General features: G+C 38.9%; 2 protein-coding genes across 2 annotated transcripts in view; one reads left to right on the top strand and one right to left on the bottom strand.

Annotated features, from left to right (window-relative positions):
* Window positions 1–1,221, top strand: part of sub1b (SUB1 regulator of transcription b) — a 3,673-nt gene extending 2,452 nt beyond the window's left edge. The window contains exons 4-5 of the mRNA XM_034595893.1: window positions 421–529; window positions 709–1,221. Coding sequence (XP_034451784.1) covers window positions 421–529; window positions 709–788 — 189 coding nt within the window. The 3' untranslated portion in view covers window positions 789–1,221. The remainder of the gene's footprint in view (window positions 1–420; window positions 530–708) is intronic.
* A 30,543-nt stretch (window positions 1,222–31,764) lies between these two features.
* Window positions 31,765–59,989, bottom strand: npr3 (natriuretic peptide receptor 3). The gene is made up of 8 exons (XM_034595793.1): window positions 59,040–59,989; window positions 43,013–43,135; window positions 42,344–42,519; window positions 40,275–40,410; window positions 34,497–34,591; window positions 34,255–34,372; window positions 34,066–34,150; window positions 31,765–32,927 (listed from the first exon to the last, which is right to left on the bottom strand). Exons 1-8 carry the CDS (start codon window positions 59,689–59,691, stop codon window positions 32,816–32,818), a joined length of 1,497 nt encoding a protein of 498 aa, XP_034451684.1. The 5' UTR covers window positions 59,692–59,989; the 3' UTR covers window positions 31,765–32,815.
* Between the last annotated feature and the right edge of the window lie 959 nt (window positions 59,990–60,948).

A 60,948-nucleotide genomic window follows, 5' to 3' on the forward strand; every position in this document is an offset into this window, starting at 1 on the left:
AATTTTAGGTCATACTAGCGATTGTGCAAATTTAACAGTAATATGTATGTACATTTTTAAATTCAAAGTTAAATCTACTATAAGATCAAATAAAGTTGATGTAATTCCCTATTGTACAGTCTCTTCATATACACACAGCACAATGTTATGCTCTCTGGATGGAAAGAACATTTTAAGTTAATAACTTCAAGATTGTAGCTCGTTTTTGTATGAGTGGCATACACATGAGATATTATTGTTCTAGGCTTAGATAGGATAGAAGGCTATAACATGTATTTATTCCCAAAAATGTTGTGTGGAGAAGGCGTATCAGTATTATTTATGTAGGCCAATGTGCCCCACACAAAAAACTTAATGAGGGGGGAAAAAGGGAGGAAACCTCAGGACGAGCAAAAGTTGACAGGAGTTTTCTTATTGCAGATTGGAAAGATGAGATATGTCAGCGTGAGGGACTTCAAAGGTAAAGTCCTGATTGATGTCAGAGAGTACTGGATGAACCAAGATGGAGAAATGAAGCCGGGGAAGAAAGGTAATGACCTGAGTAATCCCTGCATATGCTTCAGATATGTTTTAATAAGTGTCAGTGACATACATATGGTGGATATCATGTAAAAAAACAGGACATGGAAAGATGGATGTTTGATGTTTTAGTGGTTTGCAGTTGTTGTGTAAGACGCAGTTTGAAGCTCTGTTTTGAATTTCTTATAGGCATCTCCCTGAATCCTGAACAATGGAACCAGCTGAAGGACCAGATTTCAGATATTGATGATGCCATTAAGAGAATATAAGCATTCCTGTCAGTGTTATCTGATGTGTTTTGTAATGAGCCTGAGGATGTTTTCTAATGGACTTTAATTAGTAGTTGTGTAGATCCAGTGTTGTCGGCATACTCCTGTTTCTGTGTGACACTTGTTTTTGAGCTGTTGTAGTGAAGTATATTGGTGGATGAGAAGGTGGTTTATCATTAAAGTTGCTGACTTGGGTTCGTCAATACAGCACAGTTTTTATATAAATTAATACAAACAAGGCACTCACCTTATATTGTTAAAATGTAAGTTCATGTTCACAGTTTTAATAAATCATAAGACTTGGCTTCTTTTGATCTTTGTAATATGTATAGTACTTAAAGTTCTGAAAGCCAGGCCCTGCTTGTCATACTGTATGTGCATAATTAGTTTCATGGTTCAGGTTTGAAAATAAAAGATGCTATGAAACAATCTGGCTGATAGTGTTTGAAAGGATCATATAACCAGGTTACTGTTTACTGCATACCTCTGTCACTCAAGATTATGATCAGTGAAAATTAATATGAGGCTTGTGGATGAATTCACAACATGATAGTATATTATTATAATATCACAGACCATGTTTGTGAGAAGATGCATAGATCAAATCATTTACTGTTGACAACAAAAAGGTGCCTCAAAAGGTACTCCTAAAAATTGTCATTAATGCATGTACACATAGTCCATAATTATAAGGTGCAAAGTTGTATGTGTTAAACCAAATATGTCGCATTTAGCAGAGAAGATTCTTCTTCGAGGATGTTTGCAGTTTCCTCTTCACACATGAACAACGCAGTCTCTGGAGCGTTCAGGTGAGGGGCGGTGCAGCAGGCAGAGGCAGGACGAAATGTACAGTATTCATTCCACTATGGAGATGATCACATATTTTTGTTTACAGCACATAGAGACCAGTGTCAGCCCTTATCACCAAACACTCTCTTGATGTCTCTGTCGGTGTCTCCTATGTGTATGGCATGTAAATGGTCTGTATTTATATAACGCTTTTCTAGTCTTGACCACTCAACGTGCCTTACAGTACAGTTTTTGCACTTCACACACATTCATACAGTGCATCTATGGGCAGCATTCTTTCTATGACACTGAGATTATTTATTTCCTTTTTGTTTTTTCAGTTTTGCATCTGTTGCCCATTAGAAATGTCATCAACACACCCACTCACTCGCAGGGAATCCTGCGGACGATCTCCTTCTTTGTTCTCTCATTGGCTCACTCAGACATTCTCTGGAGTTTTTACTAGGGGGCTGGCTGGAGAAAATGGAGAAAGTCTGGAGGCTCCCACCCACTGTCTGAAAGCAGCTAAAGAGTGCAGCATTAGAACTTGCAGACAAAATTATAATAATTCATAAAAATATCTTACCACTGTTGCCATGGATACTTACCCTACCTACTCCTCTTGACTGGTGCGGTCCCTGTCAGGCTTGATTTCAAGCTGAAGCAGAGTATCGATCAATGTCAGACTGGAACATGTTCTCTCCCGAGTTCCTCTGTATCTGCTGTGTGAGCATTAGTCCGTTTCATCAGGTTTAGATGTGTGCTGCACTTTCTGCTTGTATGTTGACAGTGTTCTTAGACAGTGAATGTAAGTACTTTTACATTTTACATCAATCTAATTGAGGTTGGAAGTCAGTTACTCCTCTGTCTACTGTGCACAATTCATTAACACAATACAACTCAAATGTATAGTTTTTGACATTTACATTTACTTACTATTAAATAGTTTAGAGAATAATTAGGACCCACTTCATCAGTTTCTTACATTTGGTGGGTTCAGCACAGAGAGGAGAGGAGGTATAAAAATGCTTCAACAAATACTGATATAACCTTTTCTCTAGCAGTTTATCATAACAGTGAGACATTCCAGCAGTAAGTCAAGCTTACGTCTTATTAGCCTGTTGTACCACTACTATATTGTACATCAGCTCCTCTCACATTGCCTCTGTGTATTTGCTCTGAGCACATACTCATGTGTTCCACTCCAAATCAGCCGTTCTCGCAGATGGACAATTGCAGGATTGCCGTAACAAGACCATTTCCCTGAAACATTAGGGTGTCCCGACTCTGTGTAAAGTTCACAGCATCTTGACACCTGCTGAGAAGAAAAGTGTGATGGTAACTGTTTGAACAAAATTTACAGTTTACTGGTGGCCTGTCAAGTTAGGACAGGGGGGAGTATTTGTTGACATTTCCCAGGCACTTGCTGCTGTGTGGACACATGTTTCCAACCAGGAGTGACACCTAACAAAGCCAGGGTGAAAAACGTGCTCTTCAGATGGTTCCATCTCTGTGCCACTGTTTACTCATGCATGCCTGCACTGTTCACGTCTTTCTCTTTTGGCACAAATGACTAAAGAGCACTCAAGAGGTCAGCTCATCAGGAGTGGAAGAAGTGCATGAGGCTACAGCCCTCCAAAGACTACAGTATCTGTGAGTGGCACAGATCAGCCATGCAGATATCTCTCTCACTGATGTCTTATTCACTGTTATTTACTAGTACGTCTAGTACTCGGTTCAATTCAACGTAGTAATTTTATTGAAACTATTCCAATCAGCAATCCCTTTATATATTACCTACCCTTATCCTCCCCTCATCAACTCTGCCATGGTTATTTTTTCATTTCTGTATGTCTATCTTTCATCAGGATTACACATAAACTACTGAACAGATTTCATTGAACCTTGGTGGGATATGGGCCAATGAGGAAAACACTCACAAGAGTGCAGATCCAGGAATTTTTTTATATTGGTGAGTTTCTCAGTAAAAAATGCAGATATCTTGAGGAGGCATGCTTTGAGGACTGATCTTTGTGAGTGTGTGCAATTTGGGGTAGCTTGATTGAATTTAAGGGGTCTGTTAATCCTTGTTGGAGGTATGCATTCTTGTAGTTACCACCTGTTCTTCATCTTAGGTCTGTTATCACAAAACTGCACACGGTAGACGTTAGCCTTCAAAGCATCCTGCCAGAAAGCCTTTGCACATATAATTAATGTTGCATCTATTTTAACGCAAACCATGATCTAAACCTAGTTTTGTTGTTTATCTTGACCAAACTGAGACTGAGCACTGAAGCCAGATATCCTTTGTGCCAGTGGAGCTTTCTCAGCCGTACAAATGACAAAAGAGTAAAGCAGATATTCATTTTCACTCTGTGTTAGCACTTGCTAATGTAGCTCTAAACTGCAAATGACTGTATAGATACCTCTCTGCAGCACACCCCTTTTATTTTACATCTTTAGAGACCAGTTTCATATTGTGTCAAGATGCCCAAAATGTATACAAATATTTATATTTATAATTTGTATCAAATCACTTGTGTTTTAACCTCTTAAAGGTTCAGTGTGTAGAATTTAGTGACATCTAATGGTGAAGTTTCATGTTGCAGCTGAATGCCCCTCACCTCACCCTCCCCTTCCAAACATGAAAGAGAACCTGTGGTAGCTTCCGTTGTCATAAAAACTCAGAAGGTGTTTAGTTTGTCCAGTTTGGACTACTGTAAAAAACATAGCGGCCTCCGTAGAGAGGACCCACTCCCGATGTAAATATAAAGTATTTAAATATAAAGGGCCTGTTCTAGGGTAAAGAATTCACCTACTTTCACCTAAATCTTACACACTGGACCTTTAATTTCATATCCCAATGAACACGTATAAAGCATATTTGAACAATACAGTCGTCATAGTGGCTGTTCTCTGAGTGTTGAGGTGACTGAGTTTGCAGCTGTCTCATTAATGTATCTAATTTTTCACTTGGAGCAAAACACTTTTTCACTACTGAGATGAATTCTTGTGTTAGTTCCTCTCAGAACACTGTTAGACATGAGGCAGGCATCTATGCACACATGGATAGATTATTGTGCATCATGTCCAGATGTTTATAAAGGAAGCTCTTTCCAGAGGGACACATTGTTGAACACAGTTTGAGATGTAAAACCTTTCTTGTATAAATACAGGAAATGGCTCTGGCTGTCCCAGACATGAGTTTATTTACAAACAGCTCTTCATTTAAGTAGGATTTTGTTTGCTTTTGATACTTCTGCCTACTTCTGTATTATTTTTAACCCCTGTAATGTAACTATTGCCAGCTTCTTTCATTGATAGGTTTCACCAACATGTACTCTTGCTTGAATGAGTCCTAGCAAGAGGTATTTAGAATTCTAAAAGGATTTTACCTTTTGGTTCAAAACAAGAATCACGCCTGGAAAAAGTTCACCCTAAAACATCTTTCCTCCTTAACACATGAAATACATATGAAAGTTTTATTAATACCAAGTTAATTTATTTACAGATTTTAGAACTAAACATATTAACAGGCTGCACGTAATACATGTACTGGTACAATAAGTAGTGGCTGTTTACCTGGTGAAGGTTATTATTCATTTCATTCAGTGACACACTTGGAAGTTAATACTATCTCATTTTGTCTCTGATCAGACTCATAAATGAACATTGGACTAACATTTAACCTTTGAAAGGTTAGCAGGGGAACATCTCTTTCTACGCTAAGCAAACCTGAAATGATTTAAATTGTACCATTTGACGCATTTGCTAAGGTGGTATGTATGTGCATCCACTGCATTGTTTTAGTATTGTGATTATCCTTTAAATTACATTATAATAATTACCACACTGATTTGATTAAGAAAAATAAAAATAGATAACATAAAACGTGATAACAAAAAATGTGATTTCACATGTACCTATATTACAACCACAGGGGATATAAGATTTTGTGTCATCATTATTTACACTCTGTGACCAATAAATTGTAGTTGCCATGGTTTCTGTGACTTTAAGTACTGTACCAGTTTATTGCCAATGTAATAAACTATAATGTCACAGCATATTTACACACTGTAAACAATCTAATCCGTACTTGATTCTTTGAATTGTATATTTAATATCGTATGTTGTAGAATGCTGACTTTAGGGGACCAGCATGTGCTCTTATTACACACTTTAACTAAATATGTACACATTCCACATTCCTCTGCTGAATCTCCAGGGGGCATCATGTTTGGATTTCCTCGGGGTTGTACTGGACATATCAGAAGTCCTGTGGACTAAAACACAAGAGAGACTTGGAATTGTGTTTTTCTCAAACAGAACAGCCAATTCCTAAACATTTACAAGACAAAACAAACAAGCCTAAATGCTCCTGCTAGTTGTTGCTTTCTCTTAGGGAAGACATGGGGGATAGAAGAAAAACAGGGCTCACATTCCTTATTCCTACATTCCCAACATCCCTGTGGTAACTCACCTGCCGTGTAAAAGTCCCATCAGAAAATCCACATTAATCTCATCTTTGTGTGCACACTACGACACTAGAGAAACAAGTCATGTTAGTTTTACTTTTTGGCCTTTTTTGGACAGTACTGAGGAGGTAGACAGGAAATACGCATGCACTGTCACCATTCAGCGACCAGCAGAAACAATTCACCCAATAAAAATAATGCTGTTCAACTGTTGGCTATCAGTTACTTTTAGTTTAATGAAAATCATAAGCCCATAAGCCCCTTCCACACATACACCTCATCATGTAAATATTTTTACAATTCCCATATTGGTCATGTATCTGAAAAGGCACGAACATTTGTGAGCTGCAACACTTTATCATAACATCTAAATTGAATGCTGTCACAAAGATATAAAGACAACAGAGGGAACCAGGGTAGGCATTGTAAGACAAAATTAATAAAACCAAACACTGTGAAAGGGATCATTTGATTAAATTTGGTTCGGAGATTCTACGTATGTCAGATCAGTCTGAACTTCCAGTACATGGAGCATGTGAGCCAACTGAAAATGAAAGATACTTCTAGTTGTTCAATGTTTGGAAGCAGATTAATGATGAAACTGATGAGTAATGATCTACAGTGGATTCACTCAAGTCATTATTAAAGGCTTTAACTTTGAAATAGATTTTAAAAAGCAGCCTCTGAGACACCAGCGAACAGTCATCCTTCTTTATAATATTATTTTCCACATCAGAGCTGTTTACCTCACTTTCTACTGTATAACTATAACTAGTACTACGGATCTGAATAACGCCGTGAAGACATATACATATGGATAACAGGCAAACCAAGCATTATATGGCTGAAACTATGTTGACACTATCATAATGTGAAAGCCATCTGAAGCTTGGAAATATATTTGCAAGCCACAGACATTCTTCCTACATGATTCAGCCAAATGTAATGATCTCAAAGACAAAATCTGCATTATGACACAGGCCTTAGAAAGGTTGTAGTAAAAAGAGAGGGGGAATATTTGATTTGGTTCTCTTACAGAATTTTAACTCCACTGGCCTAGATGAAGGTAACCTCCTGCACACATTACTTCCAAGGCTGGATGTAGGAGAATCAGAATCTGCTGGCTATCTGACAGATTTTTTCAAACAGTGAAGCATGCGCGTATGATTTATCCATCGCCCACCTGTGGGCTCAGCATGCTGTGTCTCAGTGGTGCTGCAACCAATAGTGAATGACAAGCCATGAAAGGCAATTTGACAAAGGAATGCTGTCTTATTAAAGAGAAAGGCATGTCAAGTACTGAAGTGGTTTAATGCCTATAGGTTTAGGTGAGTATTTGTATATTACAATGAACTGAGACAGCTGAGCTCTCATCTGTGTTTCATAAATCTTCCCCCTGTGGTTTTAAAGGTATGTTTGATGAACCTCAGGCTACACTTTGGGTTCTGCACATTTTTAGATACATGTAAATGTGTTAATGGCCTATTGTAACAGTGGTTTCTTTTGTATATCCATTCTTTTCTTTAACAAACAGGCAGGAGAGCTAACCTTTCAACTTCCAAGCATTAAAACAGTCCTTAAGAAAGTCACATGTGGCTGAAAGTTCCCTTTTCATTACACAAAGGAAACAACAAAATGGAGAGGACAGAGTGGGGAACAAGAGAAAGCAGTATATAGCTACTGCAGTTTCAATCATAAAACAAGTCAAGTTTTAAAATAGGAACACCACTGAATATCAGACTGCAGATAACAACATAATACACAGTACATTCATACAGAAAACACATTAGCATAGGAAGACATGTTGACATGTTTTAGCATCAGGTTGGAATGCATGCCTTAAGGGGCCAGTTGAACTTAGTTAATGAGAAGCCATGTTGATTTATAGCACAGTAAACTGCATTTAGTTATTGCAGCTCCAATCACCCTTACAAGAAATGATGTGGGCAAACAAAAGATGGTCAAACTTTTTCTTTTCGAGCAGGGCTAATTGACATTCCTGTTGTCAAAGTAACAAGTTAAGAGGAAACTGCTAGGCTAGTAAGCATAATACAGTGTTTCCTTGGTAACCGTTGGTGCGGAGGCAGCTGTGGGCAATTCTCACAACAATGGCCACATGAGCACTCTCAAACTGGTTATGAGTAGGCTATTTTTACATTTAGACTGATTATCCCCATGAGTGCCATGTGTTACAACAGCTTCTCCAATATGTTAAAAATCTCCGACAGAATTTATTGTTTGCAGTGTCAGAGTTAAGAGATTGTGTGTGTGTGTGTGTGTGTGTGTGTGTGTGTGTGTGTGTGCGTGTGTGCGTGTGTGTGTGTGTGTGAGTGTGAGAGAGAGAGAGAGAGAGAGAGAGAGTGGGGGGTGGATGAATTTTTACTTTATACATTCCTTGTCAACATCTCTCTGATACATATGTATCACATTGGCACAGCCTTCCCGGCTCCATTCAAAAAGAGGAGTCACGTATTATTATATAATAGTCACGTATTATTATATACTTGCAGACTGTCACAGCTCACAGTCTTCCAGTAACTGCTACAGACAGCCAGCAGGATGCTCGATAATATACTTCAGTGTAGTGTTTGGGTTTATATTTATGTTCATTATTATCTCTAGTTTTGTTTTTGAGTTAGCAAATAAACCACTTAGCCTGTAATTGTGAGAAAAGAGGTTGAAGAAAATGTTGAGTAATTTCCTCAGTTCTGTGAAGCACCTTTGAGAGTAATTGCAGCCTCAATTCTTCTTGGCTACAACACAACCTTTGCTCAACAGGATTTGGGGATTTTCTGCCGTTTCTTAATGCTGCTATAGGTCTAGAATGTCAGGGGACACATGACACATGGAGCTTCTCTTTCTTCGTCTCCCTCTCCATCGCATAATATCTCATCAATACAATACAATACAAGATTTGACGTCTTCCCGCAGTCCTTGTGCTTCATCATAGCAGATCAGGGATCTTGGCTGCGGGCACATCATGATTGTGATCATGGATCATGATTACAACTTAGAAATACAATATGCCTATACTCACATATGCCATTATTGGCTATACATATATGATTACAATTGTCCTTACTGCTCCTTGTATAAATACTGCTTGTATAAATACTTAAAAACACTAAACATTGATATACCACTGTCTTTTCTCATGAATGTTGTAAATATAGTTTTTCCTTGATTGATTGATTGATTGATTGGTTGGTTGGCCACTATAATAATACCAACCATACACCACATATCAGGTTTTTCAAATCACAAACATGAATTAGAACATGCTCCCACAACAATCAGCCCATAAGAGATCATATGTTCCTATGGTGTTGTTTGGTTAACAAGAAAGTTAGTTCACTGTTAGATGATCTTGATGGATACACATATGTGGATTACAAATAGCATGTAGAATGCATGCATAGTAATGAATGGTAATAATTCATGCTAATCACAAATTCTTTCTGAAGAAAAAATGGGAAGCAACAACATTCCACACCAGTCAGGCTTACACTTAGTTTACTGGTATTTTGCATTAAACCAAACTTCCATCAAACATTTTTCAAAATGTGAAGAAGGGTCTCTGTGTGGTGTGGTCATCAATAGCAGTATATTGCAACCGTGCCATGCAAACCTTCTCACACCATAAAATGATTCATTCTATTGGCTGCAAGACAAGAAAAATAAAAAAAATCTTTCCAACATCTGAGGATGTTTTGATAATCTCTCCAACACAGTCCCACCTTGGTACAGTGTGAAAACTGACTTGCTCAGTGAAGCTCAACATGAAGTGATCTGACCATTTGACATGTATGGAAGGAGTCTAAGGCCCAATCCCATTTCAACCCTTGGCCTTACCCCTACCCCTTGTTTTCAAGGGTTATTTTGTCCCTTGAAACAGTGTCACAAGGGGTAGTGGTTGATAAGAAATTATGTGAAAATATGGGATTATCATGCAAAAAAAAAGATCGCTAGCATGCTAACACTAGCGCTTGCGATCTTATTTTTAAGGTTGTTGTGAGATAATGACCATACTACATTGAAACAATATTAAACTAAGATATTACAATCACTATCCTAATTTTTAAATCCTTATTAATGGAGAAAATAATACATTTGTGGGTCTCTCTCCCAGCTTACCGGTGATTGGCAAGGCATTCTGGGTACCCCTTGGTTTGAAGTGTGGGTCTGAAAAATCTTCGTTTCGAAGGTTATACAGCCCTACGCCTTAGCCCTACCCCTTCATCCCAACAGGTATTGGTACAGTCTACCCCTACACGTGAATGCGCAAAACAAAGGGGAAGGGGTGAAATGGGATTTCCCTCTTTCATATATTCACCACCATTAAGGTGGTTATATATTTTTTGTTGTTTGTTTGCTTATTGGTGAGGAGGATAAAACAAAGGTACTGAACCAGCTAAACTGAGTGGGGTGATGGGTCCTGGGCCACGCAGAACCAGAAACTTGGTTTTCTGCCATTTGACAGCAAACACAAGGACTCTTTATTTCTGTCCTTAATAATGCAAAAAAAAAATTTGCATTTGCATTTTGTGTATCTTTTAAGAAACAAATGTCTGGATCTTGAGGTGAATAAGAAATTATGGTTTCACTTTGTTCAAGTTTTTGCAGATTACTACTTAATTTTTCCTTTTAAATTTCTTTCATGGGAGCTCAAAAGAGATGTAGGATTATTTGTCCTTGGTGGAACTGTGCTTTTTGGAGCGCCATTCTGCCTCATACAAGGTATCAGAGTACACAGGGCACTGATGTTAACAGGGTCATTTCTTTATTATTATACTTTTATTATTAAAATAAAAACAGCATGCATAATTGACAAAAGAAAGCCTGAGAGAGTGTGTGTCCCCTGATTGACTGTCTTTGCTCTCAGCAGTGTTTTCAGTGTCACACTGCTTATTTGCTGCCTGCTTTAGTCAGGCAATCACTGATAAGGTTTCAGAGCACTGCTTGTTTCCCTTTCCTCAGTCCTCCCATGAGATGTTAAGTGCAGGGGAAATGAGCAGCCAGTGCTGTCGTGTTGATGTGCAGATTTGGAAAACATGAGGGAGCAATTTATCCTTGATGCTCTCCAAGATTAACACAGTAAACATTTCACTTCAACTGACTTTGATGTAGTAATGAGAAGACAGATATCTAGAGTACAAAAAGCACACAGCAAATCTTATTGTGCGGTGAAATCCTGGACCGTCTAGTGTCAGATGTATTAAACAAATTGTTCAACCAATCAATAAATAAATTGAAATGTGTGCTATATTGTGCCTACTAACACAAGCAGCAGGGATCCTGAGGTTTGTTGCAGTACATTCTATGAGGGAAACACCAGAAGAACAAGATAAAAAGGTAAAAAATGCGTTATAGAAGTAAATGATGTTGTTAATATGATGGCACAGTTGGCATGGTTTAAACCAGATATGTATGCTAACTGTAGAAAGGATAGATGCACATCTTACTATTATGTGTTTAAATAACAAGAACTTTTTTGTTTCATTGTATATTGATTAAATTTCTTCCAAATTCCAGTTAGATATATTGTCATTTAGAAGATATATTTGCAGGCAAAGAAAACGTGTCAAAATAAATAATAATGCAAAGAAAATGAGTTCATATTCATTATTAAACAAACAGCACTAATGGTTTAACTTGGGAAGCATTCAGAAATAATTATTCGGTGAAACAACCCTGATTTCCAATCCCGCTCTTTCACATAGCTGTTGGGGGACTTTATGTCCCAAATGTTAATGATCAGAGCAGATGACCTTACTCCAGCCCTTGGCCTTTGGAACAGCCTGGCTCTTCTTTGCTTCTAACTGATGATTTTGTAGCTTTGCACAACGTCAGCCTTGCCCCAAAGGAGCCTTTTAAGAACCAGCTAGGCTGTGCACTTATTGCTATTTGCCTTTCTTTTTGTATGTTATTTGATGTCATCTTGCGGTTATTCAGTGAAATTCAAATGAGTTGGCAGTCTGCCTGGTCAATAAATGGTAATGGTAAATGGTCTGTATTTATATAGCACTTTTCTTGTCTTGATGACCACTCAAATTGCTTAACAGTACAGGTTATTGCCATTCACCCATTCACACACACATTCATACAGTGCATCTATGGGCAGCACTTATTTCTATGAGGGGCAATTCGGGATTCAGTATCTTGCCCAAGGACACTTCGGCATGCAGATTGGGAAGACTTGTAGATTTGTTAGTCCCTATGCCTGCTGTTTGACCTTGTTTTTGAGTCACTTAAGTAATCTGATGTACTGTATCCCTCTGTCAGTGAAACCAGAATGGAACACTCGTTTACTCATTGAAAGATTTAATTTAAACTCTTTTTGCATGGTTACAAGCTTTTTTTATTCCAGTAACTTTTGTGGTATGTCACAAGTAAGATTTGGTTGATTTGGATGATCACCTACTCAGTAAATCACTAAGTAGAAAAAATATGTCACTCAATCAATCAATCAATCAATCAATAAAATGTATTTGTATAGCCCATATTCACAAATCACAATTTGTCTAATAGGGCTTTAACAAGGTGTGACATCCTCTGCCCTTAACCCTCAACAAGAGTAAGGAAAAACTACTAAAAACCCTTTTAACAGGGTAAAAAGAACGTAGAAACCTCAGAGAGAGCCACATGTGAGGATCCCTCTCCCAGGACGGACAGAAGTGCAATAGATGTCATGTGTAATGGAGAACATCACCAAGATAAGGGTATTTGTAGCATTGATTAGAATAAACACTTTGTAGCATAATGGAAGGTCAATGAATTGGTGGATTATTGTCAGTAATGAATGAGTATCTGAGGAGAAATATTGTATATCAAGCAGTCTTGTAGTAATCATATTCGGCAGTCAGCTGTCACCTCACTATCTCACTAGCTGGTCCACCACCACTATCAGATGCCAACACGATACAGGATCCGCCATTACGATCACGATCTCTGATTCGCGATCCACCAACATAATCCACGATGTGGCCGCAGCCGCGGCCCTGGATCTGCGGACGATAAGGCAAAGGGTCTCCGGGGAAGAAGTCAAGTCAGTAACATGTATTGATGAGATATTAATTTCTTTGATGTGATAAAGAGGGAGAAGAGGAAGGAGAAGCTGGGAAGAGAAGCTCCGTGTGTCATGTGTCCCCCGACATTCTAGACCTATAGCAGCATAACTAAGAGCAGGTCTAAGACTGGACCAGCTCTAACTATAAGCGTTATCGTAAAGGAAGGTTTTAAGCCGACTCTTAAACGTACAGATGGTGTCTGCCTCCCGAACTGAAAGTGGGAGATGATTCCACAGGAGAGGAGCTTGATAGCTGAAAGCTCTGGCTCCTACTCTACTTTTAGAGACTTTAGGGACGACAAGTAATCCTGAATTCTGGGAGCGCAGTGCTCTAGTGGGTTGATATGGTACTATCAGCTCTTTGAGGTATAATGGTACCATATTATTAAGGGCCTTGAAGGTGAGGAGGAGAATTTTAAATTCTATTCTAGATTTAACCGGAAGCCAGTGAAGTGAAGCTAATACAGGAGAAATGTGGTCTCTTTTCCTGGTTCTTGCTGCAGCACTTTGGACAAGCTGCAGAGTCTTTAACGACTTACTGCTGGAGCCTGATAATAAGGAATTACAATAATCAAGTCTGGATGTAACAAAGTCGTGGACTAGTTTTTCTGCATCTTTTTGAGAAAGGACGTGTCAGATTTTTTAGATGTTACTGAGTGAAAGAAGGCAGTTCCTAGAAATTAGTTTTCAGTGAGAATTAAAGGACAAATCCAGTTTACTGTGCTTGTTAATGTGGGCTTTTTGTCATTTAATATTGAATGACACAAACCTTGAAAACCAGTTGCGTGTAGCATCATCATCACTACCATCTGACACCCAATGCATTACCAAAGTCAAACAGTTCCAGTCAGTCTAGTGTGATGTGACTTGTGTTAAAAAATATGTTGGTATTGGTATGGCCCTCAATGAATGCTATAAAAATGGCCCTGGATATGGTAAAAGCTTAAACCCCTACTGAACCCCAAAACACCCCCGATGGCTGTGCCGTCAGTGTGTGTAAGATGTGTGACAGAAAAGTGCTGCGTATAGTGGTCCTGTATGTATGTGTGTAAGACTGGATGAATGTGACCTTTAGTGTAGACCAATTTGAGTGGACATTAGACTACAAAATCATTACCATTTAGCCAAAGGCTCCAGTTATTTAATTGAGCGGCAAAAGGCATCAGCACTCCATCTCACCTTGTTCCGTCTCTGAACTGATCTCGCATTCATAGTAGGCTCAATCAGACTACCCTGGTGTGCTGTGGAAACAAAGAGCTTTTTGATTCACTTTGTGTATGCCCCATCCATATGTTAAAATAAATAAAGATTTGCAAAGCAATTTTATATGTGTTAAATATTTTTTATTTGTGAAGTCCTAATATCCCACATATTTATTTGCACGATGCAGACGGACACCATATTATAATTATACATTTATTAAGTTTAACAAATACCTAACATAAATACCTAACATTACTCATTCCAGGCAGTGGGCATGGGGACTGGATAGATTTTGACATTATAGCACTATAACATTAATTTTAGCCGTGCCAAGACCTTTATTTTTTGGAACATTTATTTCATCAATAGAAACAACGACTTGATAATGTCATTATCAGTGCCTTAGTCCTACTATAATTGTCTGAAAAACATTTTGAAACATCTTTTTTAATTTTGTGATCTGAAGTCAAAACTGTGATCGAGGTCATGCGACTCCAATCCACATTAATTCAGATGCACACACACACACACAAAGAGAGAAAGAGAGAGATAAAATCCAGTTAGATGTTCTTTAAATATGCAGTTTGTCTGTGTTGCTATGATACCTCACTGTGGTGTTGTGTGGGTTCTTGTGTTTAATGGCAGTATTTATGTGGCACCTTTGGTTTTAAAAGAAAGGCCCCTAGTGTCCTACTGCCTGGACATACGTGAACGTGACAGAATAAACTGTGTTGCTTTGAGATTTAGATCTTAAATACAACATTGTGTTTTGAATGAGGTATCCAGTGTGTTTCACTGTCCATCCACTACCCTGATCCCACTATTCCTGTTTTACATACAACATCATATTAAATAATGCACACTGTTCTCAATCGGTGATTTAAGAATTTACTTTGATCACAGCTATTGGTAGTTGCGTTTGAAATAATAGTTTACAAGTTTGGGAAATACATCCTTTTGCTTTTGTAATAAGGGTGAATGGAATAGATGGATATCAACCTCACCTCTGTGTCTAATGCAAAGGTTGTGAGCTGAAGCTTAGACAATTTTTTAGTGAAAAAATAGGGTGCAGTGGATGTGCACAACTTCCTACTCACTGTAGCAGTGAGGTTGCCAGTTTTGCAAAGCTGAATGTCACTGTAGTAATTGTGTGTAATCTCTTTATCACTTAGAGGACTTTGAAACTAGTTCTGTGATGCATAGCATAGCACTTTGTATTTCATTTGATCAGACATACATTTTTTTTTATTGTTGATATGGAATAAAAACTGCTGAATTCAAATGGTTGTGCTCATTTACTGTATAAGAAACATTTAATTGAAATTGATTGTGTTTTAATCATAATTTTTTTTTAAACTACTTTTTAAATTATGTTAAAATTAAGTGAAGATGTATGATTGATTTGAAAAATATAAAAAAAACAGCCTGGTATGCTGAAGGAAAGTAAAACAAGTATAAGGCAAGTACGGCACTAATGAGAAAGGAAGTATAAAGTAAAGAAGGAAGGAAGACATTTCTTCCAAAGCTGAGAGGGGAAGCATTCCATTGCAAATTGTCAACTTGGCCATGGAGAGTGTGAGAATTCTATCTGATAAAAGGGTTTTGACGTCACCCAAGTCAACAGATGCAGATGGATAATGTCCAAATCAACATCATAGACTTTCTGATAGGGTAATAGGGAAATGGCCAAAATGAGCTTTCTTTGTTGAGGCGAATGCTGAGTGGCTCCTTTTGTGATGTTTACAACATTGATGCCAATCAAAGCTCAGGCATCACTCCAAACATCCCGCCTGGATGCCACTGTTTCCCAACTCACATGCAACTGCATAATGTCAACAAAAAGTTAATCTTCCTCTGCGAGGTCTAAACTTTAAGTAACTGTACATGCAGGTCGACTTAAAAAAACACAGGAATGCTACAATGAAAACAATATTTGAATGGGGGATATTTGAATGTGTAGCAGTTATCAATATAAAAAACTGCTCAAACTGACATTTGATTAGGCCAACTAAAATCATGAATGAGAATGTTATGAATAGAAAGACATATTTGACTTAAAACAAATTACTCAAAGGTCAGTGAAATTTCTTCCTGGATATCCTACAATATATGTACCACACATACTGAGGTGGTCATGGCTACCCACCATCCACTCTGCAGGCATTCAAAGCCAGTGGTGGAAAGAAACTAAGTTCATTCGCTGGAGTACTGTAATTAAGTAAATATTTGATGTACTGAAACTTGATAATGAAATATGGGTTTATTATAGGACCCAGTGTTTTGAAAACTTGAGGCATACTTGGGATAAACAATCAGAATATCTCTGCTTTGCCTGCTCTGGTTTTGCATTTTCACATTCTTATGAAAACGTTCTCCTACAGTACATTATGGATGTGCAATATTAACCAAACTAAACAAAGTTAACAAAAGCAGTAATAAGACTTTGGAACATAGACCTCAGTCACATGAACTGGACTTACATAAAAACAATGATCCTATCAGAGGACCCTTGGCTGAATCAGCTGTATGTTTCGAGCATGTCTTTGGACCTACTGGAAGCAATACTTGTTTATGAACAACCAATTTGAAGTTGTTCATTTTGTCAACGATCTTTATGCCTCCGAACTGGCTACAGTGTGAGGCATGTTTTCAGGTTGTTTTCTCTATGTTTGTATATCCATACAGTACACCTGTCCCTTACTGACCACGATAGCTCAGGAGATCATTTCTTCAGATTTGGAAAAGAAATTTGTAAACTGACAAGCTACAAAAGAGCAGGTTGTATGAGTACAAATGCAGCTTTGCAGAAAGGGTGTCTACTCTGCTGTTAAAAATATAAGCAAAATATTTAGTCATGGAAAATACACGTGATCGTAATGGCGGATCCTGTATCGTGCTGGCATCTGATAATGGTGGTGGACCACGATCGAGGTGGCAGCTGATGGTGGATCCTGATGGTGGCAGTGGATAATGACCATGATCTTGATGGTGGATCATGATCGTGGTGGCTGCCGACCATGGACTATGATTACTACAAGACTGCTTGATATACAATATGTCTACTCAGATACTCATTCATTACTGACAATAATCCATCAATTCATTGACCTTCCATTAAGCTACAAACAGTTTATTCTAATCAATGCTGTAAATACCCTTATCTTTCTGATGTTCTCCTTTACACTTGGCATCTATTGCACTTCTGTCCGTCCTGGGAGAGGGATCCCTCACATGTGGCTCTCTCTGAGGTTTCTACCTTCTTTTTACCCTGTTAAAAGGGTTTTTTAGTAGTTTTTCCTTACTCTTGTTGAGGGTTAAGGGCAGAGGATGTCACACCTTGTTAAAGCCCTATGAGACAAATTGTGATTTGTGAATATGGGCAATACAAATAAAATTTGATTGATTGATTGAAAAGGATAAAACAATGGAGTCACAGAAGATGAAGCAACATAAGCAAATCCATTGTGATTCAGCTTTTAATCAATCAAAATGAAAACCGGTTGAGCAGCCCTGTAGTAAATCCTCACCTCACAGTGTTGGCTCAGTACTGTGTTGATTTTATAACTTGTAGACTTTAGTGGTCTTGTTGTCTTCAATTCTGCTACACTCATACAGTGTACAAAAAGTTTTACATAGCATTGGAGTTAAGTATAGTCATCTACATTCTATTTTGTGTATTTTCACTACCAGTAATCTGTTGCTAATAGACATTTAGCTTGTAGAGACTCAATCATCATGGTCTGACCAGCAAATATGTATGACCACAAAGTTTTAGCATGAACAGCATGTTTAACTCTCTAAAAATTCAACAATCCTGTCTTAACTGAAGTTTAGCCAACTTAGCTGACTGTACATCTGATTTTCAGTGAAGCTGTACCCACAAGCAACATAGCAGTTGATATCTGCAGCAAATTTGCAGTGGATCCAAATGTCAATCCGTTTTTCTCCAACCAAGCTTCGCTTGTTCCAATGTGTCCTTTTGTCTTCCCCATGTTTTCTGACCTGAAATGTGCAGTGAATCTATTCAAAGAAGGACATTTGGATTATGTCATGGTTTGAAAAAAAAAGGGTTAGGGGTTCCGTAACCTGTTTTCATTCCAAACACTACCTCTTTTTACGATAATATCAACATCATTAACAATGATTTAATCAATTCAGTTTTCACTCATTTGGCCATCATGTGAGAAAAAGGTTGTAATCTATTTAATTTGTGTTAATAAAAGGAACAGTACTACTGGTAAAGAAACTTTGTTCATATGTTGGAACTCATTTAATGGTTGAACAGTTGAATGTCAGGACTTGAGCTTGATGATAAAACAACACTGTTGATAAGCGAGAAGTTGTATTAGTTAATCAGCTCCCTCACTTTAGGAACGAATGAGCATGACTCTAGGTTTAATAGGCTCTAATGGTTTTGGTGGTGGACCAATATTTTTGTGAAAACATTGTAAGCAGATGTTAAACAGATTTAGCTTCCTGCTTTAGTGAAAATTGCTACAGTTTGAGCCTTTCTGTAACACTTTAACATAGAGCATCTCTTCACATGAAGCTTCCATCTCAGCTCTGTATTGTTAGGGGGTGGGTATAAATAAACAAGAACATTGTGGGACATGCTCACTGCTCTCAGGAAACATCCATCACTACGGATACTGATGGCTCCTGTTCCTGTCAGCTCCCCAGCCAAGCTGTTGTGTAATATTATGTTTTTGCTGTTTCCCTTAAAATGAGGAATGTCTGCAAAAAACTGAAGGTTTGTCATACTTTCAAAAGTATGCATGCATTATAACTTTAACCCTTTTTAGAAAACCACATAACTGATATCTGAAAAACAGCCCAGAAACAGTGGTGGAACAGTTTGCATTGGGTTGAGGGTTAACTGTCAATGAATGCATACCACACAGGCAGGAGTGTTGGAAAGCCTGCAGTGTTAAAAGAAAGAAGATGTTCTCATTTTTCTCTGGTTTCTGTTGGTCTATCAAAGACAAGAAAGCTAAGCGAGGCAATTTAAAAAATCAACTCTTCCCAGCTCTCATCCAGGAGCACATCCAAGGAAGTCCAAGAAATCCAAGGAAGTCCAAGAAATCCAGCAGCTTCTTACAGCCAAACCCTTTCTTCTTCTTTACCTCACTTCATTCTTGTAACTATCTGTCTCCATTTTCATCTTTTATTGTTTTTCATCTCCTCTCGCTCACAGCTAGCTCATTTATCCCTCTGCTTTCCTCCTTACTGAGAATTTAAAGAATTATTCATGGCTGTAAAATGACCCAAAACGGGTCAACTATAACAGTTAAAAATCATTGGCAAACAGGAATCAAGCAAATAGGCTAATAAACAGACATCAACAGGGATGGAAAGCTTGGCTGAATGACAATCTGGCAGATGAGTGAAACAGGCAGGTAAACAGGGGAGTAGAGATGTGTGTGATCGGGGTGTGTGCAGGAAAGAGGGAGAAGCTGAAATTTAAAGGACATTTATGAAAACAGAAATTGAATGTGCAAAAGAGTGTCACCCAAACCTTCAATAGATGACCCAGTAGAGTCAGGCAGATGATGGATTTCAGGAGGTTGTCCTGATGTATTGATGTGACCTGAATGTGGATAAATTACCTCAAAGATGGGAAAAGGTGGGAGGCATTAATTTCTGCGGCTCAACCTCTCGGGGCAGATCCCAAAAGGATATGTCGCTTTGCCCTGGTAATAAGAGGGAGCCACAGACATCGATGACTGGCGACCCAAACCAAACTGTGGTCCGGAGATTAGCCCAGGCTCAGAGCCAAGTGTGTCTGCAGCACCAGAAAACCATGTGTGCACTTTAAGGGGGCACCTATGCCACAATTAGGGAGAGTGTTGAGAGCATATTGAGCCAAGATATACTTTCAACATATCTCTGGGGTAGAGCGGTTGTTCTCAAAGCCAGAAGGTCAGAGTCTTCCCAATATGCATGCTTGTTTGAAAAAAGTGCTGCCCTTATGCACTGTTTGAGTGTGTGTGAATGGGTGAATGGCAAGACAAGACTTGCTAGAGAAGACTAGAAAAGTGCAATATAAATACAAACCATTTACCAAGAGCTGTCAGGACCTCGATGAGGGAGTATGAGCAATGATCCAGTGCAATGACATCTTCATTTTATGATTTATCCCTTCTCTTCAGATGGACAGAATTTCCGTAGTTGCTCAAGCAGTGGGTCATTTAGGTGGAGGAGTTAAATGTGCAAACCTGGAGAACTAATAAACCACTGTGATATTAGCGAGGATGGAGGGAGGCCATTAAAGAGGGAGATGTGAGACCAGTCGGGGTGGCACTCAAAGGGAATGTAGCAGACCAACAAATTGATTGTGGGAACTCTTGTTTTGTGAGCACAGAGGGTACAATGCAACAAACTCCCTGGGGTCCTGTTCCATAGTTGCCAGCTAGAAGCGATGTCTCAGCAAAAGGACTACTGCTGGGGGACATGCTGGGAGGAATGACCTCACAGCAGGACCTGGGAGCAAACAAAGACTGAGACACACAAATGTTTTTTGAGAGATTCTGATGACCCATGTCTAAAGGCATGTGGGTGTAGTTGATGAGTCGATTGTGTTTTACTTTGTGTCCTTGAAGGTAAAAGAGGAAGGCAGTTACGGCAGAAACCAGATTTCGAGCACCTGTGTTTAGAACCTAAACACTGCTCATGTCTTTGAGTATTTCACTCTGGTAGGTGCAAATACTGATTTATATCTGTGCAGAATGTGACAGATGAGAGAAGTTAGTAGAATGAGCTCTGAGGACCAAGCATGGGTCATAATGAGCAAACTTGTATTGAGAGTTAAACAATGCAATGCTGGACATGTTCAGGCAGTGGTTGTGTGTCTCATGTGTCAGCTCACTGGGATTTGTGCATTAGCCGCAGCAGTAACTATATGTGATCAACCTGCACCCACCTGACCTGAGCCCCCACAAACAGCACCCTACTACCACCTTCCCATCAGAATTAAAAGCAAATACTTTAATCCATGAGTTTGGCCCAATAAAGTTGGAACTTCCTGTCCTTCAGAGACAGCACAACTGACAGTCGTTGCCAGCCAGCTGGCAGACAGCGGTTTCTGAACCCAGTCACCTCATGAAACGCGAAGTCCAGGCAAAAAATGCAGGGGTTGTAACACTTTTGCTGTATGAGATCCAAAACTTACAAATTATGTCTGTTTGCCTTTCTTCCACCACAGTAACAATCGAAACACTTTCTTTCAGACTTTGTGGTTGCTGGCGTTGCAGTGTCTGCAGCCTGAAGTCCATGGACATGCTCCCATGCTGGGGAACGTTGGAGGAACGCTGAGCCTTGAGCGGAGGTCAGTTTATGGACTTCTACAAGTTTTGGTAAAGTTGAAAAAAGCTGAAGTAAAAAAAAATGCTAATTGAAACTAAATTGAATATATACAGTTAATTCATATATAAAGATAAACAGATAGCTTCATCCAAAGTTTTTAAACTTGATTTGTGTTGTTTGGTTCTGTTTCCTGTTTTATTTTGAAATTTGACTTCTTGTGTTTCCTGCCTTTGTCCTGTTTTCTGCCTGCACTATCGTCTGCACCTGTTCCTAATGTGTTCAGTCATCCCTGTCTCCATGTGTATATAAGTCTCTAAGCTTCCTTTGTATTCTTCAGTTCGCCTTGTTGTCTATCAGTTGTGTGTGCTAGCTCTATTTCGAAATGTTTCTTGGTATAGAAATTATTTGGACTTTTGATTTTTGGAGCCTGCTTTGTGTTCAAGAGCCTTAATTTGAAATAAAGAACATTTTAGTTTTTCATCTGGACTTGTCCCCTACATTTGGGTCCACCTGCTCGCCACACCTTAAGAGGGTTGGGTTTATAGGAGACTCTAGCTGTGTCCGAAATCACCTACTCAGTCACTATTCCCTAATTCACTATATAGTTACTTCTATATAGAGAACCATACAATGAGCTCATTGGGAAAAGAAAAGAAACACACTTTCGGACACTACCTGACGCCTTTTTGTCTGTGCCGGTAATGACTTAATTGTCGCAGGATTATGACGTACATCAACAACAACATCTGCGGGTGGAAAATCCCACAGTAAATATATATTTATTTTAAACCTAGTATTCATACTTTAATGTAAAAAAAACATGTTGAATGACCATCTTTAAATGTACAAATAAACTGCCCGTTTTTACATTTGTATAAACAGGTCGGGCTGTTCCTGCTGCCCTCGCTCCTCTCGTCTCTCCACCATGAGCTAAATACATGATTGTAGAAATTGCTCGGTTAGTGACCATTAGTTTTTTCATGATGCAATAGGGGTGTTATGTTCCTTCCGAGGATGAGGGGAGTAACAATACAAATAACCCAGGGAAAAAGAATCATGGGCAATGGATGAATAAACAAAAATAGTAATTTATTATCAATGAACTGAAAGCAACACTGACTAGCAGCAGTAACAATTGAACTCAAAACCCCAACCTAAAACAAACTAAATGGTCTCACTACCAACACCAGCATACACAACTTAAGCAGAGGCCATCACCAAATTCACCACCACACACAGCTTGAATGTTGCCACTTGGCCCACTGGGGCTGGCTGTCTGCTTCTCTCAGCCTCATAACCACCATTGCCTTGATTGGTGATGGAGCCCAGCCATGCACACTCACACACTGCAGCTGCAGGGAAAAGGTTGGTAACCTGAATGGACACTGGGGAGAGAGAGCAGAGAGAGAGCAGAGAAAACGTAACACCCCCTCCCATAAGACCAAACCTATAGTTTGGCCACAACCAAACACAATAAATACACCACACATGAATAACAGAAGAGTGTAACATAAAATCGTATCCACGGAACAGCGCATCAGCCACTACATTGTCTGCCCCCTTGTTAAACGCTTGCACCAGCAGGGCCCAACGCATCAACCGCTGGTTATGGTTGTACATCTGGGCGAGGAAGACAAGAGGGTTGTGATTGGTGTACACAGTCACCGGAGATGAACTGGAGCCCACATACACCTCAAAATGTTGCAGGGCGAGAAGCATGGTTAGCGTCTCCTTCTCAATGGTGGAGTAGTTCAGCTGGTGGTGCTCTAACTTCACAGAAAAGTAGCACACAGGATGGCACACTTCTCCCACGCCCTCTTGCAACAGCTAAGCATCATTTCCAGAAGCACTAGCATCAACTTCAAGCTTAAAGGGAAGCGAGAAGTTGGGAGCTGGAACACTGCAGAGGAGAGGATTAGCAGCATTTAAGGCAGTGTTCCAAACGAATGGAACAGCCGAACCACACAGGTTGGTTAGGGGAGTAACCATTACAGAGACATTTTTACAAAAATGCCGGTAGTATCCAGCCATGCCTAAAAAACGGCAAAGTTCACGTCTAGTGGTGGAGACTGGATACGACAACACAGCCTGAACCTGCCAGTATCCTTTAAGCAGATCTAGTTTGGTGATAAACACAGCAGAACCAATGCTGTCAATACAGTCATCCATGCGAGGGTGCGGAAACGAGTCCGGCACAGTTACTGATATAATCTTTCGAAAATCTTTGCAGAACCCACATGTACCATCAGATTTAGGAGCCAGTAAACACGGAGAGCTCCATGGGCTGAGATTAGGCTTAGCTAAACCATTTTCCAGCAGAAAGTTAACCTCTTTTTTCATTTTCTCCCTTTTCTCTACAGGACAACGATAGGCATGCTGCTTAACTTGAGCAGCATTACCAACATCAATGTCATGCTGAAACCCACTAGTACGCAACAGCACATCTCCAAACAGAGTACGGACTTTCGTGCAGGTACAATACATGCAAGTCTTCACTGGACAGAAACTCAGAGTTGGACAACCTACCACACTGCTGTCCATCAGAGGGCACTACCAGACCATTCATGGCCATGGTCTCCAAACAAATCAACGAAGCAGATACCACATTGGTGGCAGCAGTCTCCACAGTGTTTCCCTGCTCCCCCTGGGCAACTTTTCTGGAAAGATAAAATTCTAAATATTAGAAATAAAATCAACCATCTCCTGCCCTCAGTTGGCACTACTACCCCATCAAGAACAGAAATCTCAGGAACAGCTGAGAATCCTACCAATTATTTAGACAGCTTATCTCTGATCACCCTTGATCAGATGACCAAAATAATCTCATCATCTAAACCCACAACTTGTATCTTAGATCCTATTCCTACAAAATTAAAAGAAATTCTGCCCCTAATTGATAGTACGTTACTGAACACAATCAATCTCTCATTATCATCAGGATATGTACCACGGTCCTTTAAACTAGCTGTAATCAAACCCCTTCTCAAAAAACCCACCCTGGACCCGGAGGTTTTAGCCAACTACAGACCGATATCCAACCTCCCCTTCCTGTCTAAAATCCTCAAAAAGGTTGTAGCCAATCAGCTGTGTGAGCTTCTCCAGGAAAGCAATCTCTATGAAGACTTTCAGTCAGGTGCTCATCATAGCACGGAAACAGCCTTGGCAAAAGTCACTAATGATCAAGGGTTTGTGTCTGTCCTCGTTCTGTTAGATCTTAGTTCTGCATTCAACACTATTGACCATCAAATTTTATTACAGACACTAGAACAGTTAATTTGCATTAAAGGAACCGCCCTAAACTGGTTTAAATCCTATTTTTCAGATCGATTCCAATTTGTGCAAATTAATGATGAGTCATCTATGCGCACCAAAGTTAACCACGGTGTTCCACAGGGCTCTGTGCTCGGCCCAATTTTATTATCATTGTATATGCTTCCACTAGGAAACATTATCAGGACACACTCTGTAAATTTCCACTGCTATGCGGATGACACCCAGTTATACTTATCAATAAAACCAGAATAGAGTGTAATCAATTAACTAAACTCCAAGCATGTCTCAAGGACATAAAAACCTGGATGAGCCGCAATTTTCTCTTATTAAACTCAGATAAAACAGAGGTTCTAATACTTGGTCCTAAACACCTTAGAGATACACTATCTAATGATATAGCTGCGCTAGACGACATTGCCCTTGCTTCCAATGAAACAGTCAGGAACTTGGGAGTGATCTTTGATCCCAATTTGTCCTTTAATTCTCACTTAAAACAAATTCCTAGGACCGCGTGTAAATCTGTGTAGTTACGTAGTGAAGCTGTCAGATTATACTGACTGTGTGTGACCAACGATCACGATGACTGGTGTCAACAGAGAAGACCTCATGTATGGAGCATCATATTTGGTGCCATTCTTCAGGATGTGGAGGAGAGAGACTGAATAACAACATCATAAATTCTTTAATGAGATGTGATAATGTCCATAGCTTCCTCTGAGATGACAGACCAACAGAACTTTGTATTTGATTTTCTATATTCTCAGATTCAGTCTCTTACCTTTTACTTAATTTTTGCTGTTTTTAGAGGTGGTAGTAACATTTTTAAAACAACTTGAAAATGATTCACCTAGAATTAGTAAATTGATCAACTTCAGCAGTCACAACCTTCACAGGTAAGTGTTTACCAATGTTACATGAAGAGTCCTCAGTTGCAAACAGCTAGAACTGTACAACCTGAAGTTCAACTGGTTAACTGCTGTTAACACTTTAAAAGTATGTATTAAATATACATGAAACACTTTTGATATTTATGATTAAACTGTACTGAGTACATTTTCCATTGAATACAGATGTCTTGCCTGGTTTTTACACATTTACCTCTTTCCTTATAATAAATCAAACAGGACACTTTGGTGAATCAATGTTTTCATTGTCATAAGACACATAATCAAAGTATTAACTAATATCTTAACTACCATGATTGATTTGATTAAAACTAAAATATAAAAGGCCTGTGATTAATTAAAAATTCTAACAACACGTTCATCAAAGTGTTCTTGTATGATTACAATACTGTGCATGTTGCTGCTTTGACTTTTTAACAGATGTGTAAAACAGAGTTTCAAAGATAACTTTATTGCACGTTATCAATCAATCAATCATATAATATTTGTATAGCCCATATTCACAAATCACAATTGTGTCATAGGGCTTTAACAAGGTGTGACATCCTCTGTGCTTAACCCCCAGCAGGAGTAAGGAAAAACTGTAGATTTCTTTCATGGCACCAGTTGGATTCTCAGAGTCATTTCTTAGAGTCATTTGGCTTCATTAATTCTCCAAACAACTACAGCTTCCTCAACTATACATACTTCCTTTTGTACTGCAATGTTGTTAATTTTTGAAAGAATCCAAAGCTTGACTTTCTTTTAAAGAAACACTGTGATGTATTTTGCGTTGTTACAGCTTGTGTATGATGTGGCATTAACATTGGTGGGCTCCTTTCACCTTTGTGGTCTGTACCTATAAAACTTATTAGACAAGTGGAGTCTGAATAACGGTTTTCAGACTTCAAGGCCCAATCCCATTTCACCCCTTGGCCCTACCCCTTAGCACTTCCCCTTCGTTTTGCGCGTTCACGTGTAGGGGTAGGCTGTCCCAAGACATGTTGGGACGGAGGGGTAGGGCTGTATAACCTTCGAAACGAAGATTTTTCAGACCCACACTTCAAACCAAGGGGTACCCAGAATACCTTGCCAATCACCGGCAAGCTGGGAGAGAGACCCACAAATTTTGTATTTTCTCCATTAATAAGGATTTAAAAATTAGGATCGTGATTTTAATTTCTTAGTTTAATATCATTACAATGTATTATGGTTGTTTTTTTCACAACAACCATAAAAAAAAAAAAGATCACGAGTGCGCTAGCCTTAGCATGCTAGTGATCTTTTTTTTTGCATGATAATCCCGTATTTTCACATAATTTCATATCACACCCCCCCCTATTTGAAGACAAACGATGCACTTGATTGAACCTGCAGATAGCAGCGAGGTTACTGAACTTAACTGCTCCTCTGATAACAAAGCATCCTGGCAGGGTTGCATACAGACCGCTGCTAGCAGCCTGAAGCTGTGTGCTTTTGATTCATACGTGTAATAAATGTTCTGTATAAATAATACAGAACATCCAAGCTTTTCAATTTCAAATGTCATTGATTCACCTGCATTAGCATCAATGTTATTTTAATATTATATGTATGTCACTTTAGTAACTGCAACCAATAGCATTGGTTTATTTCAGATCTCAACAATGTTATTACAATGACATCCCCGGCAAAACTTTAGTCTTGTCTGTTTACATCGACGACCACTGATGAAGTGTCGGGTTTTCGCGACGACTACTGATGATGTAATGGCTTCTTGAAGGTCTGTCCCAATTCGTGGGGGAAGATATTAACCACTAACCCTTGTGTCTCCGTTTCAAGGGCCAAGATAACCCTCGAAAACAATGGGTAGGGGTAGGGCCAAGGGGTGAAAGTCTGGAAAATGTCAGGACAATGGGATTCGGATATTATGGGAATGTATCTTTCACCTATGAACAATGCAGCAGATAAATTTGGCTGTGGAGATCATGTTTTTGCTTACAGTACATTGACACCAGTGTTAGCCCTCATCACAAAAAGCACTAAAGTCACTTCCAATTCTACTTCTATATTCTCACATGGGCTCATTTGGACATTTTCTAAAGTTTTTACTAGAGGGCTGGCAGTGGAAACTGGTATTGAAATTATTAGAGCTGTAAGTGGGTTCAAAAGAAAGTTCCTATGACAGAACAGTTATATTCTTTAGGCAAAGAGGTCTGTGTCAATGACTGTTTGGGTCTTGTGGAACTCCAGGTTATTTGCTTAGGGTGTTCATTATTTTAGTTTTTTTTCTTTCCCTCTGTGTTCTACAGTCTTTGTTTAGGGATAGTTTCTTCAGAGGCTCCATATGCTCCAAGACAGAAAAGGAAGAGGAAGGGCTGGCAGTGTTGTGATTACTACTGGTCATATTGAAGAAAACCGACCTGGGACACTGTTTCCTATGAGACAAATTGGGATTTGTGCAATACAAATAAAATTTGACTGACTGATTCATTGATTGGCTCATCATTCCATATCGACCTTTTCGTCTCTTCTTAGTTTCTAGAATTTCAATTCTATGAGAGATTCTTGTCAATTTTTCTTGATATTTGGTGAAAAACTCTTTAAAATCTTGGCTTTGATTTCTTCTTGGTCTCAAAACCATTTTCTCACTTTCTTCAAAATCAAAAACAAATGACTTTGAATTTACTCCGATCTACTTTTAAAACCCAGACGTCTGGAGAGGAACTTATTAATTCTGAGACTTCTTGGAACACATCCCTCTCTCCAGTAGTGAGACTGTGCCAGTACAGTCTGGTCTGCTTTTGTGAGGCTCTACTTACACATGCTTGGCAGTGGCACATGTATTCTATAAACCAGGATAAAGTTAAATAGACTGCAGAATAAATGAGATTTCACCAGGAAGCATCCATGGGGCTCTGATAGTATCCATTTAGTCAAGTAGAGATGACAATGCTCTGTATGTAGATTTAGAGGAAGAACAATGTCAAAAAGACATGATACTCGCGAGAACTGCAGCAGTAACTAGGAGGAGGCTATCAGAGGACATTTAGGCTAAAACCACGCTGTAATTGACGCAGTTTCGAGTCAAATTTGAATGTCGGGGCTTACTTGGATGACACCACAGGAGCAGTATGGAAGCGTTTTATGTTTTTTATTTTTTTAGGTTTGAAGAAGGAGTCACCATTTACGTCAATTCTATTGGATTTGGCTGGAACACTGTTTACCCCTGAAACTCCAAAACTATATTTTAACTTTAACTTGAATAACATTCACTACTATATACTTTTATATGTACCTCGACATAGTGCAAAGCACTGTCTTACCAATTATCTCTGAAACAAACATTAACAATGTATAATGATTTTAAGAGTAGGCTTGTCGTTGTGACCCCTAGTTATGCTTGAGGTTTCTTACAATTAATTAAGTGTTTTCTCTTCACTGTTGCCAAGTGCTTGCTCATGGGGGAATATTAGGTCTCTTGGCACCAAATAAATAAACTTTACTTTAATAAATTTACTTCTTCACTCAACCCCAAATTTGTAATTGCCCCCTCACTCTGAGCAATCTAGATCCGAGCCTAAAAGGAGGTCTCTTTCAATTAATGGATGAATGGAATGAAGCTTTAACCAGACCAACATGATCAACACATCAAAACATAGGTACATTTTTCAGTCACATTAAACAACTTCACCTCAGGTTATATATATATATTTATATATAAGATTTTAAACATCAATTCAGCTCCCAGCAACTATTTTCTATGTAAAGATATTGAGGAATAATGGTGTCCTGAGCAGAGAATGCGTGAGTTTGTGTGTGTTGTGATCAGAGCTTCTCTGGTCTTTGCATTGGTAGCTGGGCTGAGTGTGTGTTGATGTTAGTAAGATAGCTAAAAAAAAAGGCAGCATATGTAAATACAAATTTGTTAGGGTAAGGTCCACCTTCCAAATTTAACCTGTGTTTTCCTGCTGTTTTAAACTCCCCTCAAGTGTGTTGCTTTAGCTGACTACCTTTCAAGCTCAGATTTTCTCCAGACTTTCTCTGGCCAGCTGTTAGGGTTAGGGTTACTTAGAAGACACTGACAAAGATGTCAAGAGAGTATGTTTCCCGTCACCAGCTGCTTCTCGCATATGTCCATGATCAAAAATTAACTAAGGACAAAACCGACGCAGTGACGTTTGAACATGCTGTCACTCTATTGAATCGAACTTGTGCGAGAGTTGGACTTTGATCAATGACTTTTCTTTAAAGAAGGCCAGAGGAAAGATGGAAATGCAGTTTTGAGTTTTATATGTGGCTCTGTACTACTTTTCATTTACTGTATGTAATGTCTCAAATATGTTTAATCTTTGCTGAGATCTAAAATGGCATTCAACATGTCAAAACAACAAATATAATTAATATCTATGTGATATATACACCGGCTGTGGCTGAGGGGTAGAGCAGGCGAATCTAATTGTAAGTCGCTTTGGATAAAAAGCCTCAGTCAAATGACATGTAATATATATGCAGGTAGCCTTGAGGCTTAGCAGTGAGTGTGAGCTGACGACATGTGTGGGTAGGTGTCTGTAACAAGTTTGTGTCCCATCTGAGGTCCTGATAATGCCACCATGAAATGGAAAATTAGATTTTTTTTTGTCAGGAAATATGTATTATTGACCATGTAGGACATTTGAAGTCTGCAGGTAGGAATTCAGTGTACTGAACTCACAGACAATGTGCATTGGGACTGCCAGACACAAAGAGAAAAATAAAAGATTTTCAAAAGCATTTTATTTCCAAAGATCTTCCAAGAAATGTCTCAGCACCATCCATATTGCTTGATTTTTGTGGCTGTATCTGTTGATTGTTTTGAAAATAATCATGGAAAAGCACAACCGGGGGGGCGGGGGCGTATGGCTCACCTGGTAGAGCTATCCCCCTATATATGCAGTGGCCTCGGTTCGATTCCAGTCTGTGGCCCTTTGCTGCATGTTAGCTCCCACTCTCTCTGCCACCCTTTCACTGCTAAAACTCTCAGTCCTTTCAAATAAAGCCCATAATAAAAAAAGAAAAGCACAATTAAAAATCAAGCAGATTTATTATGCATAGACTGATCTGAGACTACTTCATCTTGAACTTCTGATGTGCATTCCACAATGAGTATAAAATTGGTACGTGGTATGAAATGATATAAAATAATGTCTCCAAAAACCAGTGACAAACTAGCATCCGTGATTTGTCACATATCTTGGCTTAATGATGTATTTTCTTTACATGTGCCCTACAATGAATAATACAACTTTACATGATTAGTTTATAATTGGAATTTCTAAAACCTGGCACTTAGCTAAAATAGGTATTCATGAAAAAATAATCATGGGAAGAAACCAAATAGGATGAAGTTTAAATGCAAAATTGAGAAAGAGAGAAACAGCCTCAAAATATTGATGTTATAAATAACATAAAATAATTTAAATATATTAAGGTCACTGTAAAATCACTATACCCTACCAGATACCAAAAGTCATTATAGTAATAATTGTTAATTAGTATGAGGTGCTCCAGAATAACACTGTTTTTGAAAGGGTATACAATAAATCTGTTTACCCTCCCAATCTTTTTCACAACACACAAACTGAACCAACAGGCTTGGAAGGTTATTTACCAAGTTCATTGTCTTTATTTTGTTTCTATAAAAACTTTGAATTCTTTAAAGTCTGCATGAATAAAGCAACTGACAGAAATTTCACATAGTCTCTACTGTTTTGGAATGTATTCCACACTGCCATTATACCATATAAATATTAGCTGTCATGTATGTCAGTTCATTATGATTTCTGTTCCACTTTCTGATAAGGAATATTTAGGCTTTATAATTCACAATATACATCATGTCTTTGGTAATATTAAATAAGTCAATAATTAATGCAGTAATAAAACATGAATAAAACAACTTTTGTTTGTCCTACTTGAACAGGAACCTTGCTTTATATATAAATAGCTCTATAAAGAAAAATGCATTTTTGAAAATCGTTATCTTGTGTTTCTTTGGCTACTGTTTTTGCAGCTCTGGCCATCGGTTCAATCAATTGTGGTGACATTGTTCTCTTGGAAAGATGTCAGAACACATGAAATGTGCTGTTGCAGCACTGGCAGGTCAGATGATCACAAACAATCATAGCTAATCCAGAGCTACAAACTACCAAGTTTGTAATTAGCTTTCCTTTAGTTCATTGGGAGGACAATTAGCCATAAAACCAAGACAACCTAACCCATGTTGTCCCTATTACTGATGTATAAAGCATTTTATAAATCATTTATAAAGTATATGTTGAAATGTTTGCCCATCAGAAAGTATTACCACAGTTTTACGTAGGAGCACCTGGGTTTACAAAATACTCATTATTTTAAAATAATATAGGAATGTATGAAGAAGAGATAACATTTTAAGATGATAACTGACAGTGTGTTTTTCAATTTAGGAGCAATGTCCTCATTTAAGAATTAGGAATTTGGTTTGTATGGAGGCTGCTGGATCTCAACAAAGTTATGGTGAACTGAAAACATTACAATATCAGTAGCTTAATATCAGTAGCTTATAGCCTATATGTGTAGAAATAGATCTGGCCTATATCTCTTTTTAGTCAGTTAACTCCAGCTGTATCAAGTTTAGCTCTGCTATTGTTTAAACATGAGGCCTCTATTTGTCAACCTGAAAGGCAAAAGTACAGTAGACCTCACCCACCCTACTAGTGCATGCTAATGTAGTGTTACATACACTGTCTGCTCTTAATCATTCATAGTCATGGTAACCATTGTCTGAATAAAAAACAATATATATATATATATATATATATATATATATATTTTGGCCAGAGCTTTCTATACACCAATACAATCATATACCTTTGTATGGAGGAACATCCAAGTAAGTGGTGCTTTGTGACTGTTACAACTGTCCTGAGTTACAATAAGTCAAAACATTAAAGGATACAAACACAAAAGATGTCAGTCTTTGGTCACATTCAGATGTGTGATTCTCTGTGAAGGGACTGCCACTGCTGCTAATTATGCTGCGGAGAAGTTCGATCTGATAGAGTCCTCTCGTAACTGACGGTGCTTCCCAGTGTCACCCTCTTCACTACGTGAGCGACGCTCAATTGTAATCCTGTAGTTCTTTCTGCAAAGGAATGTATCACATTAAAGGAAAAGTCTTGTTTTCTTTTTATTCTCAGTCATCAATCATTCAATCAAATTTTATTTGTACAGCCCATATTCACAAGTCACAATTTTTCTCATAGGGCTTAACAAGGTGTGACATCCTCTGCCCTTAACCCTCAACAAGAGTAAGGAAAAACTACTGAAAAAAGGGGGGAAAACGTAGAAACCTCAGAGAGAGCCACATGTGAGGATCCCTCTCCCAGGACGGACAGAAGTGCAATAGATGCCACGTGTAACTGAAGACATCCAGGTCCTGATTGTCCAGGAGGGATTGAACTGGAGAAGCCTCTTAGAGGTGAAAAATCTTTGTCTTGATTCAACGAATTTTAAACTGTACATTTTTTTGTAATTCTACCCAGGATTCCTTTTATTTAGTCTCTTAATTAATCATAGAGTTTCGGGTGTAACATGCAATCAACCAATCACACTGCCATCTCCTATTCCCTTTAAATGACCTTGGTGGATTCATATTATTATGACACATTTTCAAGCTAGTAAGAGAGAACACATCTCTGTAGAGGAAACATTTTAACGTAGATAATCTGTGTGTGTGTGTGTTTTGTGCAACTGTCTATGTAGGTGCATATCACTTTCTTGATAATGCACTGTAAAATAACAGTGTAATTCGCTGCTATCCAATTGTTGACATTGGATACACAGAAATGAAGGGGCTAGATTGTTCAACAAGTGGTTTACATATGTATCATCTGTGTAACAGTGTAATGTAATGCTCTGTTGCCAAGTGATATTTCCAAGAGGTTGCAAGTTGGATGCATAAATATAGCTGAGCCAGTTGTATTCTATGCAAAATAAAATGATAAATAACAGATGTCTGTGTGTGCTGAAAGGTTCAGACAGATTGGTTCAAATCAAGGTCTGTTTCCAGCCTGTTTATCTGACTTCTTTCTTGCATTGCTGGACTGTAGTGTTAAAGTATCGCCAGTTCTTGGCTGTGAGGTTAGTGAATTGATTGTCAAAACTATAAAAGTCTTATCAAAGTGGTTTTAGGTAAATATATTTGTCTCTAAGCCTTTAACTGGGCATGTGGATGCAACAAAATTAGTAAACATGAGAACATAAACATCACATATAGTTACCTGAAAAAGTAGAACGCTATAAGCAGAGCAGTTCCAAGAACAGCTCCCACTATGACTCCAGTCAAAGCTGATACTCCAAGTCCACCTGTTGGAGCAGTTATTGGTTGAAAATCATCATATATACTGTCACACATAATGTAGGCAAAACACAAATGTCACTGCTTTAGGTGAACAGTAGTGAATATTTACATGATTTGTCAGCAATCTCCGGAAGTTCTTTATGTCTTCCTCTCAAAGTGAAATGCTCAGTGTTGAAGGCAGGAAGCAGCTGAAAAGATCCATTTACTCCAAAGTAGTTGGCTACCACCTGTAAGATAGTATAACATATTATCATTCAAGTCACATCCACAAGTACATATACCAACTTCTGCCTGGTAGGGAAGAGTTCAGGGATGTCACAACAAAATGTTGAAATTTTAATCTCATTTTACCTCATAGGTTCCTGCCTCAACATTGGTCATGGCCATCAAAGAGAAATCTCCATTTCTGTCACCGTTAACATCCATGGACACCTGGCCAGCGATTCCTATCCACCATTGTGTAAACAATTGAGAACATCACTTAGCTACAATCTTGAGGAAAATGATTCTCTGCTATTGTAAAATAATTTGTCATTCATCTTTTGCAAGTACTAAAATGACATTCTAGTCTAGTCACACACACACACACACACACACACACACACACACACACACACACACACACACACACACACACACCACATTACTATATACTATGCAAACCTATACAATAAAATCTTTAAAAACTAAAATATCATGAAATTTTACTAATCAATACATTTCATAGAATTTCATAGAATAGAATGTCAGTTATTGTCATTGTTCTCAGGTACAATGAAATTGTGTATGAAAGTTAAATAAAGCAAATAAATAGCAGTACCAGAAAGTACCAGAAAGTACCAAGCAGCAGTAATAACAGCAGCATGTTCAAGTACAACTTTGATAGAAAAAAACACAAAAGCCTCAAAACTATTCATTCTTTAATAAGGTGACCACGTTTAAGGGGCATCGGCTTAAGACTCCTATAAATGGCAAAAAACGCTATTTACTGAAAAAAGCCTCATCTATGTGTCGAGGACCTTCTTTACATGTCAAGGAGTTTATGAAAAATTGCCTGTAGGTGGCACTATAACTGAATATTGGCATGTACCTGTCCTCTGAGTATCTTATACAACATAGTTTGATAAAATTTGAGAATTTTTACAGTATTTGAGTTAAATCTACTTCTTGTTTTATGCAAAACATTGAAATTTGCCATGCCACAATAAACATGTTGTTCAAGAAAAACTCAAACATTGCAATTTAGCATTGCAAAGGTCTTAAGATTACACTGACCAAATAGGATGTTGATGTTATTAACTGTCTTTGAGGAAGCTGTCAAAATAAAATGCCTATGTATTTTAAAAACTTTACCAAAACTGCATAGTAATCAAAATGTTTTATGTTGAGTTTAGGGTATGGCTCATAGATAAAGATGGATGATATGACAAATCCCAAAAGTGAAGCCCCCTGGTGACTGGCTGCAGTATAGATCATAAACCCCCCCTCCATGGTAGCAGATGGGACATAGACCAACCTAAAAAGTCAGTACACATCAAATACATTTTCCTCACAGATGTTTCCGTCATTTTAGGTAGTTTTTATCTCACCAATGTATGTTCCAGTATACATTTTTTTGATAGAGTTTAATAATTTATTTTCTGCTATAAAGACCTAAGTGCCTCCACTTTATGATCACCACTGCACAGACTCTGGCTTCACTTACCTTAAAGTGCAAGATGGGGGCACATGAACCTGGGTTTTATATTAGCTTAATTTGTGCACAAGAGGTAGAGAAGCGACATCAATTTTTACACAGTCTATAGTATGGTTCTAAGTGTGTTTTTTTTCAAATGTACCACATGAGATAATTAGTTGAACCTTTCTAGGGGTGCACTATCAAGTCATTTTGCCACACCCATGCAGACCTAAAATCCACCTTTACAACATGTGACAGGTGCAATGTTTTCTTTTTAAGTCTTCAATATCTGGGTGGCTTAAGATGTTGAAGTGAAAAGCTTCCTTCTTAGCAGGTAAAATGAGGAAGAATAGAGAACTACAAATCTCCATCTTAACTGATTCATTTTCATAAAACCTGTATAGGGAGTTTGGACAGTTTGTCCTGACTGAGGTTTTAGTTGAGAATCTACTTCTGTTTTTGAAACATATCACTCTGGTATAGTCTGCACTGCATAGCTCTTAATACCAACAATTCCCTGCAAAATTCAACAGATTATCACAATTTATAATCTCACCTCTGCAAATGTTGATGCATTTTTGGAATAAAACCGCTGCTTAATCAAAATACTCTTTCAAGATGTTCTACTTCTGTTTCTGCTCCAACATCAGTGCATGCCACTTGGAGCTGGACATTCTCCAGGGGGAGTGCAGGCAGCTGAGCAGAGTAGATGTAAGGAAGCATGCCCCACATGGTGGAATGATCTAGCAGCCCTCATAGAGATAGAGGCTGAGAGAGCGGTAGAGTATGACATGGACAGTGTTGGCTCAACCCCAAGCAACCCTCCAAGCTAAATAAAAGAGACATAGTTTAGCTCTCTCTCGCGACTTGGGTTGAGCAGAATCCTGACCACCAGTGCCTACGGAACTCCAGAACCACCAGGCTGCTAAACAAGGAAGGAAGGGTAAAGGGTCATAGCTAATCCTGCCTAAAGTGAACACTCTTCTTCACCTACCTTCTTGGATGAGCATAATGATATCAGGTAAGTGTCGTTCACCCTGACCTGTACATGCACCAACTTGACTTCTTTTGCAGAAGACATGGTGCAATTTCACCCCAATAGCTGCAATAGAAACATTGAAGACTACCATGGGGAGGTTGAGCACAAACTGCCTCACTACACACCAGACAAAAAGCTGAGGATTATGTGTAAATCAACCAATAGGTATGTTCATTGATGCCCAATCCCAAGACCATCTCAACTATCCCTTGTCTGTGATAATTACTCTCAACTCTGCAAACATCTGTACGAGGAGTTACTTAAAACGATGAGACATCAGCAGCCATCAGCACCATCCAGATCAGGCATAAGAAACAGAACCTCCACTGGAGCAAGGCAGTAATTTACAAAGCCTGGAAGAAGACAGGAATTCCAGATCCCTTTTTCTGCACAACCTTCACTCCTGTGTGCATACCCCTGTTACACTAATGTGTCAACAGGGTAAATACAAAATGTGGAAAATTAGAAAATGGCTCAGATTACATGGGAGATAGTTGTGAACCCAACTGGACAAACAGGACATTAGGTCAGTCTTTAGCCAGTGTGTCAATGTGAGGAGTGTTCAGAGTAAGCACCCCCCAAAACCGCTCTCTACAAAATCACCTCCACAGTAAATGTGGGGAGACTGGGTCAGGACTGTTCTCTTGAGACCTGCATTGATCCAACATTTAGCTCTGATGTTTAGAAATTGCCAACCATTTTCATTCAACTACACACCAAATAGGGGTGGATTACCAGTAAAACCAGCCCACTAACCTGCAAAGCTTATCTAACTCCAAAAGCATGCACTAATATTTACACATTCAAATTGACATTATTGCATCATATCACATGAATGCAAATTGACCTTACAAACTCAGCATTGGTGACACCTTTTACCAGCAGACCAAAAAGGTTGAAGTTCCCCCTGTAACAGACTGGACTCAAAACCATCTTTTCCAATCATGAGGAGACAGTCATCCCATCAGTCCAGTTGCCTTATGACTCCTCCTCGGGGGTCATCATAGCAGGTTACAGACATGCTGTACCAACAGATAAAACATCTTCACACCGAAGTTGACTCCATAATCAACATCCCTGACAGCTTAAAGTTTGTCTCTCGATACACAAGCTGTCATCAACTTCCAAGGAATATACTTGTTAACCCTTTTCTTAAACACTGTGTCTTTCCCTTTCATGTATACTATCATTCGTATATTGCTTAGTTTTCACACGTAGTGAAACACCAACTTCCCAGATGCTCACAGCCTTTACACCCGGGACATACAGCCTGCATTGCCTGTGATTGGCAGCAACCTCTTTGCACTACTGTGGCTTGCACACATGTGTCCACACCGCCCGATTGTAAGCTACTGTAATATCAGTGCTACTGCCAGAAAATCTTTCTGCACTGACTTTGCCTTTGATGGTAATCAATAATAATAATATTCACCATATTGAAGTGAAGTTAGTCTTAAAGTTGTATTTAGTATATGTCAGGAATGTGTGCAAACTGTGATTTATGTAGAATCTGTCATCTTTCCTTTGTTTGCTGCCTTTGTAGATAGATCTTGCATTCTCTTCTCTCCTCTCCCTTTCCCTAACGACCGAATCTCATTGCACTTCTCAACAGAGAAGTTGAGTTGGGGGTTAAAAAGGATTCACTAGGTGGAGGTCTAGTTGGGACTGACCCTTAATTGGAGACCCCTTGCCTCTCTTGTGTACATCCCTCCCTCTCCTTGGCATCTTCTGTTTTTGTATTACATTTACAGACCCACCTGTTATCTCTCTCCTTCTCTTCTTGTTTCTTCGGTCTGTGCCTACAAGGCCTACCACGTCATGCTGGTTGTTGCACTTACATGATTTAAATAGGGTCCTTTATGTTCGATAGCCGACATCCTTAATCTCAGTGATTTCTGCAAGGGTTTTTCATTCCAATGGTCACAAGTGATTAACAACTGCATAAATTTCCTAAACTTAAACACCAAAGTGCGGATTAATGCACCTGTGATATCCTGGCTACATCTAAACTTACACTGACCAGTAACTTTAATTTAGATTTTCTGGAGAAAAATTACATCTCCTCAGATTAAAGGAGTTTAAAATCTATACCCCTTGTGAATGTATCAAGTGCTGTTTGATTGTGGAAACAGAAACTTTTCTGGGTTTCATCCGTGCACCTCACATATAGCTCGTCGGTCTCTGTATTTTAGCGAGTCTTGTCGCTTCCTCATCTCCTCTTCCCTGCAGAGTTTACACTCACACGGACAGGGAAGCAGAGATGAGAGAGGAGAGGCGGTGAACGAGCTGGTGTATATCGACCAAAAATGTGAATACAGGGTTTTCACGACGATGCAACACTGTAAAGCGACTAGCATCGCTGCTGCTATTCTGCACTCACTTTACACTTAAAGTTTGGACTGCTGTAAAAAACATGGGGCCCTACCTAGAGAAGACCCCCTCCTGATGCAAATGAAGAGTATTTGAATATAAAGGGCCCATTCAGGGGTAAAGAAAACAACAATTTGTATAATTTAGATGAAACACACAAGTAAAGACATATTCAATTTCTGCCATCTTACACACTTAACCTTTAACAGAGCCAGAGAGTCCATTTTATTTATTGTTTTGGTTGTCTGTGGTTTATGTTTAACTTATTTAGGATATTTTAATTCTTTTCTAATTCTAATTCAAATATCAGACTGAATATTCTTGCATGATGATGCTATAATATTATCATTATACCAGTGGTTTAAAATGGTTTCACAATGATGACAATAATATCATTTGTTGCAATAATTTCTGGGACAAAATATTGTCCAACAAAATTTGTTATTGTGTACCTTTTTAATAATGCACTAAGGTAGAAGTTCCCTTGTTCTGTTAACAGCTTTAGTTCTCTGTGAAATTATTTCATATCCAGGCAAAATTGGTATTGTACATTGAAATACCCCGAACTGAATCGATATCAACTGAATCGAACAAATCAAATCGAAGTCCTAGTTAAGAAATTACCAATGCATATGGGAACTGTCAAAGGTATAATAGGTGTACAAAAGGCACAGCGAAACATTTTGGGTGCACCTAAATTATGCGCTGGTGCACCTAAATGAAAAAGTTATCCGCAACAAATGTAAAAAGTTAGTCTGGAGCCCTGAGATATGCTACACATAAGTCTTTAAAACATGCAGTGACAGTTTCTGAAATGAATAATACCTTATTATATGACACATGGACAGGAGACAGGACCAGTGTAATTGTGGACAATCACTTTGTCACAGCTGGTGTTTGAGGTTTAAACAGAAAACCCAAAACGTGAAACTGCAAACATGCCAATGTCTTCTTGGAATAACTTTACATTTTGAAGTTTTGACTTGCAGTATATATTTTCAAGATATTTCAAATAACTACTATAGTGAGAAGAGTGCTTTACCCTCAAAGGTTCTGTTCCACATGCGTGAGGTAATCACTGTTCCATTCTTCTTACTGTATCCATTTTTCATGGCTTCATGCAAGGCGCCGGCATACAGCAACATGGCATCATGGAATCCCTCAACAAACATGTTGACCTGAAATGGAACATTAAGTTGTAAAGAGAAGTGACCTTCTAAATGAAATTGTACTGCATAATGTCCAACAGTCTTCTTAAGACAATGTATGCTTTGAAGAATTCACAGCATTTTAAACGATTATTATTATTATTATTTCAATTTTAGTATCATTTGAAAAATTGGGTTTTCAGCTATATTAAAGCTTGCATTACTGAAGTGTGAATGTGGACAAACAACAGATTTTATTGACAAGTGAATCAAAATGAATGAATTAGTGAATGTTTCAATTTTAGTTTAGTCATCTGACTTTTTCTTAACGGGATGGTTCATCCAAAAATGAAAGTTCACTCATTATCTACTCACCCCTATGCCGATGGAGGGGAGGGTGAATTGTTTGAGTCCACAAAACACTTTTGGAGTCTCAGAGGGTAAACTTTGTTAGAGCAGAATCCAATACAATTGAAGTCAATGGTGAGTCCTTCTTCAGACCTAATAAAACAACAGAAAAAACATAACATGTCTCCATACTGCTCCTGTGGTGTCATCCAAGTGTCCAGAAGCACCGACATTCAAATTCAACTCGAAACGGCGTCATTTACACCATGTTTTAAGCCTAAATGTCGGCTGATATCTTCCGACGAGGTGCATTCCGGGGCCGTCGGAAATGCTAACGTCCGCTAGGTTAGCCACTTTTGGTCGACCTTTAGACTTAAAACTTGTAAATGACATCGTTTCGAGTCGAATATGAATGTCGGGGCTTCCGGACACTTGGATGACACCACACGAGCAGTATGGAGGCATGTTGTGTTTTTTCTGAGTGAATTTTCATTTCTGGGTGAACTATCCCTTTAAATCGTACACAGCGGACCATTTTTTTCTGTCTGCAGTGAGTAAGAGGGAAAGGAAAGGAGAAAAGCAGGACTTTGATTGACTGACAGCCTGCCCAGGGAGTAACCCACTATGAGCACAATGTCAGTTGCAAGTCCATTTAGATCCTACCCATTCAGATTAACCAAAGAAAAGGATCCCTGTCCTTTGGACATCATATGTCTACAGAGAGATGGGTCCAGCAACCCTTTGATGAACCATGAGCACTTTGAGGCAGGACTATTGGTGAGATAGAGACCCGGGATACCACCTGGACAACAGAGTGCAAGCTGTATTTCCTAAGAAAGCTTGGTCATCTGTTCAACTCTGTCATGTGGCAAGGATTCATGCTGAGTTCTCAGAAGTTCAGCCATTTTATCCTTGAGACCAAATGAACGTTTGGACCAAATTTGAAGAAATTCCCTAAAGCTGATCGTAAGATATCATGTTCAAGAAAAACCTAAACATACTTTGTCAGGCCACCGTGACCTTGACCTTTGGCGATCAAAATCAATCGACCTTGAGTATAAGTGAATGTTTGTGATAAATGTGAAAGGATTACCTCAAGATCACAAGGCAAAAAAATGTGTTTTGTGAGGCTCCTCTGACCTTTGACCATCAAAATCTAAAAAGTGAATCCTTGAGTCCAATTGAATGTTCGTGGCAAATTTGATGGAATTCCCTCAAGGAGTTCTTGAGATATTGCGTTCACAAGAATGGGACAGATGGACAACCCGAAAACATACTTATTACATTATTCCAGCTGCTGGCTGTGGCTGAGGCATAAATATAATACTGATTCCCAACCTCCAGGTGAGGAGGTTTACAATGAATGAATACAGATCATAACCATGTAAAAGTGCTGTACATTTCTGTTCAGCTATCCGATGTTTAAAGTTCTAGAGCCTAAAATACATATTGATCTACCATCCAGTTCTTGGTTTGCCAGTGCAGTCCAATAATAAAAGCAGACAAATATTACCTGACTCTTCATCGCTACAAATTTATCATACATCAATTCATATTTCAGAAAAAACAATAAGATGAGCTAAAGTTCTGGTGGGAGACAGACACACATACGTACATGTTCGCAGTCCTCGCAGTCATGAATCCCAGCTTTTTCAATGGACTTTTTCATTTCCATGGAAAAGTTCTCAAACTCTGGCTTAATTGTCCTGAGCAGCGTCACCGTGTTCAGAGAGGAATAGGCTTGCCTCGCATCATTGTCATATTTATCTCCTCTCTTCCATGAGCCATTACCTAGAATTTAATATAAAAGGGAAACATATGATGACTACAAACATAACTGAAAAACATAATTGTTTGATCAAAATCAGTTTAGACATACTAATACCTAAAGCTAAAGTAGATACAGCTTTTGTAAGGAATGACTTAGTAACAGATAACAGTGCAGAACAGATGCCTTCAGGAGAAAAATAGCAAACAAATAACAATAACAACAAATACTTAAAAAACATCCAAAATGAAGACTTAGCATTTCACAAACCCAAAGGCAACTGTTTTAAATGCGAACACAACTCTGCTCAGAATTACCTTCATTGTGATTCTGTAGCGCACAGATACATTCCAAAAGCAATGTATATAGCAGTGTAAGCATATATATAATAATATATAAGTATGTGTGTGTGTCTGTTTGTGTGTGTGTGTGTGTGTGTGTAGAAATCTTATTTATGCATTGAAGCTATTGTACAGTAAAACACACACATTTAAAGTGATAAAATGTTAACTTTACCATAAGAAGAAGCATTGAAGAGTTCAACATTAAAGAACATATAGTTGCCATTGGTCAACCGACGTCTGTGTGCAGCCAGCATGATCTCTCGTATATGGTCTGCTCCCATGCACATGATCACCACTGCAGAAAAATGACAGAGACAAATACAGTTATGGTCATTGCAGGCAGCAGCTTGCCTAAATACCATAGGTTATAAATCTTAGTAAGCACAGTGTTTGTGAGATCATTGAAGGAATATAATTTCCATCAGTTAATTACTAACATTTCAAGAGGTTAAGACACTTTGAAGTTCAACCCTTCAGTATTATACAATGATCAATAGGCAGAAACAATGTTCAACCAAATTTTTAAGAAAAACAACCAACAGAACTAAACACTGATTAAGTACAAATCAGCTGGCAGAGCACTTTGCAACCATTATTCATGTCAGAAATTCTTTATTTTGTTATAAAGGCGTCAAATGTTTTGGGCCAGCACCAACTCACACACCAGCAGGTGGTCAAACTTACCTCTTCCATTGGACCAATATGCAGCATTGTCATTAAAATAATCTAGATCCTAGTAACCCTGAGAACCAAATGAAATACAGACGAATTATTCATTTCATTACCTTGTTATATAGTTCAGTGAATCAGATACTGTAGTATTGTTTCTTGGATATTATACTAGAGCAAACATAGTTTTCTTTATTCATAAAAGAACAGACACAAAAAGTTAATATACTTAACCTTAACACAATGTATATTAGAACTACTATTAGTAGTAGTAGTAGTAGCAGATGTGCATACACATCGTCAGCTGGAAGCTTCCAGAAAATGAATGACAGGAATAAACCCAGACATATAGAGATAGAAAATTAGATGATGGCTAGGGGCCTGAAGCTGCTCTGGTTGTAAATAAAGCTTGGTGGCATCAAATGTGCAGGCTTGCCCTCAACAAGACAAAGTTAGGGCCTTGAAGAGAGCTCTGAAGAAATCTATATTATGGGCAACAATGCCACCATTCTCGGTGCATCATGTACATGAAGCACCGAGAAACCCGCACAGGGAGTAGGCTAATGTTTTTTTTCTTCTTCCATTGAACTTTGAATTTTTTGGTTTCATTTAGTTAGAGATGGGTGATCAACATAAAGCTGCAAGTAGTCACTAACGGCTTGAAGGACTGGCCATCTGGCAATTTGTCAAATGCTAGAAGGGCTGCCCATGTATGGGTCATTGCATTGATAACAACAACAACAACAACAACAACAACAACAACAATAATAATAATAACAATTGTTGTATCTTTCATAACTGATTGAACACAGCTGGATTGGCATTACGAACTGTGCCTCACCTCCCTTTGGGGGGCAGAGTAAGTCATCAAAACACCAAACTGGCACAGATGAGGAACCAGACACAGTGTCTACACAGTGGACATCCAGTCACATTTTCCAGTCGTTTATCTCAGGCCTGTCTGATAGCACAGATGCATAGAATCAGTTTAACAACAGAGGACTGACTCCACAACCTGACTCTTCTTCGTGATAAAGAACTGAGGCTGATGCTGCTTTACATTACACAGCCAACTCTGTGACTTGTGCTGAGCCAATCAATCCATCCAGATTAGTGGTAGCTAATTATCATGGGGACAAATATACAAAATAACTAATACAATTAAAATAAACATGATCCATAGTAAACTAATGACAACTAGTTACTATACATGTTACTCTTGAAAACTGATCTACAGCTATGTTGCGTGTCAATGTGTTTGACATTGTGATGTAGTATCTCCTACTCCTCAAATTCCTGTGTTTTGTAGACAGATATACTGATGCAGGTCAGTGACAGAGAGGAAGATGCAGTTACAGCACTAATACCCTTCATAGTTAGAATTCTCCTTTTATTCATCCATATGTTTCCAAATAGTTCTCAGGGAAAGTGAGCAGTGATACACAGCTCTTTTAACAGTGACAGAGATTCTTGCTATTCTCGTTTGGAGCTGTATTTTTAGGGTCTTTAAGGAAAGTGTTTGCCATAAATTATCAAATATACATTTTCTGTACCATTTTCCTCCACCGAGTTGATACAAAATTTTCCTTTGGTGTCCCCGTGATTGAGAATAAATAAACAAACAAACAAGAAGCTGCACAAACAAGGGTTGCAATTGAAAACACAGTAACCCCAGCGTCCCTGTTAATAAGGAAGATTCAGAGTCTTGCTGGAACATTCCTCACAACTCTGTCACTTAAACACACCTCCTGAAATATCCCTTGAGTCAGTGGGACAAACTTCACCTCAGTCCTGCCAGCACTATAGCACCCTTTAATTACACTGGGCTCTACACACACTACTGGCCCTGTGTATGCTCTGCAAGCCATTCCATGGGGCAGCGCTTGCAGCCAGCAACATTTTAAAACTTCTGGATTTTCCTTTTTGCTAGGGCACTGATGCTAGTTACAAATTAACTGAGGAATAGGGCAGCACATGGTGGACTTAGTGTGTGCCCACAATGAATTTCAACTGACCTGTGTTGGCCATAAACTTGAAAAGCTAGAGCATATGCAAATAGGGGGCTATTGTGCAAATGTATTATGCCATAACTCAAAAACAAGGATTTGTGTTGCTGGAGGTGTCAGAGGAGAACAGGATGAAGTAAAGTGAGTAAGGTGGAGAAAGCTCATATTCAAGTAAATCGGACTCAGTTGGAAGGAGCCAAAGTTGACATAGATAGATACTGTAGATGAGCAGGTAAATGACCGTGGATAAGGTAACTGATAATGTTCCTGTTTGTTGTTATAAACAGTATTGTCATGGTAATATATTGCTGTCTTTACCCTTTCAGACTGAGCCTTAAGACTTTTGTGGTCATACAGTAAGAGCGAGTCATTGCCTGTGCAGGAGCCCAAGGGGAGTTCTCTCTAAACACAAAGACTTCATACAGACTCAGGATGGGAGTGCATGTCTCAGGAGGATTAACATCAGAAATGGACCAATCATGAGAGGGGTGCTTCATTTTCCCTCCTAAGTGGCTGTTACATGTTCTAATATTGTGTGGTTGATAGTACATAATCTGTACAAACTGATGAGTTTTTTTTTAGAAGCAAAGCATGGGATGCTGTCTAAATGAAAGAAAGAAGTGGATAAATGTAAGAAATAAGTGCAGAGCACTATAGCTGAAAATTGGCATGTTATTCTAAGATGAAGGGAGGAACAGTGCTTTTGCTTCAAAATGTGTCAATTCAATTCAATTATCTTATTCATACATCTACACACTTTAATATTCAGAAGCATGAAAACGATGGAGAAGGGTAAAGTAGTCTTACTTAGTTGATCTAATCCTAAAGCATGAACTGAAATGAAATTCTTTACACATGCCACATCTGGACTTCCTAAGTGGATTAATCCAAACGAGGGGCTTCAGCTTGAAACCATGGTCACACATGAGGGCATCAAGCATCAAGTATAATCAATCTCAGGAACATGAGGTCACCATGACCTTGACCCTTGATGTCCAGGCACTAAAATCTAATGTTCATCTTTGAGTCCAAGTGACCATTTGTGCCAAATCTGAAGAAATTCCCTCAAGCCAATCTTAAAATATAGTGCAAATGAATGTTTGTGCCAGATTTAATGAAATTCTTACTTTGGGCATTCCCGATATGTATATATTGCATTCAAAACAACGCTAAGTCATGTGACCTTGACTTTTTGACCTTTGACCATCAAAATCAAATCCGTTCATCTTTGAGTCCAATTAAATGTTCGTACCAAATTTAACAAAATTCACTCAAGCTGATCTCAAGATATCACGTTCAAGAAAAACAAACATATTTTGTGAGGCCACCGTGACCTTGACCTTTGACATTTGGCTACCAAAATCGAATCACCCAATCCTTGAATCCAAGTGAATGTTTGTACCACATTTGAAGAGATTCCCTTACAGCATTATTGAGATGTTGTGTTTACAAGAATAAGATGGACGGATGGATAGAAGGCTTTCGTAGATGCATACAAAAACAATTGTGAATTATTGCTTATATAAAGTGGATAAAGGTGGCTGTGGGATTGAATCACATCAAATCCTCTTCCTCCCAGTGTGCTTTCCACCGTAAAACGCACCTTTTGTTCTGATCATATATATTTCATTATTATAAACAATTTCATTTTTAGAGTTACTGCTCTGCAGGGTCTGGGGGATTTAACCAGTATATTCCACAGCCATGAACGTTTTTACTAACCACAATTTTGTTTGCCAAATGAAGATTAAAAGATAAATGGAATGGATTTATTTAGAGATTCTCTGGTCATTATGACAACTCAAAGCACTTTACATTACAAGGCACATTCACCCATTCATACAGAACTTCTATACACAGTACTTTTACTATCACCAACCCCATGACACACAGCCATTAGGGCCAATTTAGGGTTAGGTGTCTTGCCCAAGGACACTTCTGCATGTTGACGGAAGGAGCTGGAGATTGAACACCGACCTTCTGATAAGTGGAAGACCCACTTTAACCCCCGAGCTCTCCCACTATACTCAACCCAAAACTATCTTTCAAGACATAACATTTTCCTTATGGAGAGATTTGAGGTGGCCTTGTCTGTGGACACAAACCCCTGCAGAATGGCTTGGTAGAGTTAAAGCAAATAGTTTGTTAAGTTTGCAAAGCTTTTAATTATTCCTTGTTGTCTTTATTTAAGAAACATAAACCAATCAAAGTTTTCATTTTTAAAGTGCAGCACTGTCCATCATTATTCTACCACTCGTCTCCTGTAGCACAAGTGACCGGTTTAACTGAAACTGATTTTGCTCTGATTACATCATGTTGTTGATCTCAGCCACAAATCCATCTGTAATTCAATTATAAATGCACAGCCTCAGGCACTACTTTTGCCAGACCTGTTGGACCGAAGCTGCCACCTTTGGTGAACTTTCAGTTCAGGAGACAGCAGGACATGGTGTTGTTATGAATTTTTACTGTAGAGACTTCAAATCTTAAATAAAACATTCAGCTTAATTACAACTTTGGTGAGATTGATTTTGCCATCATTCCTAAAGGTTATGATCTTTCTTTTACTGTCAGCTGACTCCCTTCCTTTGGAGGTTAGAGTTGTGAACTGTCTGTAAACTGTGATGGACAACAGATAGTGGTGGTAATATTTTACTGTATGTCTTTGTCTCAGGCAGAAAAAGGACACTTTATCTTCACTGTGCAGAGAGATAATGAATTGAAATAGACACTCAGTCAGACTTTCTGGGGCTAAGATTTGATACCTTATAATGTTTTGTTAAGCTCTGAGGCAAAAACTGATATTTTGTTGAATCTTTAATCTGTTCTCAGTCGTTTTTATAAACAGAATGCAACATTTTCAGGTAAGCAGGATTTTACTTCTAGTCAGCACTGAACAATGCTTTTGCCTCTTTAAAAGACAGACATCACTCACAGCAGACAGTGGTTAATGTTTTCAGTCCAAGCCAGCATCTGTACTCAGTCAAAGGTCAAGAAAAGATGGTGCGTTTTTGTAAAGCAACAAGTACAACAGGTTGTGAGTTGTTTCTGGTGATATGATCTGCATCACACCAGTTTCAAATTTTAGGACGTTATCATAAATATTTAATTTTAGGTTGATGCCACTGTCATATTTAACTATGAAGCTACAGACAGCAGGTCCAGGGTTAGTTTAGTGCGGGACAAAGACTGGTAAACCATAATATTGAAAGCTATCAGCAACACTATATTAACACATCTGAGGTATGTCTGCTGCAGAAATCACAGGACCTATGAACATGCTAAGAATGGAAAACCTTCATTGGTGCACTGTTTGTGCCTGTGTATTGGTATGTTTCCATATTTCACACAGTAGTGGGACAAGTTTACCTTCAGGGCTCTCTGTCTGGAAATCAGGGGAAGGAAGATGTGAAGATGACTGGGTCACACACAGGGCATTCAACTGAGAGACTGGACGAGTTACTTCATATTTTCAAATGTTTCCCTTTTATTTTAGCCACAGTTTGTTTAGTTTATGAAACAAAACGATTTGGTTGTCAGGCAATAGAACTTCTCGGTTAGATTGCTGAAAGACAGGAACCCAAAATGTCCACCATCAGAAACACCACCATCCATTTGCACTAACGTTATACACCAGGGACTAGCCATATCCGAGTTGCAGCTAATACTGCCTGCTGTGGAGACCCAGCTGCACAAGAGGAGCTGCAAGATGCTGCAACAACAATGGACACTCCCGCCTATAGCTCAAATCCCCTAGATGAACATATGTGGTTTAAAATTCAGACTTGAAACTTATTACTGCCTCGAGAGATACTTCTCTAAAATATGTTTAAATGAAAAAAGGTGAAACGGCGTAAAGAGATGTTTTTTATTTCCCTTCAAAGGAACGTTTTTAATGGAAATTACTTCATTAACCTTCACTCTGCACTGACACCAGGCTATCGTGACCTCGAAAATACTGCCATGTGCTTGGCAGAATATGATCAGATAGCCGCAGTGAGGCTGTGGTTGTTCCTGTGTTGCACTGTGCTGATGATGGACTCATAGGTTCACAACTTAAAACATTTGGCAGTGAATGTGGGTGCTGGACTTGGGTAGAAGAGGGTGGTTAAAGTGGAGGTTTCTAGCAGAGTGGGGGCGATAGGGCAACCTGGTAACAAGAACTTTGAGATGAGGGTTGAATCCACTCCATGTCAAAGACCAGCACACATCACATGTGTTTCATGATGGCTGCAATATGGAGGGTTTGTTCAAGCGTCGGCCATTGTAGAGTCATTGAAGAGAGTCAATCTCAGATCCAAACATTGCCACAAAATGTCAAATAGGAGTAAGAGTTAAATGTGGAGACTGGGGCAGATCCTCTGAATTTCTTATGGCTTGCTTCACACAAATTGCTTGAATCTAAGCACAGTAACTTAGTAAGATCACTCATAACTGGTGCTCATTATTTTAAAGGCTCTGTTTGTAAGATTTAGGTGAAAGGGATCTTTCAACGGAAACTTAATATAAAATAATGCTAGGGATGTTTTCACTTGTGTGCAATCATCTAAATTGTACCAATTGTTGTTGTCTTGTTTCTAGCCTAGAATGGGCCCTTTATATTTGGTAAATGGTCTGTCTTTATAAAGTTTTTTTCTAGTCCTGAAGACCACTCAAAGCTCTTTACACTACAGTTTTACATTCATTCATTCGCACACACGTTCCCTGAGCCACTTTTAAATACTTTATATTTACATCGCATGATTTTTTTTTTAATAAAGAAATAAACTTACTATAATAGTAATAAACTTTCATTTGAATCAGTGTATATATGAGGACATGGGAACGGTGTCATTATAGTTTCTATCACTTTTGCTGTGTCTGTACTTGAGTGGCCTTTCCAAGTTGGATGTGTTGGTTTCTAGGTTTTAAGCAACTTTTACAGACTGGCTCTGTAGCGTCTGTGGGCTTGCCCAGTGAAATAATGTCATATTCCACTTCCTGTTTCTGTTTTGTCGACGAGCTGTGGACGATCAGAGAGAGCACTTGTATTAGCAGCCACACCTCTTGTCTTGTAGTCATCATGAGAGCTAAAAACACCCACTATGTCTGCAGGGAGTGGAAGTAGAGCACTACACACACACAATCACACTCTCACACACACACACACTGCCTCACTATCGCACATCAGTGAAACTTGTAGGAAATATGTCTCTTTCTAAAACACAGATACTAGTGGTACTAGTAAAATACAGTACACTTGTTTTTAACAGCAGGGTATTGCAATATTTTGTGCTATTACAGTACCATGCAACACAAATTCAAGGCCTTCAGATTTCTGTATATCCTACAGACAAAATCCCCAGGGAGGAAGACTGCGGAGTATGATATGTGATAGTGCTATATCAGTGAACTGAACACTGAATAAACATTGGAAATAGACATCAGCATGGCTGTTAACACAAGACCCAAACTTTGCAAAACATCAACTGGGAAAGGGTCAAAGGTCAGACAGCTGGAGAAAGATCAAGGAAGCCTGTCACAGAGGACAGACAACAGAAACAGAGCAGACCAGAACCCCAGAAGAGGATACTGCAGTTAGGATCAAGGACCCCATTTTAATTGGGCAAGTTTAATGACATTAGCAAAGTGGTGGGTCATGGTTGGCCAGGCCTGTGTGGTTGACGCCAAGTGTGGTATTTTGGTAGTATTTTGGTTCGGGTTGGCCACAGCAGAAAGTGCAGACAGGCTAGCTTTAGTGGAAAATACATCAGAAGGTGGATAAATAAACAGACTGTCACGTCACTGCTGTCATAGCTCTGACACAGATGATCCAATCCCAGTGACGCATGATAACAACAGCTCAACAAATAAATAGATTGCTCCACGAACTGATATTGTTATCTGGATGCAGACAGAGCAGCATGATGTGAACACACAGCACCACAAATGTGCCTCCAAAGGCGGATGGTGTTGGGTTTTAAGTTAATTATTAGTGCACTTAAAATAGAAATAAATCTTTTAAAAAATCTGCCTTTCAAATTCGAATTCAAAACAACTTTATTTGTCCCCGGAGGGCAATTCTTGTGAGTGCAGGCATCAACTAATGCAGATTAGCTCAAAATGCCTGATAACAGCTATTTTACTAAATCGGCTGACTAATTAATGAGCCTATCATTAACACAACCATGATGACAGATCATGTGCATCAAATGTCACCTCTGTTCACATCTTCATGTTTGACAAGAAACTCTAACAACCTGCTGTCAATAGAAAACCAACCAACTGCAGTTTGATAACTAATCTGGGTCTGTCGTCCATTTTTAGCTCAGCTTTAGCTTTAAAGTTAGCAATTACAGCTGTAACAATGCTTATCATGTGAATTTGGGAATATAGGAATGAAAATCTATTCCTGATTATTTATCCTTCCTGTTAACGTGTTTATTAAGTATTTCAAACAAATATAAATATGCTGGAAATCTCCCGGATTAACAGTTATCAAATGTATTGATTACACAGGGGTCCTGAACTCTCAGCTTGACAAACACTGCAGCAACAGATGCTAGTACAGAAAAAAGATGTTGATTCTTTAAAACAATACAGGAAGGATAGGATTGTTCCTTCCTACAAAAACCACTGTACTCGATATACATGGAAACTAAGGTCCCAAAATACAAAATAAGCGATGCATTAAGGCAACAACAAACAAAAAGAATCAAAAGATCAACTTACCTTATAATCTAAGCTTAAATTTTACTCAATTTGTGACTTTTCCCAAAACCATCACATGACATCAGATATGACATATCCCAGAATGGGAATCACACATTACTGTTTTATTAACTGTCAGGGACATCGTTTAAAACCCAAACCTTAGGAAAATGGCTTGAACAATAGGGTTGGGGGTGTATCCAAATTTTGACACCGTTAAACCTTCCCCACAGTTGCCTGGGGTATACTGTATTACTGGGATTAATTAAAAATCACTTCACAAAGTGTTGGCTTGCATTCAGAAAAATGGCAAACATTATATACATAGGCCTATTAAAATGTAATATATAAATATATAAAATATACATAACAACTAAACATTTACAATGTTTACAACTTTTATTAACAACAAATATAAAACTGCAGTGCAAATACAGCAGAACAGAATGAAATTAACAACAAATTGTCTGGCATACTTCCAGACAAATAATAAACACAAATCAATTAAATTAAAACACAGCTCTGTCGCATCCAGTGCCTTTAGAAATATCAAATGATAAAAGTAACAATAACAATTACAGGCAGTAATGAAACTGTACATTGGGTTTAGGTGTATTCTGAGACCATGGCCAATACTGTACATTGGTTTATATTTAGAATGTAGATCAAATAAATTAAAAGACCAGCCCTAAAGCAGCCGTAATAGAAACAAAACAAGAAAAATAAGCATAATAGTAATTATAATAGCAGCATCCTGAGCCTATTTTGTCTTTTTCTCGCCGAGACTAAAGGAAGGTGCATTTGCGCATCAAGTTGTGCAGCAAATCACTTTCTTATTTGGCCTCCAGCTTAGCAAGAATTCCAGCTTTTATTGACTTTGTTAACTTGACGTCCTCATCTGACACGTCTTCCCTGCAAAGCTGGAACTTGGGGACGAGAGAAGAGCTGGTCACATAGTTTTATCCAAACAAAACATAATATGATAAATATATTTTATTCCATGTTGTTCTATTCTATAAAGTCTGCAATTTCCTACTAATGATAATCAACATGCGTAATACAATGTGTTACTAATCTGCACTACATCTAGCCTACATTCATTAGACTATTTGTCTGTAGGCCTATAATAAATGGATGTAAGCTTACCGTAATAAGAATATGCTCTGGGAGTCCCAATTTCACTTGCTCCATGTGCAGTTCACTCTTTCCAGAGCCAGCTGTGTCCGAGGGTCAGCCCTGTTTTTTGCCTTTGGTCTTGTGTTGCATTTGTAACAGCCAAGTTTAGATTGTGACTGAAAAAATGAAGCCACAGACAATACAGGGTCCTGACTGCAACAGAAATGTTGGCAGTGTTGTCCGTGGTTATGGCTGAAAGTTTATTTTCATGAAGTTACCAGTGCTGTAGTGGATCTCTGAGCGCAGCAGCAAGATTGTCTGCTGAATGGCTTTCAGGAAGATAAGTTGTCAGGAGGCATTTTGATTCAAGTTTCCACTCAGGTGGAACGGTGTTGTATGTCAGGGACATACAGTATATGGCGTCATGCTAACTGACAATCAATAACTATCTGCCCCGCACAGCAGCACTTGAACCTTGTTTCTAACTTTTTTCTAAAAACCTGAAATGGTTATTTTCTATACAGGCAGCTCATACGGGGCATTTAGGGCCAAAATCATGTGCTTAAATTACTTTTTTTCTCCACCATTTCTGTTGCCCCCATTACAGTTGGTTGGGTAGACGTGGTTGTGAGCCTGGTTGGTGGTTGTGGTGGTCCTGCTTCAGTGTCAGCAGGAGGGCTTGAAATTGTTGAACTTGAGGCCAAACTCATCCTCGCTGTGTTTAGTATGCTATTGATTCTAAGATAGGCCATTCAATTAAAAGTGTTTCCATCTCTCGCTGTCATCGTCTTCATGCAAATTTTGCACACAGTTCCGTTGGTCTTCGCTGGCTCTCCCTTATCCTCTGGTCGGATCAATTAATGCTGCCAAATTGCAGAAGTTGTGGGGATTTTAGGCAGCAACTGGCATGATGTGCAGCTTGCCATGATTTTCTTTTTCTTGTGTGTCATGTCATGACATCATCTCCGAAATCAACATTTAAGAGAGACATTATAGGCTACTATTAACTAAAGCTCAACAACACAAACAGAGGGGCTGGACAAATACTCTTTATATAGGTATTAGTCCATATTAATAAATCGACGCATAAAGTATATGCAGGTTTTGGAGGAAGCAGTCCCCTTGACTTCTCAGTGTATCGAGAGGCTACACTTCTTTCCTCTCTCCCACTCTTTTCCCCTCACCTCTTCTCTCTTCCCCATTTTTCTCTGCTAACCCCAAACGGTCGAGGCAGATGGCCACCCACATTGAGTTCAGTTCTAAAGGATTCATCAAGTTAATGAGGGAGTTTCTTCTGTCCACGGTCACCAGCGCTGCTTGTTTTGGGAACTGCTGGGTTTCTATATTTTGTAAGGTATATAATGTATATTGTAGGGCTTGGCGATATGACCTCAAATCAATATAACTTTTACCGCAAATACAATTAAAGAAGAATTATTTTATGCCGTTCCAGTCACTTTGACCTTGATGTCGTGTCTGTGCGCGTCACATATTACGTCTTGAGTTGTGTGTCGCATTTGAACTGCGTGTACTTTTTTTCTATCTGTTTAAATACACGTCTCATACAGTCTTGAGCGAATCAAACAAACACAAAGAAAATGTCAAGTACTGTAAATGTCAAGGACTGTACGTGTCCTAATAACTTCTGATTAGTGTTGATGTTTATTGTTATCGTGAGAAGGGAGGACATGCAGCAGGGTAATATAGCACTACGGGCTGCCACTGCAAAATGAACATAGAGAAAACCCGACAGTTTGTTAATGCACGCATTGGGAAAAGTTATAACCAATTTAACCGGCATGAGCAAGATTTAACCAGTTAGAGGTTATGAATGTCGGTTTTGATACATTTACGATTAATTGCCCAGCTCTAGTATCTTGTGATTTGGTGCTGTACAAATTAAACTGAATTGAATTTTACAGTGTAGAATTCTTTTAATATCACAATATAAGATACAATGTAGTCATTAAAGCTAAGGTTGATAAACCTGGAAAAGCTAGCAAGAGCAGGTCACACTAAAAACTGCAACCAAGACATTTTACAGTCATGTGAGGGGCACAGACTTTTTCTTTTTTTCCGCGGGGACAAAAAAGTGTTTCAAAAACTAATTAACAGCTCTACCTTTAAGCAGTGAGGATTATTTTCTAGTTTCACTAGAGCTGAGGAATTATCCCAATCATTTCTCATTTCGTGGTCTATTTCGGGATGTCTGCAATCTAATTTGATTTTCTTCAAAAGAAGTTACAAAGATCATCACTAATTTCCACCATCAATCTGGAGCACACACACACACACACACACACACACACACACACACACACACACACACACACACACACACACACACACACACACACACACACACACACACACACACACACATAACCATGGAACATTATGTTTACATACATTTTTTGGAGACAAGAAACCTAAACTTAATCTTGAGCTAACCCTAACCTTGATGTAACTCCCCAACACTGTTAGCTACTGATGTGATGAATATACAGAGTCCTGTGACAAATCTCCTGTTCGACCACATCCCAGAGGCGTTCTACTGGAGTCAGGTCTGGTGACTGTGGAGGTCACTGAATTTCACTGAACTTACTGTCATGTTCATGAAAACAGTTGGAGACTAACATGGAGCATTATCCTGCAGGAAATATTCATTAGAGGATGGTGTACTGTGGCCATAAAGGGAAGAACATGGTCATCTCAGCAATACTCAGATAGACAGTTCAGATCAAACCATGATTGACAGGTATTTAGCACCATAGTGTGACAAGTAAACATTAGTCATAGTCACACATCACACCACCACCAGCAGCCTGGACTGTTGACATTAGTAGTAGTAGTATATGGTAACTAGCAGCAGTGACCCCCAGTGCATCCATAATCAGATGGGCTCAGAGCTGCTGCTGTGATTATAAGGAAAAGCTTGGGATGCCAGTATACTGCAAATGTACACAACAGCCAGGGTAAACAAATAACCTAACTAATAACATGAACTTTTTAATTGTTTTCAGGGGCTTTGACAGTCAAGACAGTACAACAGCAGCTATGTATAGAGAATGACTTAATAATAAGATTTTGCAGAGTATGTTATAGTGTATGTTCATATTGTTCTTGAAAACCCAGCTTTCTGTGCTTGAATCTAGCTAAGGTTTACACTCTCTGTAGATCATCAAATCAGTCAAATTGTATTTTAACAGTCCATATTTACAAATCCCAATTTGCCTCACAGGGCTTAGCAAGGGGCAACATCCTCTGCCCTTAACCCTCAACTACAGTGAGGAAAAGACATAATCATGTACTGGAAATGTGCTAATGACAGTAATGAGGGCTGGAATTGTGCTGCACACTCACTTCTAATCTTAGAGATGCAACATCATGGTCAAATATGAAAGCTTGTAAATTGAAGATTGAAAATGTTTTATATATATGTACATTGTTTGATTAACATATGTACACATGCTAATCAAGCCCTGATACAACGTGCTGAAGTAAGCCTCTGCTCTCTAACACTGCTCAGTTGTGCTGAAAAGCTGTACAACCTTCAAACCTCCCAGTTAAGCACCTGACATGCCGGGAATACTAATTTCTCACCATCAGGTGCTCTTTGTGGCTCTTCAGCATTTAGCATGTATAATATATGCTAATTTATACAACAACCACTCCTGTGATATGAGGTGATGTAACCACAAACTGTTATGACCAGAGGACTGCAGTCAGCAAGCTGCTCATGAGTGCTGAGGAACGAACCTCCAAACACCCTCAACATACATTTATTTTCATTTGATTTGACTTTAAAATGGGAGAAACATGCTCTCAAATCAACAGCACTAGTGTAGTCATTTGGCTTGAACACAGCAAATGTACATGTACTTCTACATTAAACTACACTAGTAAGGTAGCCTACTAATTCACGCTGCACGATCTTATGTAAGAAGTTTAATATTCAAAATTAGTTCATGTTCAAGGCAAAAGTAATTCTGTTGCAGGGTCTCGCTTTTTTTCTCTAAAACATAATAAATATTTGCTCTGATGATGATGGGCATCTGTCAGGGATTTTGATTGGATATCTCATGGGACATTTAAATCTGCCGTATATTCTACTCGTGGATTATTCATTTTAATAAACACATTCAGTTAGCCCATCTGAGAGACTGCCATCTGTCCAGACATTAACGGTATTGTATAAGAGCTGAGAGAGAGGACGTCCTGTTTTTCTCGCTGCCTGTCTACCAGCTACATGTCCACTAAAGAGTTTGAAGCACCTAACCCATGCAGCTCATCTCTGATGAGGTCTGTTCATGACTTGATGTTCCATGCCAGTCGCATGCAGGATGTTATGTAAGTGTGTGTTGGTGCTGAAGGGTGCAGGAGGAGCCCATCAATCAGTTTCCTCCTCAGTGTCAGCTCCTGTTACACGGGGGAACGATGATGTGGCTTGACCTTTAATTCAGAATGTGGTTTGGCTTTAATTGATTCAGTGGACAGTTGGGCTGCAGCTTGATTGTACGATTGTAGTTGATCTATCAAATATATATTTTCAATGATTTATTCAGCTATGCTTCATGTTAGGTATTACCATTGCCCAAAGTGACATCTTATCACTGTTGATTTTGTGTTGTGTTGTGTTGGTTGGCTGAACAATCGATGTGTCAGTTTATAGAAAAGTAATCAGCAATCATTCATTTTCAGACATTGCCCGGTTCCAGCTCTTTAAAAGGGTCGATTTAGATTTAGATAAGGTACCTTTTTGCAAACCTGTGTAGTCATTACAGTTCATACTGGCCCTGAATAGATCATATCTTATAAATGTGATGGGTATCACTTACTCTCTTCTGAACAAAAAGCCTGAAGCTCAACTGAAGTTAATATGAGGCTTCAGCAGTCTGTGTTAATGATCATCGTAAATGAATGTGTTGAATCAAATATTTCCTCTGTATTCCCTGGGTAGTTTTTACCAGATGTGGAATAAGAACACACAAAGGCAAAATGGTAGCAACTGTTTTGTATTAATGCACATATGGGTATATGATTATTATTATTGTAAAATATATTAAAATTGAAACATGTGTTTTCTTGTCAGGATTGCTTCGTTTTATTTATTTTATTTTAAATTCCGATTAATCTCCTGAGAATTTTTCGGGTTTTTCCCTGGTGTTAAAACAGAGCTGATTCTTTTCAGGGGAATTCATCAGGAGTAATTCATTCTTGATAGTATCAGTGAATAACCAGTCAAATTAAGCCTTACTTGAGGAGGAGTAATTTGTCATATGGGATCATCTCCTTCATCCCATTGATGTTAAAGTGTTGGTCGCACAAAACAACTCCTTTGAAGACATTTTACTCGGCTAAGGAGCTTGTGATGGATATTTAGTAGAATCTAGAGTCTTTGTAATATCATCAATACTTTGAGCTCAGATCATTTGACACTTGAACCAACACTGGTATAAAGTAAACACCACGCAGAGAAGAATAAATCAATGTACACTTTAGATGAGTCTCTTTTAATGATCAAGTGAAACCAACACTGACGTGTGAAACCACATTGTTATTTCATAATAGTCATATTAATACGGACACGGAGGCCTAAGTTGACACATTTGGAGATTTAGTTTTTTTGAAGCCTGGTGGAATACAGTATTTAGGTATGGACCACTTTACGTATATCATGGATTGAGGCCACAAAGGGAGTGCTGAGAAGTGCATTACCTTCAGTGTCATAGATGTGGTGGAGGATGTCCTCAGGGTCCAGGCGATCCTCCGGGGAAAAGGGGTAGATTTTGATGTTGAAGTCAATCATGTGATGATAGACTCCCTCCAAGGTGAAGTAGCAGTTCCGCTCCTGCTTGTCGTCCTCGTACACGAGCAGTGCGCTCCTCCAGGTGAAGTGCTCGAACATCGCGGTGAAGGTCTCTGCCATTTTCACGTAGGACGGGGCGATGCGGGTCAGGTGGGAGTATTCGCCGTTCTTGTTGCCGAAGGCGAGTGCCAGGGCACCTGCTGAGATCACCGGGATGTTCCAGTGCGATGCCAGCCTCACCAGCGCTGCAGCCTCATACTCACACACTGGACCCAGGATCAGATCCGGCATCTGCCCACACGACCTGTCCACCAGCAGTAACATGGCATCATTGGCACAGTCGGAGTTCTCAAAGTGGATGTTGAAGGTGAAGCCGGAGAACTCTGTCTGGAGCTGTCTTTGTGCGTAAAGGATCGCTGGAGCGACTCGTGCGTGTGAAAAAAGGTAGGAGTTATTTAGTGGCAAAAAGACCAACACATCTATGTCCTCGGTGATGGTGTTTGTCACAACTGGGTTTAGGACCATCAGAAAGTACACACACAGTGTGTTGAACTGTGGCATGATGCGACCTCCCAAGTCCCACTTGAGTGAAGTAAGAAAGTGTTGGAGGGATGTTCTTCAGATGTTTCTTTCCACAAGTTGGCTCCACTTGGCAGAGCAGCTGCAAACACAAAGCCCGCCGCCGTCACTAAATGCCTTAATAACTGTATTTGTCTGTTAAAGTAGCGAATCTGCCTGAATGTGCGTGTTTTATTCAGCTTTGAGAATGCCCCCGAAGCCTCCTGAACCTGCTCTAGATATTCTCTCCACAGTTCCTGCCAGGCACCGAGATCCTTCCAGCTCCGCCAGCAGCCACCACACACGCTGGCTCCGGCCTGGAGTTTTGAAGCATCTTCTCAGGATTATTCCTGCGTCATCGGAGCGCTGCCCACCTCCTTCTTAAAGCTACACTGCTGCTGAGCTCACAATGAGCCACTTCAACCCAGCTCCAGTCAGCGCACAGGTTTAATGGGAATTATGCCCCTGGAAGCCTGAAACAACTAACAGCATACAGAACTGTGAGATGTAGTTATTCATCTGTGCAGAGGATGAACAAATATAAGATCAATTATTGTAATGTGTTAAACATGAGAAAGATTATTGGTGTCAACTGGAGTGTGAAAAAACCCTGATGAAGTCCATCTGGGCTGTAATGTAATATTACTGACTGACTCTGCTCAAAAACACTGACTACAAGTTACATTTTCCATTTATAAGTGCTGGGACGTTTTGAGAAAGGTTTAATGTTGCCCAGTTAAGAATGCAGCATGCTCATGAACATACTTGTACTCATAACGTAGTAACCGCAAGTGTTGTTTAATGCATGTATCTCTCGTGTTGTTGGTATTAGTCGGTAGCCTCAATCTGAGCCCATGACAGGGGTGAAGGACACTAGTGGTAGTAGTAATTAGATAAGTAATTCATTTTGAATAAGGCAAACATCCTCCAAGCATAGCCTCCTTGGTAGAAAACATCTGTCAAACGGTCCACACAAAACAGCTATAATGGTAGAGATGTATATTTATATTACTTTGTATTTTATGTGACAGAAATATCACCCAAAGTCTCCTTTCCATACGCACATAGTAAACACTTTCTCTTCTATCCACCTGCACACTCATTATGCTCCAAGCATTTACAGAATACAGTGAATACACTGCTTCTACCCAGCATGTATCAACCACACTCTCATCAACAGATGATTGTTTCAGGGGAGTATTTGAGTGTGAGCATTTGATGCTGGGGATTTTTATGATATCACTTACTACTGACCCTTAA

This window comes from Hippoglossus hippoglossus, chromosome 9 (assembly GCF_009819705.1).
Source record: "Hippoglossus hippoglossus isolate fHipHip1 chromosome 9, fHipHip1.pri, whole genome shotgun sequence".
NCBI classification, from domain to species: Eukaryota; Metazoa; Chordata; class Actinopteri; order Pleuronectiformes; family Pleuronectidae; genus Hippoglossus; species Hippoglossus hippoglossus.

Bases quoted from the DNA above. Each gene is read 5' to 3' on its own strand.
- npr3 (XM_034595793.1), bottom strand. From the start codon at position 59,691: ATGCCACAGTTCAACACACTGTGTGTGTACTTTCTGATGGTCCTAAAC. The intron at 42,520-43,012 runs GTAAAGTTAACA...ATTAAATTCTAG, and splicing joins CTTCAATGCTTCTTCTTATG to GTAATGGCTCATGGAAGAGA. The intron at 34,592-40,274 runs GTAAAGCACTCT...AATGGTGGATAG, and splicing joins GTGGAACAGAACCTTTGAGG to GAATCGCTGGCCAGGTGTCC.